The 72,089-nt window shown below is 43.7% G+C and overlaps 1 protein-coding gene across 1 annotated transcript; it reads right to left on the bottom strand.

The window, feature by feature from the left end:
* Positions 1 to 15,014: 15,014 nt before the first annotated feature.
* Positions 15,015 to 63,478, bottom strand: LOC142098740 (putative carboxypeptidase X1). The gene is made up of 14 exons (XM_075181554.1): positions 63,133 to 63,478; positions 56,389 to 56,493; positions 43,259 to 43,368; positions 39,087 to 39,226; positions 37,595 to 37,679; positions 25,302 to 25,452; positions 22,492 to 22,580; positions 22,233 to 22,356; positions 20,283 to 20,479; positions 19,597 to 19,776; positions 18,637 to 18,934; positions 17,833 to 17,972; positions 16,718 to 16,820; positions 15,015 to 16,304 (listed from the first exon to the last, which is right to left on the bottom strand). Exons 1-14 carry the CDS (start codon positions 63,377 to 63,379, stop codon positions 16,045 to 16,047), a joined length of 2,229 nt encoding a protein of 742 aa, XP_075037655.1. The 5' UTR covers positions 63,380 to 63,478; the 3' UTR covers positions 15,015 to 16,044.
* Between the last annotated feature and the right edge of the window lie 8,611 nt (positions 63,479 to 72,089).

The raw sequence follows: 72,089 nt of genomic DNA, 5'->3' as shown, positions 1-72,089 counted from the left end.
GATGGGGACAGAGGAGGATAGTGTGAGTGATGGGGACAGAGGAGGATAGTGTGAGTGATGGGGACACAGGAGGATACTGTGAAGGATGGGGACACAGGAGGATACTGTGAGTGATGGGGACACAGGAGGATACTGTGAAGGATGGGGACACAGGAGGATAGTGTGAGTGATGGGGACAGAGGAGGATACTGTGAGTGATGGGGACACAGGAGGATAGTGTGAGTGATGGGGACACAGGAGGATACTGTGAGTGATGGGGACACTGGAGGATAGTGTGAGTGATGGGGACACAGGGGGATACTGTGAGTGATGGGGACAGAGGAGGATACTGTGAGTGATGGGGACACAGAAGGATACTGTGAGTGATGGGGACACAGGAGGATACTGTGAGTGATGGGGACACAGGAGGATACTGTGAGTGATGGGGACACAGGAGGATAGTGTGAGTGATGGGGACAGAGGAGGATAGTGTGAGTGATGGGGACACAGGAGGATAGTGTGAGTGATGGGGACACAGGAGGATACTGTGAGTGATGGGGACAGAGGAGGATAGTGTGAGTGATGGGGACACAGGAGGATAGTGTGAGTGATGGGGACACAGGAGGATAGTGTGAGTGATGGGGACACAGGAGGATAGTGTGAGTGATGGGGACAGAGGAGGATACTGTGAGTGATGGGGACAGAGGAGGATACTGTTAGTGATGGGGACAGAGGAGGATACTGTTAGTGATGGGGACACAGGAGGATAGTGTGAGTGATGGGGACAGAGGAGGATAGTGTGAGTGACGGGGACAGAGGAGGATAGTGTGAGTGACGGGGACAGAGGAGGATAGTGTGAGTGACGGGGACACAGGATGATACTGTGAGTGATGGGGACACAGGAGGATACTGTGAGTGACGGGGACACAGGAGGATACTGTGAGTGACGGGGACAGAGGAGGATACTGTGAGTGACGGGGACACAGGAGGATAGTGTGAGTGACGGGGACACGGGAGGATACTGTGAGTGACGGGGACACGGGAGGATACTGTGAGTGACGGGGACACGGGAGGATACTGTGAGTGACGGGGACAGAGGAGGATACTGTGAGTGACGGGGACACAGGAGGATACTGTGAGTGATGGGGACACAGGAGGATACTGTGAGTGATGGGGACACAGGAGGATAGTGTGAGTGATGGGGACAGAGGAGGATAGTGTGAGTGATGGGGACACAGGAGGATAGTGTGAGTGATGGGGACACAGGAGGATACTGTGAGTGATGGGGACAGAGGAGGATAGTGTGAGTGATGGGGACAGAGGAGGATAGTGTGAGTGATGGGGACAGAGGAGGATAGTGTGAGTGATGGGGACACAGGATGATACTGTGAGTGATGGGGACACAGGAGGATACTGTGAGTGATGGGGACACAGGAGGATAGTGTGAGTGACGGGGACAGAGGAGGATACTGTGAGTGACGGGGACACAGGAGGATAGTGTGAGTGACGGGGACAGAGGAGGAGACTGTTAGTGACGGGGACACAGGAGGATACTGTGAGTGACGGGGACACAGGAGGATACTGTGAGTGACGGGGACACAGGAGGATACTGTGAGTGACGGGGACAGAGAAGGATACTGTGAGTGACGGGGACACGGGAGGATACTGTGAGTGACGGGGACACGGGAGGATAGTGTGAGTGACGGGGACACGGGAGGATACTGTGAGTGACGGGGACACGGGAGGATACTGTGAGTGACGGGGACACGGGAGGATACTGTGAGTGACGGGGACAGAGGAGGATACTGTGAGTGACGGGGACACAGGAGGATACTGTGAGTGACGGGGACAGAGGAGGATACTGTGAGTGATGGGGACACAGGGGGATACTGTGAGTGACGGGGACAGAGGAGGATAGTGTGTGTGACGGGGACACAGGAGGTTACTGTGAGTGATGGGGACACAGGAGGATAGTGTGAGTGATGGGGACAGAGGAGGATACTGTTAGTGATGGGGACACAGGAGGATACTGTGAGTGACGGGGACACAGGAGGATACTGTGAGTGACGGGGACACAGGAGGATACTGTGAGTGACGGGGACACAGGAGGATACTGTGAGTGACGGGGACAGAGAAGGATACTGTGAGTGACGGGGACACGGGAGGATACTGTGAGTGACGGGGACACGGGAGGATAGTGTGAGTGACGGGGACACGGGAGGATACTGTGAGTGACGGGGACACGGGAGGATACTGTGAGTGACGGGGACACGGGAGGATACTGTGAGTGACGGGGACAGGGGAGGATACTGTGAGTGACGGGGACACAGGAGGATACTGTGAGTGATGGGGACAGAGGAGGATACTGTGAGTGACGGGGACACAGGGGGATACTGTGAGTGACGGGGACAGAGGAGGATAGTGTGTGTGACGGGGACACAGGAGGATACTGTGAGTGACGGGGACAGAGGAGGATAGTGTGTGTGACGGGGACACAGGAGGATACTGTGAGTGACGGGGACACAGGAGGATACTGTGAGTGACGGGGACAGAGGAGGATAGTGTGAGTGACGGGAACAGAGGAGGATACTGTGAGTGATGGGGACAGGGGAGGATACTGTGAGTGATGGGGACAGATGAGGATACTGTGAGTTATGGGGACACAGGAGGATACTATGAGTGATGGGGAAAGAGGAGGATACTGTGAGTGATGGGGACACAGGAGGATTATGTGAGTGATGGGGACACAGGAGGATACTGTGAGTGATGGGGACACAGGAGGATTATGTGAGTGATGGGGACACAGGAGGATACTGTGAGTGATGGGGACAGAGGAGGATAGTGTGAGTGATGGGGACAGAGGAGCATACTGTGAGTGATGGGGACAGAGGAGGATACTGTGAGTGATGGGGACAGAGGAGGATACTGTGAGTGATGGGGACACAGGAGGATAGTGTGAGTGATGGGGACAAAGGAGGATAGTGTGAGTGATGGGGACACAGGAGGATAGTGTGAGTGATGGGGACACAGGAGGATAGTGTGAGTGATGGGGACACAGGAGGATAGTGTGAGTGATGGGGACAGAGGAGGATACTGTGAGTGATGGGGACAGAGGAGGATACTGTTAGTGATGGGGACAGAGGAGGATACTGTTAGTGATGGGGACACAGGAGGATAGTGTGAGTGACGAGGACAGAGGAGGATAGTGTGAGTGACGGGGACAGAGGAGGATAGTGTGAGTGACGGGGACAGAGGAGGATACTGTGAGTGACGGGGACACAGGAGGATACTGTGAGTGATGGGGACACAGGAGGATACTGTGAGTGATGGGGACACAGGAGGATAGTGTGAGTGATGGGGACAGAGGAGGATAGTGTGAGTGATGGGGACACAGGAGGATAGTGTGAGTGATGGGGACACAGGAGGATACTGTGAGTGATGGGGACAGAGGAGGATAGTGTGAGTGATGGGGACAGAGGAGGATAGTGTGAGTGATGGGGACAGAGGAGGATAGTGTGAGTGATGGGGACACAGGATGATACTGTGAGTGATGGGGACACAGGAGGATACTGTGAGTGATGGGGACACAGGAGGATAGTGTGAGTGATGGGGACAGAGGAGGATACTGTGAGTGATGGGGACACAGGAGGATAGTGTGAGTGACGGGGACAGAGGAGGAGACTGTTAGTGACGGGGACACAGGAGGATACTGTGAGTGACGGGGACACAGGAGGATACTGTGAGTGATGGGGACACAGGAGGATACTGTGAGTGACGGGGACAGAGAAGGATACTGTGAGTGACGGGGACACGGGAGGATACTGTGAGTGACGGGGACACGGGAGGATAGTGTGAGTGACGGGGACACTGGAGGATACTGTGAGTGACGGGGACACGGGAGGATACTGTGAGTGACGGGGACACGGGAGGATACTGTGAGTGACGGGGACAGAGGAGGATACTGTGAGTGACGGGGACACAGGAGGATACTGTGAGTGACGGGGACAGAGGAGGATACTGTGAGTGATGGGGACACAGGGGGATACTGTGAGTGACGGGGACAGAGGAGGATAGTGTGTGTGACGGGGACACAGGAGGTTACTGTGAGTGATGGGGACACAGGAGGATAGTGTGAGTGATGGGGACAGAGGAGGATACTGTTAGTGATGGGGACACAGGAGGATACTGTGAGTGACGGGGACACAGGAGGATACTGTGAGTGACGGGGACACAGGAGGATACTGTGAGTGACGGGGACACAGGAGGATACTGTGAGTGACGGGGACAGAGAAGGATACTGTGAGTGACGGGGACACGGGAGGATACTGTGAGTGACGGGGACACGGGAGGATAGTGTGAGTGACGGGGACACGGGAGGATACTGTGAGTGACGGGGACACGGGAGGATACTGTGAGTGACGGGGACACGGGAGGATACTGTGAGTGACGGGGACAGAGGAGGATACTGTGAGTGACGGGGACACAGGAGGATACTGTGAGTGATGGGGACAGAGGAGGATACTGTGAGTGATGGGGACACAGGGGGATACTGTGAGTGACGGGGACAGAGGAGGATAGTGTGTGTGACGGGGACACAGGAGGATACTGTGAGTGACGGGGACAGAGGAGGATAGTGTGTGTGACGGGGACACAGGAGGATACTGTGAGTGACGGGGACACAGGAGGATACTGTGAGTGACGGGGACAGAGGAGGATAGTGTGAGTGACGGGAACAGAGGAGGATACTGTGAGTGATGGGGACAGGGGAGGATACTGTGAGTGATGGGGACAGATGAGGATACTGTGAGTGATGGGGACACAGGAGGATACTATGAGTGATGGGGAAAGAGGAGGATACTGTGAGTGATGGGGACACAGGAGGATTATGTGAGTGATGGGGACACAGGAGGATACTGTGAGTGATGGGGACAGAGGAGGATAGTGTGTGTGATGGGGACACAGGAGAATATTGTGAGTGATGGGGACACAGGAGGATACTGTGAGTGATGGGGACAGAGGAGGATACTGTGAGTGATGGGGACACAGGAGGATACTGTGAGTGATGGGGACACAGGAGGATACTATGAGTGATGGGGACACAGGAGGATACTGTGAGTGATAGGGACACAGGAGGATAGTGTGAGTGATGGGGACAGAGGAGGATACTGTGAGTGATGGGGACAGAGGAGGATACTGTGAGTGATGGGGACAGAGGAGGATACTGTGAGTGATGGGGACAGAGGAGGATACTGTGAGTGATGGGGACACAGGAGGATACTGTGAGTGATGGGGACACAGGAGGATACTGTGAGTGATGGGGACAGAGAAGGATACTGTGAGTGATGGGGACACAGGAGGATACTGTGAGTGATGGGGACACAGGAGGATACTGTGAGTGATGGGGACACAGGATGATACTGTGAGTGATGGGGACAGAGGAGGATATTGTGAGTGATGGGGACAGAGGAGAATAGTGTGAGTGATGGGGACACGGGGATACTGTGAGTGATGGGGACACAGGGGGATACTGTCACACCGTCCTAGGTACAGCCAAGGACACACCGTCCTAGGTACAGCCGAGGACACACCGTCCTAGGTACAGCCGAGGACACACACCGTCCTAGGTACAGCCGAGGACACACCGTCCTAGGTACAGCCGAGGACACACCGTCCTAGGTACAGCCGAGGACACACCGTGCTAGGTGCAGCCGAGGACACACCGTCCTAGGTACAGCCGAGGACACACCGTCCTAGGTACAGCCGAGGACACACCGTCCTAGGTACATCCGAGGACACACCGTCCTAGGTACAGTCGAGGACACACCGTCCTAGGTACATCCGAGGACACACCGTCCTAGGTACAGCGAGGACACACCGTCCTAGGTACAGCCGAGGACTCACCGTCCTAGGTACAGCCATCCTAGGTACAGCCGAGGACCTACCGTCCTAGGTATAGCCGAGGACACACACCGTCCTAGGTACAGCCGAGGACACACCGTCCTAGGTACAGCCGAGGACACACCGTGCTAGGTACAGCCGAGGACACACCGTCCTAGGTACAGCCGAGGACACACCGTCCTAGGTACAGCCAAGGACACACCGTCCTAGGTACAGCCGAGGACACACCGTCCTAGGTACAGCCAAGGACACACCGTCCTAGGTACAGCCATCCTAGGTACAGCCGAGGACACACACCGTCCTAGGTGCAGCCGAGGACACACCGTGCTAGGTACAGCCGAGGACACACTGTCCTAGGTACAGCCGAGGACACACTGTCCTAGGTACATCCGAGGACACACCGTCCTAGGTACAGCGAGGACACACCGTCCTAGGTACAGCCGAGGACTCACCGTCCTAGGTACAGCCATCCTAGGTACAGCCGAGGACCTACCGTCCTAGGTACAGCCGAGGACACACCGTCCTAGGTACAGCCGAGGACACACACCGTCCTAGGTACAGCCGAGGACACACCGTCCTAGGTACAGCCGAGGACACACCGTGCTAGGTACAGCCGAGGACACACCGTCCTAGGTACAGCCGAGGACACACCGTCCTAGGTACAGCCGAGGACACACCGTGCTAGGTTACAGCCGAGGACACACCGTCCTAGGTACAGCCGAGGACACACCGTCCTAGGTACAGCCGAGGACACACCGTGCTAGGTACAGCCGAGGACACACCGTCCTAGGTACAGCCGAGGACACACCGTCCTAGGTACAGCCGAGGACACACCGTGCTAGGTACAGCCGAGGACACACTGTCCTAGGTACAGCCGAGGACACACTGTCCTAGGTACAGCGAGGACACACCGTCCTAGGTACAGCCGAGGACTCACCGTCCTAGGTACAGCCATCCTAGGTACAGCCGAGGACCTACCGTCCTAGGTACAGCCGAGGACACACCGTCCTAGGTACAGCCGAGGACACACACCGTCCTAGGTACAGCCGAGGACACACCGTCCTAGGTACAGCCGAGGACACACCGTCCTAGGTACATCCGAGGACACACCGTCCTAGGTACAGCCGAGGACACACACCGTCCTAGGTACAGCCGAGGACACACCGTCCTAGGTACAGCCGAGGACACACCGTCCTAGGTACATCCGAGGACACACCGTCCTAGGTACAGTCGAGGACACACCGTCCTAGGTACATCCGAGGACACACCGTCCTAGGTACAGCGAGGACACACCGTCCTAGGTACAGCCGAGGACTCACCGTCCTAGGTACATCCGAGGACACACCGTCCTAGGTACAGCCATCCTAGGTACAGCCGAGGACCTACCGTCCTAGGTATAGCCGAGGACACACACCGTCCTAGGTGCAGCCGAGGACACACCGTGCTAGGTACAGCCGAGGACACACCGTCCTAGGTACAGCCGAGGACACACCGTCCTAGTTACAGCCGAGGACACACCGTCCTAGGTACAGCCGAGGACACACCGTCCTACGTACAGCCGAGAACACACCGTCCTAGGTACAGTCGAGGACACACCGTCCTAGGTACAGCCGAGGACACACCGTTCTAGGTACAGCGAGGACACACCGTCCTAGGTACAGCCGAGGACACACCGTGCTAGGTACAGCCGAGGACACACCGTGCTAGGTACAGCCGAGGACACATCGTCCTAGGTACAGCCGAGGACACACCGTGCTAGGTACAGCCGAGGACACACCGTGCTAGGTACAGCCGAGGACACACCGTGCTAGGTACAGCCGAGGACACATCGTCCTAGGTACAGCCGAGGACACATCGTCCTAGGTACAGCGAGGACACACCGTCCTAGGTACAGCCGAGGACACACCGTCCTAGGTACAGCCGAGGACTCACCGTCCTAGGTACAGCCATCCTAGGTACAGCCGAGGACCTATCGTCCTAGGTATAGCCGAGGACACACACCGTCCTAGGTACAGCCGAGGACACACCGTCCTAGGTACAGCCGAGGACACGTCGTCCTAAGTACAGCCGAGGACACATCGTCCTAGGTACAGCCGAGGACACACCGTGCTAGGTACAGCCGAGGACACACCGTCCTAGGTACAGCCGAGGACACACCGTCCTAGGTACAGCCGAGGACTCACCGTCCTAGGTACAGCCATCCTAGGTACAGCCGAGGACCTACCGTCCTAGGTATAGCCGAGGACACACACCGTCCTAGGTACAGCCGAGGACACACCTTCCTAGGTACAGCCGAGGACACATCGTCCTAGGTACAGCCGAGGACACATCGTCCTAGGTACAGCCGAGGACACACCGTGCTAGGTACAGCCGAGGACACACCGTCCTAGGTACAGCCGAGGACACACCGTCCTAGGTACAGCAGAGGACACACCGCCCTAGGTACAGCCGAGGACACACCGCCCTAGTTACAGCCGAGGACACACCGTCCTAGGTACAGCCGAGGACACACCGTCCTAGGTACAGCCGAGGACACACCGTCCTAAGTACAGCCGAGGAAACACCGTGCTAGGTACAGCCGAGGACACACCGTGCTAGGTACAGCCGAGGACACACCGTCCTAGGTACAGCCGAGGACACACCGTCCTAGGTACAGCCGAGGACACACCGTCCTAGGTACAGCCGAGGACACACCGTCCTAGGTGAGTACTGAGATATCACAGAGAAGGATCAGACCATGAGGGGTTGTGTCTCTTATCAGGACACTATGATGGTGATCTCCAGTCCCTCTGACTGAGGTATCTGACTAGGGATGAGGTGTGTGGACAGTATCAGTAGGTGATCTCCAGTCCCCTGACTGAGGTATCTGACTAGGGATGAGGTGTGTGGACACTTCCCATCCTGTGTATTATTCACTAGTTTATATATCTCCTCTTCTCTCTGATCTGCAAAGTGGTTTCTCCAAATCCTCCCAGTAATGTTATGACCATGATGACATGGCTCCCTCAGGATCCGCAGTTTATGGAGAGGAGCCTGAGAGGCTTTTAATCAAGGAGGGTTGACTAATGCTAAAATGTATTGAGGTGCCTAGAATAGACAAGAAGCTGGTGTTATAGATTATGCAATGAGTGTAGCACCAATTATTATCCTTCAGTCGAGAATATTACACAGTTATTGCAAGATTGCTGGATAAATAAGTCTGAGTACTATAAAGGTTCATATGTCAGGGATATGTATACCTCAAAGGCCACCTTAGTATATAGTTGGATGGTGGGGGACAGTGATTGGTTGAAAGTTAATGAGGTGGATGTGGCAGGTCCAATCAAGATGGTATTATTGAACAAAGACCTCTGGTGGATGTCCAGGCTGCAGAACAAGGCTAATTAGCCTAAGAATGAATGTTCAGCAAATAAACAAATATAAATCAATTTCCAAAATGTATTGGGAATGGAATAGTGCATCATGGGACACAGATGATACATACATATGACACATAGTAATACATTACTGCCCAGAGCCAGACGAGGTGCGTGCCAAGCTCGTCCTATTCAAACCTTGGGCATCTCAAAGTTTTTCTGTTGTATCACTTGCACCAGCTACAGGTCGGGTGTGTGATGGATGTGTATGATTTCTAGAACATGTGTTTGCAATCAGGAGTAACTGTAAAAATGTATTTGATATATAGTGGATATTCATAACATTCTAATGTGTTTTAATGGAAAAAATAAAAAAATCCTTTTTCATTGTTTTGTCATTAATGACTATATTATTAATAGGTGACATTAATTGAATTTTTTTTCTGTGTGTTATTTTGTGACTTTATATTACACATATGTATTGGACGTGCCCTGCAGTGTATTGTGTGTTAGAGCAGAGTCCATCTAGACCCGTTTTCATCACCTGACATATCTTCACATTGGCTCCTTTTTGAATATGCAAATTACATTTGTTTTGCGTGCCTTAATGAGTCAGGCCCACAGACTTTCCACTATGAGATCTCCCAACATAGTTTGCTACAGACAGACCTTCTGGCCCCAAGTTGTCGTAAGTGTACGTTTGACTGCAAACCTCCATTGTATGTCCCTTTCTTAATACTCAACCCAGCTATTGCTTGTACCTGATTTTTTTTTTTTTTAACAGAAGATCTATTCTGTTATCGCCATAGGTGTGAGACCAGCTTCTGTTATAAAGTTTACCTTGTTAGAACGTAATAGGAGTTGCACAATTATATTGTATAAATGTGTTTCTAATGCCACCTAGTGGCCAAATAAGAAAAGCGCGTCCTGTAACAAGGATTACGTTTTCAATCTTGCAGAATTCCCTTAATTCTGCATTCCTATGCTCGGTGACTGATATATACTCTAAAATATAACCCTACCTTGTCTACACAGCACATTGATGACAGGGGGATGAAATTAAACTAATCCAATGTTATTCAAAGCTTCATTTGCTATATCCTTTACAGTGGGCATACTTTCCTCACCTCATTCCGCCAACAAGTTCTGGTTTAATATACCAACCTCTATTCATACTAACTAACCGTGATCCTAAACCTAATCGTAACGCTAACCCTAACCTTAAAATTAGCTAATGAAGTGTTTGGTTGCTGCCATTGCTGCTTAAAATAGACAAATATCCAAGTCGCTATCCTAAGTGACGTAAATACCAACAGTGCACGCATGGCCAATGGCCTTCCAAAGCATTTCTCAAAACAGTCAATCCCTGCTGCCAGGCCTGATAGAGCAGATCTCACTCTCATAAAGGAGATAAGGTCAAATCATTGGTCTACACTGAAGTCCAAACCGTTCCTCATTCAATGCGCATAGAGGTAACTTCTACTGGACACCAAACTGACTAAATAGAGAGAAGGCTGGAAGGTGTAGTGCAACTGGATCACTTATAAATAACATGGTATATATTTATGTAAAGGAAATAGCGCAGGGCGCTTATTTATTTAATTGCCAATGCACTTATTTTTGATATTGTGTATATTTTGGTAAGGGAAACCTTTAATTTCTGAGACCAGGGGGAAAAAAATTGATTCTTTTTCTGTTTTAACCTTTCTAGAGGAAATTCTTTATTTCTAAAGTATATATATGATACAATAAGCCTTTGTTTTGAAAGCCCTTTGTATATCTTGAGGTAAGGAAATGTCTTGTTTGAGGTTTGCAACTTTTCCTGGGAATTCTTTTCTTTGGAGGAAATGTGTATTCTGCAACTGTTGGAAGAAAGGACTCATGCTAGTTAGACCCTTTGATGTGTGATGGTCATATGAAGATGTAATTAGACTTACTGTGCACTGCAAGGTGCAGGATGTCACAGCAAGGTTTTAAGATATCACAGATAAGCGTAAATATTGTTAGCTTTGCAATGCATGTAAATCCATGTTTGTGTAAACACATTGCATCCTGATTCTAAAAATAGCCTGTGTCCAAATCAGTATTAAAAGCACTGTTTTGTACACTAAAATGTATCATTCTGATGTTCCATCTGACCTGACCACTGATACCTTTAATCAGTGGAACTGTCCTTGTCAGGGCACCTGAGCGAAATAAAACATCCCTCTTTCCTTCAAGACCCTGCTTGACAACTTCTTCAATATTGCTGTAATCCTGTGACCTGCAGATTAGACCTTAAATCTAATCGGTTCTCCGGCTGTTTCTGAGGTTGGACCCAGCTCTCCAGAACCACCACTCTGCTGCTACCCTGCCGCTGGCCAGTGTGATAGGCCCAGGGGATCCATCCACAGCACTCTCATCTATAGTAAGAGGTCAGGAGTACCAGCCCAGATACACTAGTAACGAGGTACACTAGCAGCGACAGTTACCCACAAGGAACGTGGTTCTGGGCGCCATAAAGGACCCCAGTGGTGGCAGCAGGCTCCTCCTACTGCGGTAGGAGGGGCGTATTCGGAATAATGAAATGGGACGGTGGCAAAGTAAGTCCAGCCGGGTACAAGTAACAACAGACAGGGTGGCCTAGGCAGTCCATCCTGTGACATGTAGTAACCTCCCAAATTAGCCTGGAGGTAACTTCGACTGGAGACCGAACCGACTAAATAGAGAGAAGTCTGGAAGGTGTAGTAACCTCCCAAACTAGCATGGAGGGTGATTATGCAATTCAGAAGTGAACTAGCCTCTAAACAAGATCACCAGGTGGACATGGACAATCGGACTAGAAGGAACAGCTTGAGGGTAAAAGGTATTCTTGAAATTGTTGTTCATCTGTACCCAAACCTCAAGATATTTCTCGCAATTGGCACCTTAGGTTTCGAAGGAACACCAGCTCCTGGATAAAGCTCTTAAGCCCCAGGCGCAAGATCGGAATCAATGTCTAACTATGCTTCACTTTTATACAGCTAAGGAAATGATCCATTGCGAGGCTAGAAAACTACAGTGTCTAACATACAAAAGCCATAAGATCTGTCCCCAACTTCTCCAGCCAGAAGGCGAGAACTCAAGTTCTTAATAACTTTAAATGAGCCTCTGATTGTGGAAACAGTCAGTCACACCAATTTCAGATTAACAGTCCTTTAGACAGCATACTGTAATGAATAATGTGCTTGGAGGATTGTTTCTTTCCACCTTTATTTTTATTCTCTCTCTATATAAAATTCTTGCCTAACACTACATGCAAGGACCAGAGGCCTGATTCATTAAGGATCTTAAATGAAGAGGTATCTTATTTCAGTCTCCTGCGCATTTATTATTTGCGGTAAAGAGTGCTGGGGAGAGCAGCAACGCTGACGGAAGAACCCTCTCATGTGATGCAGTCTTTATAGGATTGAATGGTTAAGACCATTGGGGTTAATTTCCAAAACTCCAAGCTTTTCAGAGCTTGATAAAATTACCCAGACTGCAGTCCCCATTGAGGACTATGGGGACTGCGGTTTAAAGCGGTAGTTTGCCTAATGCAGGAGATATCCCCGATATGTCCTGTGTTAGCCTTTTATTAAATTAATATTTCACTTAAAAATGCCTAAACCATGCGGTAAATGCAGTTTCCGCATGATTCGGGGCTTCGTAAAAGGGTCCCACAGACTGAACATACTGCTAGGATGTTCAATGTGTTCCCAGTTGTTTGTCAAGAATGTGACATAGATAAGAAATAAGAACTGAGGGCCTGATTCATTAAGGATCTTAACTTAAGAAACTTCTTATTTAAGTCTCCTGGACAAAACCATGTTACAATGCAAGGGGTGCAAACTAGATTTCTGTTTTGCACATAAGTTAAATACTGACTGTTTTTTCATGTAGCACACAAATATCAACTTTAAATTTCAGTGTACAAATAAGCTATCAAGTATTTGTGTGTTACATGAAAAAACAGTCAGTATTTAACTTATGTGCAAAACAGAAATCTAGTTTGCACCCCTTGCATTGTAACATGGTTTTGTCCAGGAGACTGAAATAAGATACATCTTCATTTAAGATCCTTAATGAATCAGGAGCCAGGAGAGAACCCCTATGTCATATTCTTGGTGTGAAATAGTAAAATTTGTATCATTGTTCTCTTTTACTGCAATAATTGGTTTATTTATTTGTACATTACCGATAACTTGCTGCTCCAGAGACTGGGAGCACTAGATAGCCGTGTTGTTCCCCATGGATTTTATTAAGAGTAGATTGTTTCTGTTATTACAACCTATAATTACTGATGATGCCCAAATTTATCTTTCATCCCCTGACCTCTCCCCTTCCCTTTTGTCTCGTGTCTCCTGCTGTCTCTCGGCCATCTCATCTTGGTTGTCCCAACCCTTCCTTAAACTCAATATTTCCAAATCTGAATTTATCGTCTTCCCCCCTTCCAGGACTCTCCCACCTCCCCCTCTCTATTTCTGTTAATAACACTACCCTTGTTTCTGTCCCTCAAGTCCGATGCCTTGGGGTCATCCTTGATTCCACCCTCTCCTTCAAACCTCATATTCTGTCCCTCTCAAAATCCTGTTTCTTCCACCTTCAGCATATATCCAAGAGACGCCCCTTTCTCACCAAGGAAGCTACAAAAACCTTTGTCTGTAATCTATCGCCTTGACTACTGTAACCTCCTTCTCCCTGGCCTAACTGATTCTCAACTTGACCCTCTTAAGTCTATCCTCAATGCTGATGCCCGCCTCATTTTTCTCTCACGCTGCTCTACCTCTGCTGTCCCCCTCCAACAGTCACTACATTGGCTCCCCATACCCTACAGAAATAAATTTAAACTCCTCACCCTCACCTTTAAAGCTCTTAATCAATCCTCACCTCCCTAAATCTCCAATCTCATCTCTACCTACTCTCCTAGCCGCCACCACCGCTCTGCCTGTGACCGCCGCCTCACTACTTCACTGATCACATCTTCTCACTCCCGTCCCCAGGACTTTGCCCGGGCTGCTCCCCATGTGTGGAACGATCTTCCACGTTCCATCAGGTCAGCATCTACTCGCAAAGGCTTCAAGCGTGCCCTTAAGACTCATTTCTTCATACAAGTCTATCAGTCCTGCTCCTAACTCCCTTATCCTGGCTCTCTCCCCCAGTTAGTACCACCCTATTTGTGTCTCCCCCTTCCCTTTAGGATGTAAGCTCTTAGGAGCAGGGCCCTCTTTCTTTGTGTGCTCCTTCTACTATTCCATCACGACCTGTACCTCTTGGCCTGCCTCCCTAGCCGTGTTGTCTTAAGCTTTGGCCTACTTCTTGCTGATTTCTACCATCACTTTCACTCAGAAATAATTTGATTTGCATTACCATGTTACCTGTGTGTGTGTGTGTGTGTGTGTATATTTATATATTTTTGTTCTTCATATTTCGTTCTTTATGTATCCTGTTGTGTCATGGGTCACCGTTTCCCTTTTTCCCGAGACAAGGCAGCGTAGCTAATTCAAGATGGAGAAGTCTGTGTTTTGGGAACAGCACGGTTGCTTCATTAAGAGATAGGAAACTAATAACATGTTGGGCTAGATCCTGGCCAAGAAGGGGATATAGTAGGTCGTTCAAAGAACCTTTGCAAATGATGACTCATTTTACAGAGCATCTTGTGAGGTTTAAAGACCTTTTAAATGGTTCTTTGGTTTATTTCCCATTCATCCCACGTTTCCCTCAGTCTTGTTTTATATTCAGCAGAACAACTTGATCATGTGTATTATCCAGTGACAGACACAGTATGTAGTAATGTTTTATTGGATCATACTGATTTCACTTGACTAGCAAGTATATATCAATGCCAGCATTTCCTCGACAGCTCACAAATAGAAAGTATTAGAAATTATATTATGTACACAACTTGTTCTACGCAGATCCAGCCTGTAAGAACATCTCCCAAAATACACATCACAGTCAAATTGCTCCCACAACGTCTTCCCAAAGAAGATGGTAATTATGGCGATTCCTCCATTAAAGTGATCTGGTTGATGGAACATATTCTTAATTAATCATCTACCCCATGTGTGCACAGTGCAAGAGTATATTTCAGTAAGGTCAAAGGGAATGTCTACCATTTTCAATGGTTTTATCCAAACACTCTGTTACCCTGTCTAGCATATATCTAGAGGTCATCACCATAATGGTAGACTACTAGTTCAGTTTGGGTTGAAAGAAAAATAGGGATGGGCATCTCCTTTTAGTACTAGATGTTATAGTAATTAGTTATGACAAGATGTTGACAATGTGATTGTTCCTGACTTATGTATGATTAATGTGAACCAACTTTGGCAAAAATAGGTTTCTCCGTTTCCATTGAGTCCTTTATAATTCTGTACACTTGAAAAACTCAAATATCTTGTAAGTCTACCTCAAAGCTTGGGCAAGAGGTGCCAACCAAAATCAGCTTGCACATTTTACCAGTGTGATTGTGATATCATTTCATTGTCTAATTACTTTTAGTGTAGAAAGGAGAATCTAGAGTCACAAAAAACTGTTTTAAGTTTCAACTCTAGAGTTTTTCAACTGCCCCGTCCACCTAGAGCACATTTATAATTCAATCCACCTGGCTTGTATTTAAACATATAGAAGCTCCTCTACTTAACTATAAATGTGTGCAATTGTTCTTCCAGAAGTTCCCAGTTTTACAACAGTGGTGATATAGTGGGAAACAAAACAAAATAACATAATAGTCTGAGGACTACGGAGCTGGGTGGTCACAGACACCGAACCATCTCCTGTTTCCTGCTGTTGGGTTGATGTTTCCTCCTGTTCACTTTGGACTCTTGGACTTCAGCATACGATTTCTCAGCTGGCGCAAACGTAAAAGAAGCTCTTTGGGCGGCTTTCCTCCTTTAGCCAGCAGTTCTTTTAGGCGTTGTTTTGGAGTCTTGGAGATGTAAAAATCACAGATTGTTGCATGGTCTTCATAGGTGACACGGCAGGACTTGGTGGATGGATGATAACCCTCAGCTTTAGCTGTGACTTCATATTCACCTGGGTTTAGAAGACGCCAATAGTCTCCATCAACAGCTAGAACAGAAGCAGAACGGTTATAAGATATAATTTATTTCCACATGTTTTTCATTACCCTCTGAGGATTCTCTATAAGCGTGTACACACATGTATACCAGTGTCTCCTATGGTGTAGCAATAGGAATACCAGCCATAGAAACCACTACAAAGTTGTCGACTCAGCTGCAAACCATATTGTCTACGGGGGCTCAGGGCAGGCACAAGGGGGGCCGGCGAGACTATGGGAGAGAGGAACGTGGAGACACATAAAGGGCAGATATCGCAGAGATTGTGGCTGAAGTAAGTATGATGTATTTGTCTTTTGACTGTGGCGGGAGACAGTAATGGGGGCTTTAACTCATATTTCTCCCAGAGGCTCTTGGCTATGCAACTGGCATGTATAGTAAGTTTGTACATTGAAGCTTGTTTACCTGTGCGGATATCATGATTCAGGCCATCCACCACTATGACGGCATCAGGGACACCTTTGTCTGTATCTTTGTCCCGCACAACACCCTTAACCCCACGATGAACCTGCAGAATGAGGATAACATTTTGCATTGTAAAGAATTACATAACAAGACGATGTGTCTCAATCTTCTCTACACTCAGCAAGTACATTACCGTGGCTTTACTGAAAAGTGAGTGGACACCTATACGCCTGCCATAGAATGGTGATGCTACGCTTAAGTCATCAGGGATTTGTTGAAGTCTGACCTGCAGCTGACTTGCAAATACAATTTTTTAATAATTCTATGACTTTACATTTGTGCGCTCATAGCAAATAATTCCAAGTGACCCTGAGCATATCATTTACAATGCTGTCTAGAGTCTAGGGTAGCAGGTGATTTGTTAACTGTATTCAGCAACTCCAAAGACAGAAAGAAATAGTGTGGCTGCCAGTCACATGACCGTGGTCTCTTTATTAAATACTGTGCCTCGCTCGCTCCCACTTGGACTCAAAGCCCTATTAGCAAATTAATAATATGTATTATACTTATTTCCAGGCTCTTTGATGGCATAAGGCCGGGTTAAAGCTAAGAGGAAGTTACTGAAACTGGAGAAATACTGTAAGGGAGAATGTGGAAGTTGGATATATCTGTCTATAACAGGCTTGGCTAACCTGTGGCGCTCCAGGTGTTGTGAAACTACAAGCCCCAGCATGCTTTGCCAATATATAGCAGCTTATTGCTGGAATGGTATGCTGGGACTTGTAGTTTCACAACACCTGGAGTGCCACAGGTTAGCCAAGCCTGGCCTATAACATTATAATGTAGTTCTTTTTACTACAGTTCAGCATTAGCAATACTATTGCATCTGGTTACCATGAATTATAAAATATATATATAAGCTTTCCTAATGGAATCCCATTACTGCCACCATCAATAACTGGTGGTGTCGCTCAAAGATTCCTGGTAAGAGATTCACTTAGGGAAACTGAGAGGGGCATCTGCCAACCGTTTTCAAGTTAAGATCTAATTAATTGTTCATTTTCTTTTAGATATTTGTTTCAAACAAATAAAGTGGATATGGATTAAAAACAGACCTGTTCCATATAGATGAGCAGAGACTCCTTATTATTCTCCCACTCGGCCGGAAGTTCCACCTCATGTGGGAATTTATCACAGGAAAGCTCCACTGTTACTTCAAAGCAGTTGGTGTGAAGGTAGCTGAAGTCATTCATACCTGGATGATTAATGTGAAGCGCTGTTATTAAGGCAAGAATTCAAAGTCCCAGCTTCTGAGAGGTTGGGTGCGCTTTACCGATGTCCACTACCCCGACATGGAGAAGCCCTACATGGAAAATCCAAAATTATGAAAAACCGATTGGAAAATAAACAGAGTTTACCTTCAACCCGACGCTGGAGATCTCCGATGGGAGCACAATGCTGACAGCAAGTGATTCTGATTGGAGAAGTGTTGGGCACTGCAGGCTGATGTCCTCGCGGCGGCTGTCAATAGAAATTTAAAGCTGCAATGTCGGGTTAAGTGTTTAAACAGTTAACCTTAGGGGTCCCCACATTGCCGCTTTAAATTTCTATTGACAGACGTCGTGATGAAGTCAGCCTGCAGTGCCGAACACTTCTCCAATCGGAATCACTTGCTGTCAGCTTGGTGCTCCCATCGGAGATCTCCAGTGTCGGGTTGAAGGTAAGTCTGTTTATTTTCCAATGGTTTTTTTATAGTTTCGGATTTTCTTTGTAGGGCTTCTCCATGTCGGAATAGTGGTTATCATAAAAACGATTACCACCGCATCTGAGGGCCTCCTGTACCAGGATTTGCCCTGTTATTATATGAATGAAAAGGTTTTAGTTGTTGTAACTGATACCGGGTGTAACATTGTACTTACTGCCAGCCACTGTGTGCCAGTTAGCTCCATTGATGATGTTGCCGAGTCTTATGAAGTTATCATAGTGACAGATCCTACGGTTGTCATCTGCCATGATGCGATGGCTGGTTGCATAGACTGTGGCCAGCCAGCGAAACATGGCATCATCTGCTGTTGGGGTTAGTTCTTTGGCCATCCAGTAAGAGCGAGCCATGTCAAATGGATACGAGACCACCAGCTCTCCCCCATGGAGGTTCGCACTGAGGACAAAAGGGATTTTCTGCATCCAGTCAATAATGGCACGTGTCTCTGGGGCTACCTAAGAATCATTTACAGGGAGAGGTAGTAAATAAAAAACAGGATAAGCAGTGGAAAAATCTTAGTTTTTGGTAACGATTCACTAGTTACAGAGTGTTATTTGTTCAAAACTGGTAACATACAGATATAAGGGGGTGAAATGGAAAGGACTAGAACACCACATTTATTAGTTTGTAAAGGTTTCTGTAGTAGTTAGGCCCTTGGCAACTTTGATAATATATGTAACAGATTATAACTAAATACAAACAATAGTTTATTCTGCAGATGGAGGGAGGATCCTGAACTAGATCTCCATTACATTCCCCAGCATAAAGTACAGAGAAGGTGAGGGATGCCCTACATCCTCTACTAGCTTCCCATTGTTTTCTCCAGCATGTAGTATATAAAGAACAGAGAGGGTGAGTGAGAACCCTACATCCTCTCTAATAGTGCCCCATTACATTTTTTCATAATATAGTATATAAAGAACAGAGAAGGTGAGGGAGACCCTACATCCTCTCTACTATCTCCACATTACATTATCCAGCATGTAGTATATAAAGAACAGAGAAGGTGAGGGAGACCCTACATCCACTCTAATAGCTCACTATTACATTACCCAGCATGTAGTACATAAAGAACAGAGAAGATGAGGGAGAACCCCTAAACCTTCATCTAACTCACCGTTGCATTCTCTAGTGTATAGTACACAGGGATTGGGAGATAATGATTGGGGTAATGTTCAGGAACTTGGTCATTATCTTCTGCATCCCACAGTCCGGTGTTCAGATCCGCAAAGTTGTGATTCAGGTCAAGTCCTTGGTAATTCCAGCGGCCCATGGCCCAACCAGACAGCTCCGAGCCCTAGAGAGGTGAAACATGCTTAGTTTGAAGCTTTATCATTGTGTATCTATGTGGTATAGAAGTGAAGATATTATAGTACACACAGTTATAGGATATAACAAAACTGTAAAGGCGACCAAGTATTCTGTCATACTAAAGTAGATCTCCCGCCATGACGGAAAATGTTATCATTCCAGAGTATATAATAACTATCTTTTTATACTCGCTTATTGGTTATCAAATTGTCCTTTTGCATTTCCTAAGGAATGCTAGTGGAATCATTATTATAGGGTAGAGAGAGCGGTATTCTAATAATTGCGATTTTGTTTTTTTGTCTGGTTTCAGGATGATTGATTCACTTAAAATGTATGATGTAGAGTGTCACTTCATAACTGTCTAATATTTAGTTGCAACATTAATCCCTTTCACTAGTACTTAAACATAGGTTAGGTTGTTGAAGACAAGTCATATATGGCCCATAAACAGGATTTAATATTGAGAGATCACAGGTAAGTAAAACATAGTACCAGTTTGTAGGCTATCTCATATCCATCTGGATTCATGGATGGCAGCAGATGGATGCGAGTCTGTGTGACTAGTCTCACGACTCTTGGATTGCCCTTCTTGTACTCCTGACACAGATACTCCATGAGGTTCAGTGTCACCTCCCGACCCACCACCTCATTCCCATGCATCCCGGCCACATAGCGGAATTCTGGTTCTCCTGTAATGTAATGTAACACTAGATCAGTATCTTTCATACATTGACACTTTTATAAACTGTTTTCTCTTTAATGCCTTTATTATTAACAGGTGACTAATTCAATATTTTTTGTTTTCCTGTGCGTTCTTTTGCAAATTTATAATCCACGGAAGTATTGAACGTATCCTGCAGAGTCTTGTGTAGTAGAGCACAACAGACCTCCCGACGATTTCAAGAGCACACACTTCTTGAGATCCGTGTATTGATGAATTCACAAGTGCGCAAAGCCGAAATCTGTGCGATTAATACTAAATGCGGGTTGCGCTCAGAATGCACGTCTTGATGAATCGGGGCCATTGTGTTTAAGAAACCACAATACACAAGACGTAAAGAGAAGGGGAGAGTCCAAGGGAGGAAAAATAGGTTTAGGTGTCATCAGCATACATGGAGGCCAAAGGAGCTGAGGAGATTACCAGGGAGGAGGTGTAGAGGGAGAAGAGCAGGTGGGCAAGAATGGATCCTTCTGGAACTCTGAGGTTAGGGAAGAGCGGGGAAGGTTGAGTCAGGTGTAAAGATCGAAAAGGAGCAGTTGGTGAGGTAAGATGAAAATCAGAAGAGGAGAGTGTTATAGAGGTCTATAGATGGTAGTGGTTACTGGTATAGAGAGAGGTCGAGAAGGATATGAAGGGAGAAGTGTCCCTTAGATTTAGCAGAGAGAAGGTCGTTAGTGACTATAGTGAAGGTGGTGGAGTTTAGTTTCGGTGAAGTGAGAGTGAAATCTGGGATAGAGTTGGTCAAGGAGGGAGTGAGATGAGAGAAAGGAGATGGGACAGTTGTAAACAACCCATTTGAGAAATTTGGAGGCAAAAGAAATGGGGGAGATATGGAGGTTATTAGAGAGAGAGGCAAGGTCAAGGGACTTTTTGTTAGTATGGGGGAGATGGGAGCATGGGTAAAGAAGGAGGGGAAGGTACCAAAGCAGAGGGATAGGTTAAGGAGAAGGGCTGTGTGGGAGCAAACATTTAAACAGAGGGGGCCGAGTAGGTGAGAGGGGCTGGGATCAAGGGAATAGGTGGAGGGGTGGGAGGAGGATAGAAGATACCGGAGTGAACTCAGAGAAGGTGGGTGGGCTAGCGAGTGGGGCTTGAAATTTGCATTTACAGAGGAGAGTGGGAGGAGATGTCATGAAGTATGGACTCAATTTTGGAGGTGAAGTGGGTACCAAAGTTGAGAGCAAGAAGGAGAGAGGAGGGAGTTCAAGGTGGCAAAAAGGTAATAGGGGATGGAGGATTGTGAGAAAATGAGTGCTTTGAAGTAAGACTGATAGGGAATAACTGAACAAGGAAAGAGTAGACCTTAAGTGAAGGAAGTCAACATGATTGTGCAACTTCCTCGAAAGCCGTTCTATGCTACAGAAACATTTTTTAACGTAGTGGGTAAGTTTGGATAGCCAAAGTTGAGGCAGGAACCAACGAAGGCTGATAGTGACAGCCAAGGGCAGTGGTAAGGGTGTGATTGTAGAAGGAGAGAGCCTGATTGGGGCAAGATAGGGTGATGATTGGGAGAGAAGTGAGACCAGGGAGGAGCAGAAAGTGAAAAGATCAATGGTGTCCAGGTAATGGTAATAAAGTGATCGACAGTGGCTCAGTAGGCCTTTACATCATTTTATTTTATATCATATGTATTGTTTTATTCCTTCAATCTTACATTTTTGGTTAAATCAGTTAGAGACAGCTAATGTGATATATACCATTAAATATTATTATTTTCTCACCAAGTTCGTGCTCTCCCGGGTTGTCTGAGATCTCCATGACATACATCTTGAGTCCCAGGTAACTCTTGCCAATGCTGTATACTCGAGTGATGTTTGGACATGCTTCATTTACCTTCTTCATCAGCTGAAAAGAATCATTAAGGGAAGTTTTCATGTTCGTTAAACTTGTACCCTGCTATATATGTATCATACCGGTATACTGACATGAAACAGAGTAATTGTATAATCATGTCTACATGTCGCTATCACTGAGAATCACCTTCCGCATCTCCTTGTAGTTGTGGTGTTTAAACTCCAGTTTATCTGTTGGTTGCTGCTGTTGTTCCCACATGAAGACGGTGTTTGGATCTGTGGAGAAAAGAGGTTGTTAATAAATTTTCTGTGGTCAGCCACGTCTTCCTCAAGATACACGATTTATGAATGTGAAAAACATACAAATGCAGCTTTGCGATATCACCCACCTATTTTCCCACAGATGCACCTGTTTTATATGTATGCGGATGGATTTTTGGTTAAAAAGGCGGCATCTACGTGTGTGCAAAAATTTGCTGAATGGGAGGTCCGTGCTGAGTGCGCGCTCAGTGCATAAATGTGCTTATATGTATCCACAAACAAAAACATGTTTTTCAGGAGAAGGATATTTAGATGATATAAAGCAGCAGAGAAGGTGGGCCTGATTCATTAAGGAAAGGAAAGAAAAAAAGGAGTAACTTTGCACCTTAGCAAAACCATGTTGCATTTGAGGGGGAGATATGTAAAAAGTGGGGACAGATTTATAGTTGGGGTAGGACATGTCCTGGATCAACTTTTAAATTTCGGTGTAAAAATAAAGTTATCAAGTATCTGTGTGCTACATGGTAAAGCAGCCAGTATTTATCTTATGTGCAAAATGATAAACTAATTTGCACCCCTTGTATTGTAACATGGTTTGTCCAGGAGAAGATTTACTCCTTTTATTGTCTTTCATTAACCAATCAGGCCCTGTGTAAAGGTTGCTACTGTTTTGTAACTTACTCATGTAGTTTTACATAAATTCACATTTCTAAGTGCTGCTAACCTAATGTAAAAGTAAAACACGTAATGAGATCAGACCTGATGTCCCCTCACACTTAGGATTCATTTAAGATATAAATTAGACTAAACTGAGTTGTGTTTTAGTAGAGAAATGTCAATGTTTTAATTAATTAAGAGTGTGTTGCTGAAGTGATTTTATCACTGTTTCCACCATTGGCTTCTAATGGGGCGTCTAGTTGGCCAATCAGAAACTGGCAGCATGTTATATGATGTGTGATGTGTGATACAAATAATTTCTGTCTCTAAATGTGCTGCTATATCTGGGCTATAAACTAGCAGTTTTGGATGCATATTTAAATTACAGACTGACTATGGAGCAGGGGAGGGCTGGCAAATTTTAGCCCAGTGGGCAAGACTCGACTCAGCAGCCTATTAGGAACATTTTTAAAGGAGAAAAATGCAGATGGCCCAGTGACCCAGAACAATATAGCCCACTATGGGACTGGTCCAGAGGGAAGATGCCCACCAGCCCCTGCTATGGAGTGATTTACATGTTGCCATCCACTATTCCTTAAAAAAGGATTAAATCCCTCATTCTGTGGTTAGTGCAGTTTTCTACCAGGACATCTCTTCTACTAAAGATGTGTTACTACCTTATGGTGCAAGAAATTCATTTCTGTAGTTTACAAATGAGGTATTTTCGATTCGTTTTATCCCACCTCACCATAACCCTAATGGTTATTCTACATAAATGTTTCTTAAGACTCCTTTATACAGGTCTATGGCAGTGTCTGAAGGTAGAAGAGGAATTCTGAACATAGCTTGTTGCTACCTCTCTAGATCCCTTGTACACACACATGGTGTATTAAGGTGCCTAGCATGCAATAAATAAGGCATTCCTAGATTTACCCATAAAAATGGGCACATCGGTAGATATCACCATGTCTGCCTTGGTAAATGTCCTTACCTGTGAAGATAAGGGCTGGACAATAGTGGAGACACATTGAACATAAGATAATAGGTGAACGCACATTGATGCATTCCCTCACTCCCTGAAGAGTCCGACATTCTCCCTGATGCTGAGCCAGTACAAGACGTGGTTGGCTTCGCCATCTCTGGCATGATGACACAGTTCAGAAATTGTGTCCTATGTCCATGTATTGATGCCTATGGAGGTGGCCATTTTCATGGAGACCAAGATTTAATTAAAGACTGACAGGTAAGAAAACATGACTTCAGTAATGAAGACAGAAATGTAAAAGACACTCAGGGCTAGATTTACTAAGCTGCAGGTTTGAAAAAGTGGGGTTGTTGCCTATAGCAAACCCGCAGCATAGTAAATCTAGCCCTCAGTCTCTAGAGATTTATTAGCTGCTTTTCTTTAACGCATAGCTGCCTACTCTCCCGGGAATGTCCGGGAGACTCCTGCATTTCTGGGAGACCTCCCAGACTCCCGGGAGAGCAGGGCAACCTCCCAGTTCTCGCCACCACAATAAATAAGTGGTGAGGGCGGGGCTTAGTGATGCAAATATTGTCATCATTGTGACAATGGTTTAGGAGGCGGGTCCAAAATGATGCAATTTGTCAAGCCACGCCCCCGCACACCTATCTCCCCCGGGATCTCCCTGAAGCCAACCAGGAAAGTTGACAAGTATGGTTTTACTAGATTAGATATGATCTTCATGCTGAGTTATCCCATTAAAAGGTAACATGTTTTATATAATTATTATCCTCCTGTTCTAGATAAAATGATTTGATTTTCTTTGATTTCAGTAACGATCATTTACCCTGGTGTGAATAAGTAGAACGTCCTCCTCCCAGAGGCACCAACACATTGACGTTGCCTCGGAGACACATAGCCGTGTGGTCCCATTCTCTGCCACGTAGCGTACACCATAACTCGGCACTCATTTATATGCCAGTAGGAGTCCAGCCTGCCAACATCTAGGCCTATCTACCATGACGCTGCTTTATAGGCTTGTCTTCAGCCTGAGTACATGGTCTACACTAAGGACTTGTGATAAAGCTGCTCCTCTTTAGATAACTGTCACAAACCTGGAAGTGGACATCCAAGAATCTCTGCTCTCAAGCAGACAGTGCCATTCTCAAACCAGGTCTGTGGATTGATCCTTATGTATCGTCCGACCATCGGGCTCGGCAGACGATTCAACACTGGAATTTCAGTTTCGCTGTTTCCTTTAAAAATCTGAAAAAGAGGGACAATGAGCTTTAAGTGATTGTTCCTGCAGTACAAGCTTATTTCACTTTTACTGTGGTGCACACATTGCTATGTCTGGAATGGTCTAGGAAAGCTTTTCTAGACTAACGTATGATGTATGCCTCCACATGGGACTGAATATTAATTGATTGACACATGAAATATAAGTTATATTTCCTGAAAAGTACTACGACGCGGAACCACCATGTTAATTGGTCAGAAATGCCGTGTAATTCATTATACTTGGAAGATAAATATGTACATTGGACTCATCTGTGGTCTTTCACAGCATCACACAAACTGGAAAAACATTTATTCCAAAAACCACAATCAGCCTCCTCTCTGCATCCGTATGATCACATTACAGTTATTTTACAGTAAAAGGTGGACACCAGCTCATATTATTTTTTCATTAATGCGTTACTGAAACATAGATATATCTGTTGCATTTTTCTGGGAACAAATCATAGAAGATCTCAGTCTTATTCAACACAGATGCTCAATACTGTATATTCAAACTAGTTCACAATCTAAAGATGTAAAACACTGATTATGCCAAAACAACTGATGACTTGAAAAAAATCCAGTACCACTGAATTCACTTATGAGGCACTTGAGGCATGATATGCCTCTTTCAAGGCTGTAGACTGTATAGACAGTCTACTGAAGGCTGTATTAAGTGGCTTTCCTGAGCAGGGTGCCAGGTGCTCTCATTCCGCATGGCCTGACTAATCTGTTGGCATTCACCTCCACAATTGGGTTGCAACAACAAGTCTATATATCAGGCTGTAATACGTTCTCTAAACTTGGATCTAAATGCACTTTACGGTTAACAAAATATACATCAATCTGTGATTTCCTAAGTTACTTGCTGTTATGTTTACTATCTCTTTAAGACACAGGATGAAAGTCTAACGACCCCCTCCTGTGCAATCAGGCTAAAAGATGTCTTGGTCACTCACAAATTAAAAGGCCTAATTAGCATTGGATTTCATTTCTTTCATTCTTACAAAAACAAAGTTCCTCTAATATATGCCTACTGCACCAGAAATCAATAGATTTCTAATACAAAAATCAGTACATTTGCAATGATATACATTGATGAACTGCATCACTCATTAAAATAAATTTATACAATAAGTTATGTATAAGTGATCCAGCCACACATATCCTACACTTTCATCAATCCTTCTATCCGGAAGAAGTTTCAACTTAGATGCTGCCATATTACTGCAAGCTGTCATGTTGGTTCATGCATATACAGAGGGACCTGCACTCTCTTGTGAGTGGTAAACTTCTCTAACCGCTGCCAGTAAGTATCATCGGGGAGCTGAGCATCGCTCAACTGCCCCGCAATCTTTTTTGATATATTAGAAGAAGAAGATAGAAGATTTTCTTGCACTGTGATAAGGAATCTTCAAATCACAGGGTCTTAAAAAATAGACCTCTCTGATTTGAATCTCTACTGATTGTTCTTTTATTTTTCTATGCTAGATGGGGTGCAACAGTCTTTTAACTTTTGGCTTTTCTTTCTTTTACTCAGAACATGTTTGTGCCTTGCTAGAGATGAGATGAGGAGTACCACCTCACTCTCCAGCTCCCAAGGCCTCTTCTGTGCTGCTCCTCACTGTGGACCTCCCCACCCCACTTTAGCAGACTCTTCACCAACCTTTAATCTTTTATATGCTCTTTCAAAACCCATCGCTTCATTAAAACCTCAGACTGATACTACTCCCTCTGTGTACTACCAGCTATTATCCAGTTCCTCTAGCTCCCCTTGTCTTAGCTTTATCTTCAAGATTGTAATTTCTCCTGAGAAGGACCCTTCCATACCCTCTGTCTGATGTCTGCACCTTTTCCATGGACCTCATATGTTCTTGTTACATCTCCAGGTGTGATATGTTTTTGTATAATTTGTTATACCGACTGTCCAGCTCTGCAGAGTTTTGTTGGGTCTTATAAATGAGCATTGATGATAATGAGAGTTCATTGTATAGTTTTTTTCTATTCTGGTGTTCGTCTATTCAATGTTCCCTCAGGTTTCGATGGAGATTCGAAACTTTTGGCTTCTAAAACATCCCAAAGTCGTAAAGGTTTAATGGCTGAACCTGTGAACTCTTGTGAAAGGTGTTTTATTGGTTGCAAGTCATTTTGTTATTCTCCGATGCATTGTATAATTCTTTGAAAGATAAAGAAGAACTAGTAAGTAGCATGCATCATTCATGACCCTGACACAATGGGTCAGTTCAATCGTCGATCTTCTTATTAGTTCAAGACTTCACCACCATCATATTTCACTGCTCTACCGAACAGTCAGACAAGTTTACAGAAGAACTTAGAGTGTGATTTTATGGGATCACAATGTGAGTTGAAAAAATATAATTTAATAATAAAATATAATCCAATTTAAAGTTGTCCACAATAATTGCCCCAAAAGTTGCGCTTGTATTGTTTCTGTCAGTGTCCTAAGGGTAATGCTGCACACCGCTGCTCCGGTCTAACAATGATAGTACAATAATGCCTAGTAATATGCCAGCAGCGGCAGTGATGAGCAGTATTATGTCAGGCAGTGGCAGTGATGCCCCATAATATGCCCAGCAGGGGCAGTGTTGAGCAGGAATATGCCCAGCAGCGGCAGTGTTGAGCAGGAATATGCCCAGCAGCGGCAGTATTGAGCAGTGACAAGCCGTTTTATGCCCAGCAGTGGCAGTGACGATCAGGAATATGCCCAGCAGTGGCAGTGATGAGCAGTATTATGTCAGGCAGTGGCAGTGATGCCCCATAATATGCCCTTGTATTGTTTCTGTCAGTGTCCTAAGGGTAATGCTGCACACCGCTGCTCCGGTCTAACAATGATAGTACAATAATGCCTAGTAATATGCCAGCAGCGGCAGTGATGAGCAGTATTATGTCAGGCAGTGGCAGTGATGCCCCATAATATGCCCAGCAGGGGCAGTGATGAGCAGTAATATGCCCAGCAGAAATGCTCAGTTCGATACCATTAATATGTGTGTTCTTTCTGCGCTCCTAAATGATTGGGGGAGGGAGTAGGGAATGCAGCCCAAATACCCTACTAAACTTCCACAAAAAGTCAATATAAGCACAGAAAATCGGGATAAGGCGCAAAAGGGGAGGGGTTTGAATCAGCAGATATCTGAGTAACAAAAGTGCTTGCTAGACATACATAAATTACGGCACATCAGACATAATAAAAAATGTTCATAGTCACAGTGACAGGCGATCACAATTTCAATGTCCAATATCTCAAGATCAGCCGAATTGAAGTCCAAACGAACACCAAATGCGTTCTGTTGCAAGTTCACAGGATCCGCCACATAATCCACATGCACTTAGAAAACAAGAAGAGACATAGATCCTCCAATGATTTAGTACTCCAATGTAAACATTTATTGAACAATGATTAAAATTCACTTACATTTGGTAAGGGACACAATGCGCATCAAGGTATCTTTAGTACACAGCAGGAATCCTGCTGGTAATCTATATCACGGTCGGAGCTCCGTGTAACTTCTGGGTTTAGTTACCCTGGTAACCAGTCTCAAACTCCCATTGGAACCCGACGCGTTTCGTCATTAAGACTTCGTCAGGGGTGCGAAGTCTTAATGACGAAACGGACTGGGCGGCAGGCTTGGCAGCAGGCCCGGACTGGGCGGCAGGCTTGGCAGCAGGCCCGGACTGGGTGGCAGGCTTGGCAGCAGGCCCGGACTGGGTGGCAGGCTTGGCAGCAGGCCCGGACTGGGCGGCAGGCTTGGCAGGGACAGCACTGAGAGAAGCCTCGGGGCAGACAACACTGTGAAAAGCCTCGGGGCAGACGGCACTGTGAGAAGCCTCGGGGCAGACAGCACTGTGAGAAGCCACGGGGCAGGCAGCACTGTGAGAAGCCATGGGGCAGACAGCGCTGTGAGAAGCCTCAAAGCAGACAGCACCAAGTGGTAACTCAGGCTAAACCGCATAGAGTGGTAACTCGGGCTGAACCGCATAGAGTGGCAACTCTGGTTGAACCGCATGGACAGGCAACTCGGCCTGAACCGCATGGACAGGCAACTCGGCCTGAACCGCATGGACAGGCAACTCGGGCTGAACCGCATGGACTGGAAACTTCTGGAGCAGGCTTTAAGGGAAGCGCCCCCTCTGGAGCAGGCTTCAAGGTCGGCGCCCCCACTGGAGCAGACTGTAGCTCAGGAACAGAGACAGCGGCTGAAGACTCGGAACCGGAGACAGCGGCTGAAGACTCGGAACTGGAGACAGCGACTGAAGACTCGGAACCGGAGACAGCGGCTGAAGAGTCGGAACCGGAGACAGCGGCTGAAGACTCGGAACCGGAGACAGCGGCTGAAGACTCGGAATCGGAGACAGCGGCTGAAGACTCGGAACTGGAGACAGCGGCAGAAGACTCGGAACTGGAGACAGCGGCTGAAGACTCGGAACTAGGTAGCACGGTGGCGGGAGACTCAGGACCAGGCAGCACGGTGGCAGGAGACTCGGGTGCAGAGGCAACGGCAGGAGACTAGGACCAAACACCGTGGCAGCAGACTCAGGACTGGACACAGTGGCAGCAGACTCAGGACCGGACACAGTGGCAGCAGACTCAGGACCGGACACAGTGGCAGCAGACTCAGGACCGGACACAGTGGCAGCAGACTCAGGACCGGACACAGTGGCAGCAGACTCAGGACCGGACACAGTGGCAGCAGACTCAGAGCGGGAGGCAGATGATGACTCCTCTGAGCAAGGGGCAGAGGCTGGGATCTCGCAACAGGAGACAGAGGCTGGGACCTCGCAACATTTAATGCGCTTTTACCAATTCAAATGACTGCACTTTTAGTGCACTAATGTATGAAACCCTTGAGAACATAGTTTTGCCATTTTCACCTATTTATCCTTTTTTTTAAGGAGTTTTTCATGCCTGCTCGTTTACACCTATCTGATTTAGTTTGCATCACTTAACGGTTAAAAACCCAAACTATATGGGATCGGTGTAGTGGAGCCCTGCAGGACACACAGGGGTTAAGGCTTCTCAAGCTGTGTCTCAGCCAAAATCAGCAAGAGGCCAAACACAGGAGGCCAAACACTTCTGGCTGGAATACAACATTTCATTCCAGGAATGAGGAAAAAAGCCAAAGAAAACAGCAGAGAAAGTGTCACTCCGACCAGAATAAACAGCTTGTGGATTATATATATTTATGTTTTCACAACACACTACACACAAGACAAATAAGTATGAGTTTGCTGTGGTTGGGGCTCACCACTGCAGGTGACTCATAGTCGTCTGCGTATAACAATATCCCGGAGCCGCTCACTGGCACAACCTCAGATCTCTTTGTCCTTTATCTAAAGTTCACAATCAATAGATGTTGTTTCTAAATAGTTTGGGAAAGATCCTCTTTTTCCATTGTTCAGTGGGTGCATTGGATAGCCCCCCCCCCCACACCCCTTCGGCAAAGACATTGTACAGTGACAGCTTGTTGTGTGGGAATGACTGGGGAGGGGAAAGGGACCTATTGGAGTATTAGGGACGACACGCAGGATGTTTACATTGCTCAGCACATATATGAAGGATGTGATAGTGTTGGGGTGAGAGCTACACATTATAGACACAGCCCTGTCTAATGCGAAAAGACAGTTGTCAGCTCCTATCCTTAACACTGCATATCTGTGTGTGTCTAGCAAAATGAAAACCTGAGGTATTAGTTCATATTTTGATCAAAACATTTAAGCCTGCCACACCTGCATCCCAACATCAAGGGCACCTCATTATATGCAGGTCCTACACTGACCTATATGCTTTAATCACCATTAAAATGCAGTTAAAATCAGATGCACTCACCTCCCAGGTATAGGGGTTTACATCTAGCAAGGGCTGGCTTGTGAGTCACACTCAAATGTGCCTTAAATAGACTTGATGGACACCTGCTAGGACAATAAGGCAATATTTTGAAACAAAACCAGGGAAAAAATAAGCCCGCACTCGGTATATCCCAGCTACTTCATGGGAGACTATTTAAAATGAGAGTTTTCTTGCTGCAAATGGTGTTTCAGTGCCAGGACGCAGGGCCTGAAGCGGAGCTGGACGTATGTTGGGCGGAATTTACACTCGAAAAGGTCACCTGTAAAATAGCCTGTTCACACCCATATTCAGGAGTTGTAGGTATCTCAAAGTCATCCAGCTCTGCACTTGCAGAATATGCGCCAGCTTTACGTGAGGCGTACATACACCCACATACATCCAACAAGGCCTACACCCACATACACCCACATACACCCAACAAGGCATACATCCAACAAGGCATACACCCACATACACCCAACCAGACCATGAGCACAGATACAGTTTGTCAACATTTGTGTTAAGAGCAAACAACACATCCTTTATTAGATTTCATATAATACAGCAAATATAATATTCCTGGTCGCACAGGAATGATAGTATAAAAAAATGCTTTAAAAATATTCGCCCACAAAATCCTACAATATATTCACGGTCAATGCAGAATACACCTATAAGCGTCAGCCAATCAGAAGCAGCTAGTGCTGTCACCCATCTTCATCAGTGTGTATCTGCACCTGCCCTCTAGCAGTGGTGATTTGCCCTTATTGTACACAGTCTACGTTAGTCCTGCATGATCATCGTTATCACTGACACTCCTGAAGGGCCCGTTTCACATGTAACCTGTTTATATTAAAATGCAAAGTTACAGAGCGTACTGTAGTGTGATCCAGCTGTACTAACCCTGCAAGATGGAGAGATGGCAGCTGCCAGCCAACCGCTGCCAATGTAAATTCCCTGCTCAGGCTTTGCCCCAACATAACCTCAGCCAGAGGAGTTCTCTTACCAGAGGATGAAAAGAGCCATTGACTCCTACAAGGCAGACTGGTTATGTAACACCGGCATATACATTGCAATGTCATTATATGTACATATGTACCAAGAACAGCTCTTCAAATGTCCTTGCTCTACCTCAGTGACGGGCAAAACTACCAGGGCTGCACATGAGCAGCACTCAAACATTCAAAAGGACCGCACAGTACCCTTAATCTCAGTAACATGTATTTAACAATAGTTTTACGCAAAATAATACACCACATGTCCTTAGAATATACCCCACCTACCACACACATCCAGCAATCACCCCAAAACACTCCTCAGACCACTCACAACTCAAGACAACCCCATATAACCTTTAGATCTCTATTTACCTCCCACTTTTCCCTAAAACGCCCATCAGAACCCCACTCATTTATTTAATATAACAGCTGGGGACACAGTTGAGGCTTGGGGCCGAAACAGAGAAAGAGCTGGAGGCCACAGGTGAAGGCTTGGGGCCGAAACAGAGAAAGAGCTGGAGGCCACAGGTGAAGGCTTGGGGCCGAAACAGAGAAAGAGCTGGAGGCCACAGGTGAAGGCTTGGGGCCGAAACAGAGAAAGAGCTGGAGGCCACAGGTGAAGGCTTGGGGCCGAAACAGAGAAAGAGCTGGAGGCCACAGGTGAAGGCTTAAACCCCCTGTTGCCCATCACTGCTCTACACGGAGCCATCATTTACTGTGACCGAAGGTATCCATTTACATCCATTGTCGGTGCTCATTGGCATATGTTCCCATAATTGTCACAGTAGGTGCCATGTTGCTACTGTTAGTATTAGGAGCGCTTTGCTCCTTCTCCTATTGTTGCCATGGAAACCAGCTGTAATCTCTGATGGTCTAGGAGGAGAACAGGAAGTGGGGCAGGACATTGGCGTCCAGTTTGCGCTACTACACATGACTAGACCCCGATAACCGGAAGTTCGGCTTTGCGCCGTTACTTCCATTAAAACAAGTGAGGGGAACAGTCGAAGCTTAGAGAGCTGCGTGTCGCATATCATATAAGGTTCCCAAAGCCTTTACAAGGTGACCGGAGGCTCCGTAGACAACATAAGCTGCACGGCTGTGCAGTATAGCAAAGTGCCTGCATCTGTGTATCTATATGAGAGTACATATGTACCAGCATATCTACAAGTCTGCATAAACTGTATTGCCTGCTGTACTACAATCAACTGTAAGTACCTGCATTCTACTCTTGTTCATCATCTTTAAATAAACAGCAACTTGTTTAAGTTACCAAAGCGTTGTGACTTAACATCCACATTAACACCAACAGCAACTAGGTCTCTCATATCTTAAATAGATGTAATGAAGAGAATCTGTGTGTGATTGTTGATCCTATCTCAGAGCTCAGGCTGTGGAATCAGCCTTTGTATGGCCAGCATCAGTAATAGCGGATAAGGTAACTTATAATTTCTTATGTTCTTTATTTATATTTATGCCAACCAAAATGTTTCTTAATAAAATGATAAGCAGTCGATTCTCTGAATAATGAGTATTAATTCTCACATGTACGAGGAGCAACTGCATTAATGGCATCCAAATACTTATTAGACAGAATGATCACAATTGATGCGTAGTTTTGTAATATAGATCATATTCCCATCAATTCCCCACCTGATGTCTATCACTGCAATAAAAGCAACCAATCCGTAAATATACTAAGATAATATACAATATAATCATTCACCTGAGATATGTAGCAGACTGGGAGAATTCTGTGCAGTAACTCCAGACAGGTTCGTTATTATTAGTGTGGCTGGATCACTTATAAATAACTTATTGTATGAATTTATTTAAAGGAAATAGCGCAGGGCACTTATTTATATAATGCAGATGTACTGGTTTTGTTGTATCGTGTGGCACTTTGTATCGGAAATGCATTATTGTCTGAGGTATATGTCTGATGCATACTCGCCTACTTTCAGTAGGCGACGTCCGGGAGAGGGGCGTGACTAGTGGGCGGGAGGGGGCTGGGCGCAGCGAATCACGCCATTTTGACGAGTAAAATTACGTTTTGTCATGGGGTGGGGCCAAAATGATGCGATTCTCGGTGAATCACAGCATTTTAGTAAGGCAATTCCGGGATGCGGGAGAAATGCCAGCTCTCGCGGGAGCCCGGGAGACTGACCCGAATTTCGGGAGTCTCCCGGACTTTCCGGGAGAGTTGGCAAGTATGGTCTGATGCAATAAGCATTTGTTTGAGCAGTCTGTTGTGTACTTTCAAGAGGAAGTCCTCATTAAGGCTAATTAAGTCTATTCATGTGAGCAACCAACATGTCCTTTTTAGTCTAAATGCACCACAGGAGGTCGTTACTGGTGTACCTGAGTGGCCTTTTGTCCAGAATTTTAGAACCTGTCTGAACATTGTAAACAGCACGTGATGTAGGATATCACAGATAAGTGTAAATTTTGTTAAGTACAAATTGCATTTAAATCCATGTTTGGGGAAACATATTGCATCCTGATATTAAAAATAACTCGGACTACTTGGGGCCAGCATAGAGTTTAGGGGCCAGGATTACCCCCTGCTAGGTTGCTTTCAAAACTGTATAAAACAGCACTGGTTTGTACTGAAATGTATCATTATTTTTCCATCAGACTTTCTGATCAGTTATACCTTCAACCAGTGTGATCTGTCCTTATCAGGGCACTTGAGCTAAATAAACATCACTTGCTTCAAGACCTGCTCGACAACTTCTTCCCTGCTGTAATTTTCTGTGACCTACAGATTAGACCCAAATCCGTTTCGGGCTGTTCTGAGGTTTGGACCCAGCATCCAGTACCACCGCTCTATCCGCTACCCAGCAGCTCTGACCAGTGTGATAGGCCAGGGGGAATCCATCCACAGGAATGCTGATCTATAGGAAGAGGTCAGGGGTACCAGCCTAGGTGCACCAGCAAGGGGGTACACTAGCAGTGACAGTTGCCCAGAAGGAACGCAGTTTTGGATGCCTTTAAGGAGTCCAGTGGTGGCAGCAGTTTAAGCCCCTCCTACTGTGGTTAGAGGGTGCATTTGGTGTAACAAAAGGGAACGGTGGCAAAGTAAGCCCAGGTGGTTCCCAGTAGCAACAGACAGGGTGGCATAGGTGGTCCATCCTGTCACAATGTACAACTTGCAGTATCCTGAGATACTTTTATACACTTCACAAACACACTTTAAATGGAGAACATGATAATATCTGTTTGTGATTTAGGGACAGATTTACTAAAAGCTCTAAAAAGAAAAAGTGGAGGATTGTAGCTATCATTTATCTAGAATGCACTAGATGAGTAATAGCCCACATACAGAAAGTGCATGTGAGAGGTCATTGTAGTTTATATTTATATACCTTGGTGGCACTTTAATCTATTAATGTTAATACATCTCACTTATATCAGTAATAGGGTGGTCATCTTTAATTCATGCATGAGGATGTTTTGTGGTCTTAGAACACTCTGTGGGTCTATATTCCCTGTGCAAAAATGTGCCACACATGAAAGGTCTGGAATCCAGCAGCACTCACCATAGGTGATACCGACTAGCTGTCAGATGAGGCCTCCCTGGTCTCCATCTCCCAAGATGTAACAATATGAAGTGATCATTGATATCTTGGAGACAGTGGAGAGAAATTACCTGACCACAGGGAAAAACGTTGCAGTTGAGGGAGCCTCCTCTCCCAAGGTTATAATGAGCCACAGAGGGAACTGTCAAGTTAAGCAGAAAGTTTAATAACTAAGGGCCGCAAGCCTGAGATCTCCAGCCAGGGAACAAGCCCAAGTCACACTGCAGCCAATACCTCCCATCTCAAACATCGTTCAACAACTAATAGGAAACAGACCTCATTGTACCAAGAGCTCCACTACGTGTAAGTCTTATGGAGCGTTCTTGATCTGATCCAAATAATATGAATGTGACTGAGGATGTAAATATGTGAAAAAATAAGTTGTAGTTTTATGAAACATTTGTATCACAGCTAAACTCATGTGTGTTAGTTGTACATTGTCCATTTTAGCACACACTTATGTGTCAGAGTCACACATTTGTGGGGGCTTTTACACAATTTTCAACTCAACAATTGGACGAACAAGGGTCACTCTCCCGTTCTGGGACGATAGATATTATTAACATACAGAAGCCCTCATTGCCGTATTCTCGAATTCTTCACTACACAGAGCTGCTGGAGAGTCAACGCACTGTAAGCTAGCGCCTGAGTGAATGGCCCTGACGCCCATTGCTCATCTGCTGCCTTTTGGCAAAGTGCACTGGCTCTCCAGATTCCTCACGATGGGAAGCCCGAAGAGTGTGTGTGTGGGGCGGTTATTCACACTTGCAACTTCAGGGAGTCCTCCCCTGTTAGCTGGATGGGATCATCCATGATGAGGATGAGGAATCCCACAGTGGAAAATTCAATGAGTTTCATGAGAGGTTTCCAAGTCCCTGGAAGCTTACCCCCTGACAAAATTAGTAATCAGCGTAAGAATCCTCAAAAGGTGAACATGCCTGCAAGAACTGTTTTATCTTACACATCAGTCAGTAAATCAATCACCAGGTCACACACTGATGACCTGTCACAATTCGGATGTGAGGAGTACCTGCTAACGTTGGGAGAATAGTCAGGACAAGCCAATAATACACAGGAATGCTGGAGCAGGAATGACCCAATACTCTGGCACCAGCTTGGTGTCAGAGTCTGTCTTAAATAGAGCTAGTGGCCAATGAGATGCCGGCGGCATGATGTCATCAGCTGCCGCCGGAGATCCGAATGGCTTCCCGTTGCATGGCAACGGGACGCACATGAGCAACAGGGCCGACGATCCGGCCTGAAGTATCGCGTCTGGTTGCCTGGTAGCCAAACGCGGCGAAGGAAGTGACAGGTGTCCGTCCCGAAGAAGCGGAGGGACGGCGCCTGACATGACCAAATTATGGCTAGCGCTAATCCTTCAGAGAACCATAATATGTCTCTCCCAGTCTCCTTCCACTGAGGATGACAAAGTATATGTCATACAGCCATTCCTCAGGTTCTGCACAATTATTTCATTAATTTAAATAGTGATTCTTGTTAACCTATCACTCAAATGGTCGGACAACATTCCTCCCACTAGATAACTTAATCAATAAGGCGCCTATTTTTCAAGTCTTAAGCCATACAGAAACGGCTGTTTGACATTTGCCTTGTGCCAGGATAAGGCCCCGTCTGTGCCTACTATGGTTATCTGGTAATACTACAAGACATTGCAAGACAGGGTAAGTAGGAAACAACGGACTTACCACATCTTCTGTCCCATTCTTGCAAGTGGTCCACTTGTGGGTGTTGTTGCTGACCTGGACTTTGTAAGACGTCACCCAGTCATCGCTACCAAACAAACACATATTGGCTGGTCAATGACACAATGCATTCAGCAGTACAATATAAGTGTAATCTGCAATATAAACTGCGTTATTGGAGGAGATTAATATAACGATACTGGCATAATGTAAAATTAATAATAATAATAATAATAGCAGTGAGGAAACTTCATATAGTTAGAATAAGGAACTGTCCTGAATGTGAAGCCACAGTGCAGCTAGCGATTGACTCTCTGACTCTTCTCTAAGGGAGGAATGGGCTTTGCATTGGGCACCCACAGGTTGTGGGCCCCAGAACTGACCTCAGTAGCACCTAACAATATTAAGGAAGGAGACAGAAAATGTGGTTGAGTTGGGCAGAAATGGTTCAGAAACCTATTTTTATGGTCACAAGCAAATGACCTGAATCAGGAACAATTGGAAGGAGCATCAGAAGACCAGACAGACAGCGCGTAAAGACAACAAATGTTCAGACACCAGAGAATAATCTCAATGAGTTTAATAAAGATGGCCGGATATCACTGCTCCCTAATGCATGCTTACTAGTAATCAGGAGCCCCTAAAGGGCATGACTGTATAAAACACACCTATCTAGGGGTGACAATATAAAAATCACATATTTGAACACGACTATAGACAATGCCCCTCCTCAGGCACTGGTGAAGGGGGACGTATGTGCCTTAGAAGCAGGTTCATAATAATTTGTCACTGTGCTAAGAAATCACAATTAAAAGACAGTTACCAACAACTCCTGGCAACACTGGACATAAGGAGAACTTAATTACTTTACAATAACTTATTTATTTCATACGTAAGATAGATAAAAGGATTTGGCAAGGACAAGATTCGGATCGGAAATTGGACAATCTTATGTTTCAGTTTCCGACAAATACTTATAACGCTGCCAACAAAATCCACATCTTCATATCCCTGTGGTTTTTCTGTTATCACTTCCCATATACTAAAATAACAACCTGTTTTATTCTAATATGCAAATTAGAGTTCACATCTGTTTCTTTGTTCTGATGAATCTTCTGTAAACGGATTTGGCATTTGTCTGAGTGATAAAACATGGATTCTCTGCTTCACTATTATTATACCCTAAATATTTAACACTAACAAAAACACATTTACTATAAAGTTATACTGTATAAACGCCCACTGTAACTAGCTGGAGTCTGAGACAACACTTAAAAAAACCCATTGTTGCACTACTGATATATATATATATATATTAATTTATCTATTTATTTATTTGTCATTTACCAACTTGTTTTACTTCAATTATTTTTTTATAAAAGGATGTTTCCATTATAGTAATATTAATGTCAAAATATTTTTAGGTAATTTTTATTCTTTAAGTCCACAATAAACCTTTGTGTCCGACTGAAGATTCAGTGACCTTCGTACTCACGTCCATATTGAGTTCTTCCCTTGAGTGATGACTCCCGTGAAGCGAGTGAGTCTCCTGGCATCGATCTCCAGCCACTGCTCCTTGTTCTTCTCCCCAGCACACCAGGCGCCATCATAAAAATCGTCATCATAGATCCCAGACTGAATGATTCAGAAATAGATAAGATGAGAAGTTGTACGTCGAACTCCACCTTCATAAATAGGCGATTATTGTTTACATGTGAAGTTTTAATATGTTGCACCCTATACCATGATCCCATAACATGTTGTGTCCCATACCGTGATACCATAACATGTTGTACTTTATTCTGTAATACCATAACTCACTATACCCCATACCATGATAACATAACTCACTATACCCCATACCATGATAACATGACTCACTATACCCCATACCATGATAACGTGACTCACTATACCCCATACCATGATAACATGACTCACTATACCCCATACCATGATAACATAACTCATTATACCCCATACCATGATAACGTGACTCACTATACCCCATACCATGATAACGTGACTCACTATACCTTATACCATGATAACATGACTCACTATACCCCATACCATGATAACGTGACTCACTATACCCCATACCATGATAACATGACTCACTATACCCCATACCATGATAACGTAACTCACTATACCCCATACCATGATAACATAACTCACTATACCCCATACCATGATAACATGACTCACTATACCCCATACCATGATAGTGTGACTCACTATACCCCATACCATGATAACATGACTCACTATACCCCATACCATGATAACATGACTCATTATACCCTACACTATGATAACGTGACTCACTATACCCCATACCATGATAACGTGACTCACTATACCCTATACTATGATAGCGTGACTTACTATACCCCATACCTTGATAACGTGACTCACTATACCCTATACCATGATAACGTGACTCACTATACCCCATACCATGATAACGTGACTCACTATACCCTATACCATGATAACGTGACTCACTATACCCCATACCATGATAACGTGACTCACTATACCCCATACCATGATAACGTGACTCACTATACCCCATACCATGATAACGTGACTCACTATACCCCATACCATGCTAACGTGACTCACTATACCCCATACCATGATAACATGACTCACTATACCCCATACCATGATAACATGACTCACTATACCCCATACCATGATAACATGACTCACTATACCCCATACCATGCTAACGTGACTCACTATACCCCATACCATGCTAACGTGACTCACTATACCCTATATCATGATAACGTGACTCACTATACCCCATACCATGATAACATGACTCACTATACCCCATACCATGCTAACGTGACTCACTATACCCCATACCATGATAACATGACTCACTATACCCATACCATGATAACGTGACTCACTATACCCCATACCATGATAACATAACTCACTATACCCCATACCATGATAACGTGACTCACTATACCCTATACTATGATAGCGTGACTTACTATACCCCATACCTTGATAACGTGACTCACTATACCCCATACCATGATAACGTGACTCACTATACCCCATACCATGATAACATGACTCACTATACCCCATACCATGATAACGTGACTCACTATACCCTATACCATGATAACGTGACTCACTATACCCCATACCATGATAACGTGACTCACTATACCCCATACCATGATAACGTGACTCACTATACCCCATACCATGATATACGTCACTCACTATACCCCATACCATGATAACGTGACTCACTATACCCCATACCATGATAACGTGACTCACTATACCCCATACCATGATAACGTGACTCACTATACCCCATACCATGATAACGTGACTCACTATACCCCATACCATGATAACGTGACTCACTATACCCCATACCATGATAACGTGACTCACTATACCCCATACCATGATAACGTGACTCACTATACCCCATACCATGATAACGTGACTCACTATACCCCATACCATGATAACGTGACTCACTATACCCCATACCATGATAACATGACTCACTATACCCCATACCATGATAACATGACTCACTATACCCTATATCATGATAACGTGACTCACTATACCCCATACCATGATAACGTGACTCACTATACCCCATACCATGATAACATGACTCACTATACCCCATACCATGATAACGTGACTCACTATACCCCATACCATGATAACATGACTCACTATACCCCATACCATGATAACATGACTCACTATACCCCATACCATGATAACATGACTCACTATACCCCATACCATGATAACGTGACATACTATACCCCATACCATGATAACGTGACTCACTATACCCCATACCATGATAACATGACTCACTATACCCCATACCATGATAGTGTGACTCACTGTACCCCATACCATGATAACATGACTCACTATACCATATACCATGATAGCGTGACTCACTATACCCATACCATGATAACATGACTCACTATACCCCATACCATGATAACATGACTCACTATACCCCATACCATGATAACATGACTCACTATACCCCATACCATGATAACATGACTCACTATACCCCATACCATGATAACATGACTCACTATACCCCATACCATGATAACGTGACTCACTATACCCCATACCATGATAACATGACTCACTATACCATATACCATGATAGCGTGACTCACTATACCCATACCATGATAACGTGACTCACTATACCCCATACCATGATAACATGACTCACTATACCCCATACCATGATAACATGACTCACTATACCCCATACCATGATAACATGACTCACTATAGCCCATACCATGATAACGTGACTCACTATACCATATACCATGATAACGTGACTCACTATACCCCATACCATGATAACATGACTCACTATACCCCATACCATGATAACGTGACTCACTATACCCCATACCATGATAACATGACTCACTATACCCCATACCATGATAACGTGACTCACTATACCCCATACCATGATAACATGACTCACTATACCCCATACCATGATAACATGACTCACTATACCCCATACCATGATAACATGACTCACTATACCCCATACCATGATAACGTGACTCACTATACCCCATACCATGATAACATGACTCACTATACCATATACCATGATAGCGTGACTCACTATACCCATACCATGATAACGTGACTCACTATACCCCATACCATGATAACATGACTCACTATACCCCATACCATGATAACATGACTCACTATACCCCATACCATGATAACATGACTCACTATAGCCCATACCATGATAACGTGACTCACTATACCATATACCATGATAACATGACTCACTATACCCCATATCATGATAACATGACTCACTATACCCATACCATGATAACATGACTCACTATACCCCATACCATGCTAACGTGACTCACTATTCCCCATACCATGATATACGTCACTCACTATAGCCCATACCATGATACCATAACATGCTGTAACCTTGTACTGATGTGAGACATTCACACGTACTGTACCAATGTGAGACAGTAACATATATGTCATTTGGGTGCATTTATGCTAATGGAAAATAAACATGGATTGCTTCAATACATACATACATCATATATCATAGAGTAATGTTCAATAATATATATATAAAAAAATAATGATTGGCATCAATTAAAGCAAATATTAACCAACAAATCCATAAATGTGCAGACCCATTAAGTCTTGTGCCAATTATAGAGATTGGAACGACATTGCAATCCCAGTTACTGTTCTTAAAATCCACTAATGTGACATTTACAGAAATTCTCAGAACTTCACCAAGAAAAAACAACTCTTCAGCTGAGATATATTGGACATGAAAAACTACTCAAACAATTTTCAAATTTAGAAGTAAAATGGGGTCAAACTTTCCTTTGCCTGTGGATTAATGTATCTATTTTAAGTATATTTCCAGCAAAAGAAAAGAGAGTAATGGAAACGGTTTCTGAGGACAGGTCTGTACACAGAGCGTGGAAATGTGAGATCTGGTTTAAAGTTTTACTTTTTTTAGGATCAGTTCATTGTAAAACGCAACATTTTTAAACAGAATTCTGGCTACTCAGTGCGTCTGTCCATCGGACCCACCTGTATGTTGAGACGACCTCGGTGGGAGCCCAGACCGTAGCGTTTAATGCTGGAAGCCCTCAGCTGGTAGTCAGTTACTCTCAGAGACTCCAGTCCCAGCGGAGGACATTCTACAAGGATTACATGAGGACTAAACATTAATACACCTGAAATAAGGTCACACTGTCACTAGAACACAACATTGATTGTACAAAGCTACAACCACACAAAATTCTGCTCATCTGAAGAACTATATACATTGTTATGAAATGCATGAGAGGTGGGTTCACTTCTTAAGTAAGAGACACAATGGGGGACATTATTGTGTATATAGTGTGGTATTGTCCATAGCAACCCAGTACATGTCCGCTATAACCTACCAGCTTCCAATGGCTTTAGCCACAGGTTCGATATTCTTCATATTACGCCTGACAACTTGGAGTGGACAAGGCTTATATTCTATAAATAGAATTTATCAGATAACTACTCATAGGCTTCTCTGAAAGACCTGATGTTAACTGTTAACTCTTAACTAGTCCTTTAACAACAACAGGAATTTTCAAAAGCCAACACTATATAACAAGTCTTCAAAGGCAGCAGGTGATAAATGGACTTTACATCATCATCATCATCATCAACATTTATTTATATAGCGCCAGCAAATTCCGTAGCGCTTTACAATTGGGAACAAACACTAATAAGACAATACTGGGTAATACATACAGACAGAGAGGTAAGAGAACCCTGCTCGCAAGCTTACAATCTATGGGACAATGGGAGTTTGAAACACATACTTAGCCTAATCCACTTAATGCAATATAATTGTATAATCAATGGTTTGGCAATGTATCCCGCTCACCAGAAGATAACTTGAGCAGCCATTGAAACCATGGTGGTAAGTGACAATTACAATATATAGTTTGCATCCTCTCTTCTCTCCATTGACACAGTGGTGTTCTCAAACTTGGCTTCTTCTTGTCCAATCTTTCTCTATTCAAGGCCACACTTCATGAGAGCAGATACATGTTATATACTATATCTTTACCTCGTCATCACATAGTGCACAATGTTTTCTTGCACCTTAACAAGGGAGAGGAGTGTAATATAACAACAATGTCATAATATTTAAGGTATAAAACGGATAATAGTTGGACATACACGAATATATTGCAAAACAGTTTCTTAAACTAAAAAGAGATAACAGAGAGATAAAACTCATTGTAATCTAATAACCTGGGGAAAAGCAGGAATAAGGACAGTTCCCCAATCAGGTTGACTCCCCCAAAAAGACTGACAATCATTTACAATCATTTACAATTTTTCAAACACATTCTTTTTCTTGATCTGCCCCCTTCCTTGGAAGGTCACTACAATGGGATGTGTGTTTGCCAATGACTCTTTTATAACTTGTATCCACAAACCAGTTTATTTAGTCAGGAATTCTTATAAAAGAAAATATCTGTACTCAGGTACATCCTAGAACATAATATGACATTCACCAGACAAACTTAATACTTTATTAACTAACTATAGAATAGCTGCATTATAATGGAAAGGAGGAAAGGGATCTAGGAGTCACTATTTCAGGTGACTTAAAAGCAGGTAAGAAATGCAACAAAGCAATGAGGAAGGTAAGTCAGATGCCTGGTTGTATAGGGAGAGGAATCAGTAGCATAAAGAAAGAAGTAATAATGTCACTGTATAGGTCATTGGTACGGCCTCATCTACAATACTGTGTCCAGTTGTGAAGGACAACTAAAATGGTGCATGGTCTATGGTATAAAACGTACTAAAAGATGTATAGTTTGGAGCAGAGAAGGGAAAGGCGGGACATGAAAAAATTGTTCAAATATATTAAGGGTTTTAACAAGGTGCAGGAGGGAAACGTTCTTAAAAAGAAGAGAAGTATTAGAACACGAGGACATGCACTGAAACTGGGGGGAAGTAGGTTCAGAGGAAATTTGAGAAAATATTACTTCACAGAAAGGGTAGAGAATAAGTGGAATATCCTCCCATCAGAGGTGGTAGAGACTAATACACTAGAGCAATTTAAACATGCCTGGGAAAAACGTAAGGATATCCTTACAAAGAACTAAGAAGCAAATAGGGTTTGAGGTTAACGTAGGTTAAAAAAAAAATGGGCAGACTAGATGGGCCAAGCGGTTCTTATCTGCTGTCAAATTCTATGTTTCTATGTTTTAAGGCAGAACTTTCTGCACATTTGCATATGAAACATAAAAAATCAGGTACATTATTTAGGACAATACTTTATTACTATATACTTCTCAAAGGGCAAGCATTTAAGTTCCACTTATTGGATGTGCCTCGTTAAACTGATTACAAATGTGAATGATAAAATAAATTATTTTGATGTATTAAGTCACTTGTACAGATATATACAGTATATGATCTGAAATTGCCCCATTTAGCATTTGGGGTTGCAATAAAACATTATCTAACTTGCTGCCCTTATTTGTGATTGGACTCTAAGGGCCTGACTCATGCTTAGACGTATGTCCCTCTGCGCATGCTCTGAAATGTACCTTACACCAATGGCAGCAATTGCTTCACGTCTGAACGTATATGACACTTACTAGTGCCTAGGACTTGCAGGACGGAATGGGGGAGTGAAGGGGCGGATGAACCTAAGCATTGTACAGTAAGGACATGCCGATACAGATGCAGTCAATTCTAGTCCTGAGTTACTTTAAAGTATGTATTTTTTAGCCGTATCATTTGCACCAGCTACAGGTCAGGTGTACGTGCCGACTGATAGTGATAACTGTCACAAGACAGAATTTGTATTAAAAGCAACACTTATGTGTGCCACTAGATAGGAAAGAAAATGTTTATGCCAGGAAGATTGACTATATAAAAGCATTGTATGCATAGTACACAATAAAAGCATCTTGAGTTATGTATTTAATATAAACAAAATATATTTTTAAATCCATATATTCATTAATGATTATACTGTTAAGAGTTATTAATTACATTTTCTCTTTCTGTGTTCTGATGTGAACAGACGCTTGTGCGTGTCCTGCACTGTGTTCTGTCTGTTTACATACAACAAGTAACGTTTAGGCAGAGCGTACATACTCAGATTCAAATGAAAATGCATTTTGAGATACACTTGGATTCTGTATTTAACAGAACTACGCTCAAGTTCCACGTTCTTTAAAACGCAAGTTGCTTCTGAACATGAATCAGGCTCTAAATGGCGGTGCACATAAATTACCCCATCTGTGTGCCAAGACAGTGACACTATGACAGCAATCTCCTCCAAATACAACCATCAACCAGACATTTGTAGGTTCAGTCTAGCTATACCCCTGGGGTCCTCCCACACAAAGAGTTCACAGTCCGTTCATCGCCCCTTTAACAGGAGTCGCGGTTTCTGGTGATGTAATTTTGCAGAGTCGACAACAGAGCGAGTCGTCCCATCAAGTTATCTGCATCCTGGTAAGTAGTTTGTTTTGCAGGTCGCTGAACTACGTATTGGGAGTCCTCATGTCGTCCTCTTCTGTGTCGGGGTAGTCAGTACCGTTAATAGGTACTACACCCGTTCAGTGAGTCATAAGAGTGCCGTGTTGTGGATATGAGACACTCTGAGTGACAGTCAGATGGAACAACACAGGGAATATCAGTAGATCCAGACAGATACTGTCTATTTTATGTAGCAAATACAGAATGATATATACCCCATGTATATCTGGTTAATGGTGTTGACACAACAGAGGGAGAAAAATCCTCATAATGAAATAAAAATAACGTCAATGTTCATTCACAGCCAGCTCTGGGCCAGAGTAAAAAGCTTCTGATCGGTGCTGGCGAGGCTGCTTCTACGAAGGCACATACCTTCATATTTGGTTGACGTGCCCAAAACTAACAAGCTTCTGGACTGAGATTAAACACATGATCCAATCAATTCTTCAGGTGGATATTCCCCTGGAGCCCACATTTTGTCTTCTTCCTCTGGGGGTCCCCTCAGTCACCCGCCATCAGAACAAACTAATTAGACACATTCTCTCGGCGGCTACTTGCCAAATAGCAGCGGACTGGCGGCAGCAATCTTCACCCTCTCTACAGACACAGTGAGTGGAGTACATGACCAGCCTCATCAGCAACTCCTCCAGAGCCTTCACCAAGGTTTGGGACCCATGGCTGTCCTTTATCTAGGCTCACTCACTATTCACAGAACTAAGTATCGCTATCGCTTTCCCTTCTCTAGCTCTTTACGTCTCTCACATTGGATCTAGTCACTTCTCTCCTTTACCCCTAACCTTTCTCTCCTCTCGCTCTATATCTTATTTGTTATCTCCCTTTTTCTTCTTCTCTCCCCTCTGAAAGGAAAACTCTTGGTCACTTTCTCCTTTCATCTAGAACTTTCTTGTTGATATGTTGAGTTCTACCTCTACGCTGGTCATAGACTCTGCTTACTTTATTAATTTCAACTTGTGAACTCGTATTGTCAGCTGTAAACTTTTTTCTTCTCTTGTGACCTTGTAAAAATAAAACATTTTTTTTAAAAAAAGAAAGTATAAGACTTGACAGCTTGGCCGGGCGTTGGATAGGTCTTCTCTACTGGTGTAGCCCCATTGCATCTGCATGACAACTGTATCAGGATCACTGTTCAAACTACAGCTTGGCCAGATGCATATCTCCATAGACAGTTTGGTCTGTACAAAGAAAAGACTATTCTTTAGGTTCAAGCCCTAATGCCCTCAGTATCCTGACAAAGATCTTTAATGGAGACCCCATCCCACGTTAACATCGTCTTTCTGTGCACAATACCAATAATGTCTGCAGATTAGTTATGTAGTCGGAATCACCATAAAAACAACAAGGTAATTATCCTGGTCATAATAAAATATAAGAACATTTGGGCCTAATCCATTAAGCAAAGTAAAGCAAAAAAAATTAGTCACTTTGCACTTTGGCAAAACCATGTTGCATTGGAAGGGGAGGTAAATTTAAAATGTGGGGACAGATTTATAGTTGAGGTAGGGCATGTCCTAGATCAACCTTAAATTTCAGTGTAAAAATAAAGCTATCAAGTATTTGTGTGCTAGATGAAAAAGCAGCAAGTATGTAACTTATGTGCAAAATAATAAACTAATTTGCACCCCTTGCATTGTAACATGGTTTTGCCAAGGTGCAAAGTTACTCATTTTTTTGCTTTCCTTTCCTTAATGAATCAGGGTCATTATGTTTTATGAATTTATATATGACATGATTTTTTTGTATTTTAAATCCTCATTGTTAATAAACACTTACTTAAAAAATCTAACATGATGGAAAAATGAAATTGTAACTGCATGAAAAAATAAGGACATTTCCAGGGATAAATCCTTAAAACCTGAGAACTGCCATGAAAATAGGCACAGTATACAACTATTGTGTGTGGCTGGATCACTCAGAAATAACATTGTATAAATGTACTTCAGTTATTGGCGCAGTGCGCCGCTGTATATTTTTGCGAATATACAGATTTTTTTTTATTGGGAAAGTATTGATTTCTGAGGCAGTATGCCATGCTGGAGGAAATTTGTTTTTGCAAAATTTCTGCAGAAACAGCAAGTAGTTTGGTAAATCAAAGATTGATGTAAATTTTGTTACATTTACATTGCGTTAAATACAAGTTTAGAGAAAAATTTACATCCTGATGAGAAACCTAGAATGTGATATCTGAGACTCTGTGGGGCCACATATAGACCAGGGGGCTGGGTTACCCCCTGCCAATACGTGTGTCAGAAACTGTATGAAAAGAGCTGTATTTTGTATTTAAACTGGAATATCTTGACCTATTCTGAGCAATAACCATCACTGTTTAAAGATCCTGCTTTGACGCCTACTTACCTGCTGTAGTTACTATGACCTACAGATTAGACCCATCTATACCATTATCCGGCTGTTCTGAGGTTGGGATCCAGCATCCAGTACCAACGCTCTGCCTGCTACCCTGCAGCTCTGGCCAGTGTGAGAGGCCAGGGGAAACTATCCACAGCAACCCTGATCTAAAGGAAGAGGTCAGGGGTACCAGCCCAGGTGCCCAGCGAGGGGTAACGCTAGCAGTTACCCAGAAGGAACCAGTTCTAGGTGCCGGTATAGGAGCCTAGTAGTGGCAGCAGGCTCCTATAACATTTAGAGGGTTGCGTTTGGGCTAAAGAAAGTGGACGGTGGTAAGGCAAGCCCAGCCGGTCCCCAGCCAAACGACAGGGTGACATAGGAGATCCATCCTGTCACACTATATATATTTATAGATTTTGTTATTTTACTTCGCTTTCCTCCTGAAATCTGAGAAAGGTTCTTATCTAATGATAAGTAAAAGCAGCTGGTGTAGAACTGGTTATAAAACCTTCCTCCCCAATTCTCTTTGACTGTCGGATAAACAGAATTCATCATGTCCGGAGCGTACTGGATCCTTAAGCCCCTCTCACCACACATCTGCTCCTTATTGATATATTGCTGACTGAGCCACACTCAGTAATCATTTCCTCTGCACAGTAACAATACCGTACTCACCACAGGACCCTGTATATCCCCCAGATATTGGTCTCTTCCTAATACAGGTGGTTCTGAGCAGTTTACATCCCTATAGTGCAAAGTAGCTGCAAGGGTAAAATTACCATAAGCATCTGCAAGCGCTAAACTATAGGGAGCAGCTGCAAGGGTTAAAATACAGGGAGCAGCTGCAAGTTTTAAACTACAGGGAGCAGCTGCGAGGGTTAAACTACAGGGAGCATCTGCAAGGGTTAAACTACAGGGAGCAGCTGCAAGGGTTAAACTACAGGGAGCAGCTACAAGGGTTAAACTACAGGGAGCAGCTGCAAGGGTTAAACTACAGGGAGCAGCTGCAAGGGTTAAACTACAGGGAGCAGCTGCAAGGGTTAAACTACAGGGAGCAGCTGCAAGATTTAAACTACAAGGAGCAACTTAATCACCAAAAGGTTAAGGCAAAGTAAATAGAAAATGCCATATAACTCTGGTCTGGAAAAGTAATTAAGAAAGAGTAATATTTACTACAAGGACACAAAGTTTTCTGAAATGAATATACTGTGTGAAAGTAAAACTTATATCCACCAGTATTCAATGCCTCAATGGTCTTCATTACAGGGTATTCAGGGTGCAAGTACTAAATACAACATACAAAATACAAACTAATGTGCAATGAAAAATATTAGGAGCATATTACACCCACCCACCAATATATCCAGACACTTCATGTGCACTGTTAGCACAAATTCAGTTTAGTGACAGTAATGTTGTTTCGCAGAGGTGCGCAGTCCAAGGAATACAATATTTGAGTTCCACTTTTCTTCCACAGGGAGCACTTAAGGCTAAATTCCACCAGTGCCAAAATTCACAAGCAACGAACGCGGTGAATATTTCTCGTAACGTTTTTGAAAGTTTCGCTCCTCTGTACAAATATCTCAGTTGTGATGGAGCGATCTTTTGTTAAATTGCAGATTGCTGTTTACATCCAATTTTAGAAACTACATTGCTTCCTGCACTATTAACTGATGCATTAATTACCGCTAATATGTGATATCCCAGCACAGACTTTGTGGTTCCAGCAATGTTTAAAGAGGCAGATGGCTGCTAATGTGTGCTAAAGGTTGTATATAAGGGTGATGCCCCATGTAAGTGCATTATATCTGTACCTCTAATCAGTGTGTAACTGTCTTTGTAAGGACCATATAAGAGCAATAAACCATCACTGCTTCAAGAATCTGCGTGACGCCTATTGTCTGCTGTATCCTGTGACCAGCAGGTAAGAGCTTACACTCTAATCCGTTCCCCTTCTGTCCTGCGTTGAACCCAGTGTCTCTGTGTTAACACTCTTCCTGCTACCCAGCAGTCCTGATCCATAGTAAGCGGTCAGGAGGCACCAGTCACCAGCAAAGAGGCGCTGCAGCAGCTATACCAGCTATCCAGAAGTAAGCTGTTCCAGGTGCCAGTGATGGAGCTTGGTGGTGGCAGTGAGTACTCACATACAACTATTGCGCAGTTGGCACTCACAATCAGCAAGTGTCTGACGTCCAAGAACACCTAAAGGAGTGGATAGTAACTAATGGACCCCCATATAAACCAGAGAGAGATAGAAGACAGGGTTGCAGAGTAAGCCCATCCTAATAGTCTATAATCTCCTGCCGACTCTCCGAGCTATAGACATTATCTTCTAATTTGTGATACAAGTTCTATATAACATCTATGGAAAGCTTAATGTTTATTTTCGTAGCACTAGCACCCCCTTAAAAGTTTGTATAAAAGCTCAACGCATCGAATATTTTTTCAGGGATTTATTGATATGTAGAGGGCTGGTCGCCATGGATTGAGGTGAGATTTGTTTGGTTCGTGACAAACTCTGAGCTCTAATGTAATATAGGGGTCCGGTCTTCAGAAAAATTCCCCTAAAGCACCTAATTTCCGGGCAGTGGAGGCCCAGGATACACCCATGGTGTTTTGGGGTGCAGTTAAGGTTGTGTTTCGGGGACAGGTTATAATAAATATATTTGAGGTTTCTTCCTATCCCAATTAACCCTAGTGTGGCAAATAATTCCTACTTGCCCCTCAGTGCTATTTGGGGATGGAGGGTATTATACTTAAGTAGGTCTAAAGGTCACAAAGGCTACTGACCAATGACCAGTATGAATATGTTAAACAAATAAGTAAAAAGATTAATTAATTCCTGTATCCTACATGGGTTATTTGCAGTAAAGTACAATGGTTACGAGTATAAAAATCTCACTGATAATATAGATAATACTTTGTATCAGTTTAAACAGTGACTGATATACACCTGGGTACACCACAAAGTCAATGATGGTGTTAAACTGATTGGGGTCCAAGGATTTCTTGTAAGAAGCTTCACACTAACTTTGATAATCCTGCATCTTACATTGCTATATTTCGGGAACGTTTCAAACTGACTCATAGGCACATTTTTGTGGTAGTTTAATTCCTCTGACTTTCCACAGCTAAAGTTTTATGCAGCACTTTTCAAAGATCAATTTAAAACTTAGTAAGGACCAAACTTATATCTCTGTACCTGGGGGTATAATGGTGCTGTTGTTAGTTAATAATAATCAATATGGAGTAAGGACACTTGTATACTGGTTCTGTTACATGATCTACCGGGACCTAAGGTGGCAGAATGTCACTGCAGTGCTGGACTTCATTGTATCACTGTTGTCCCCTTATAAAACAATCATTGTACTCACTTGTCAATAAATACAGGAATCCTTCAGTGACTGATACATCAAGACACGCAAAACAAACATACTTTGCCTCTTATTAAAAAACGCACGTCCAACAGTTTTACCAACGTCCAACTGGCATACGCACGTCCAACATGCATACGAACGTCCAACAGGCATACGCACGTCCAACAGGCATACGCACATCCAACAGGCATACACACGTCCAACAGGCATACGAACGTCCAACAGGCATACGCACGTCCAACAGGCATACGCACATCCAACAGGCATACACACGTCCAACAGGCATACGAACGTCTAACAGGCATACGCACGTCCAACAGGCATACGCACGTCCAACAGGCATACGCACATCCAACAGGCATACACACGTCCAACAGGCATACGCACGTCCAACAGGCATACGCACGTCCAATAGGCATACGCACATCCAACAGGCATACGCACGTCCAACAGGCATACACACGTCCAACAGGCATACGCACGTCCAACAGGCATACACACGTCCAACAGGCATACGAACGTCCAACAGGCATACGCACGTCCAACAGGCATACGCACATCCAACAGGCATACACACGTCCAACAGGCATACGAACGTCCAACAGGCATACGCACGTCCAACAGGCATACACACGTCCAACAGGCATACGCACGTCCAACAGGCATACACACGTCCAACAGGCATACGAACGTCCAACAGGCATACGCACGTCCAACAGGCATACGCACATCCAACAGGCATACACACGTCCAACAGGCATACGAACGTCCAACAGGCATACGCACGTCCAACAGGCATACGCACATCCAACAGGCATACACACGTCCAACAGGCATACGAACGTCTAACAGGCATACGCACGTCCAACAGGCATACGCACATCCAACAGGCATACACACGTCCAACAGGCATACACACGTCCAACAGGCATACGAACGTCTAACAGGCATACGCACGTCCAACAGGCATACACACGTCCAACAGGCATACACACGTCCAACAGGCATACGAACATCTAACAGGCATACGCACGTCCAACAGGCATACACACATCCAACAGGCATACACACGTCCAACAGGCATACACACGTCCAACAGGCATACGAACGTCTAACAGGCATACGCACGTCCAACAGGCATACACACGTCCAACAGGCATACACACGTCCAACAGGCATACGAACGTCTAACAGGCATACGAACGTCTAACAGGCATACACACGTCCAACAGGCATACACACGTCCAACAGGCATACGAACGTCTAACAGGCATACGCACGTCCAACAGGCATACACACGTCCAACAGGCATACACACGTCCAACAGGCATACGAACGTCTAACAGGCATACGCACGTCCAACAGGCATACACACGTCCAACAGGCATACGCACATCCAACAGGCATACACACGTCCAACAGGCATACACACATCCAACAGGCATACACACGTCCAACAGGCATACACACGTCCAACAGGCATACACACGTCCAACAGGCATACGCACGTCCACATTCAACAAGGAGCGATGTAAAAATGCATCTATTGATGAATACGATTCTAGGTCCGCTGTAATCTAACAGACAATAAAGTGCAGGATACATCCAATACATATGTGGAATATAAAGTCCCAATAGAATGCACAGAAAAAAAACTATTCAATTAATGTCACTTGTTAATAATATAATCTTTAATGACAAAACGTTTACAAAAAAAAATTATTTCCATCATAAAATTCATGAACTAGGATGTTATTAATGTCTACAGTACATAAAATGCGGTTTTACAGCTGCTCCTCATTGCAGACACATGTTCTAGCTGTATACACAGCCGTCATCACTAGTAATCAGCACGTACACCCGACCTGTAGCTGGTGTAAGGGATACGACAGAAACATACGTACCTTTGAAGTGCCCAAAGCTTGAATGGGACGCTGCTGTGTGCGCCTGGGCTCGGCGCGCCCTTACTGTACATTGACTACGTGCATGCACACAGTCCCCATGAAATCGTAGGCTGTAGTAAGGATCCTTTGCATTCGCATATGACTTGGACATTGCTGCAGCGCTCAGTGGTGTATGGTCCGGTTCTGGGAATGCGCAGTGTGATTTTACACAAAATACGGCGCATATCTGCATTTATGTTGCATAATGAATCAGGCCATCAGTATTTGGTACTTAGCCTGGGCTGCGGCTGAGGTGCAATGTAGTGACTAAGTATCCGTGAAAATGATGGATTTATTATATTTATTATTATTATTTATTTATTGTTTGGCTTTTATGTATATTTGCTGACAATGTGAAGCCACGGAGGCATTACACACTGTGGTTGAGCACAGCATGAAGGGCATAATGATTTGTACAGTAAGGGATAAAGCAGTCCTTTAATTGCGCTATTATCTAATCTCTTCCATATGAACAATCCTTTGTTTCACAACACATCAGGGTGAGTCGTTTTCTTTGTCTAAGATGATAGCGGTCAGAGAATCTGGGCAACATCTGCAATTCCCCTTATGAAACAACTGACTCATCTCCAAGCACGGGTCGCTGGTCAGTACGGAAAGAACATGTGTGTGCAATATGTGTCTCTAAACCTCGCATCCAAGTCATTTTATTAACCCACATCCCGTCACCCCCCCCATCTTCCTGCACACAAATGCTAATGAGATCCTGTTATCTAATTTCCTATCTAAAAGCATCTTATTCAAAACTACCAACATCCTATATATAGTGTATCATATATTCTGTATGTATCTGCATGTAACAGTGTCATCCCCTGTGTGATGGGATGGAGCTAAGTAGGAGAATCGCTGAGCAGTGTCCTTCCTCCTCTGACCCATATAAGGCTGGGTGACTGTGTGATGTGATGGAGCGAGGCAGGAGAATTGCTGGGTAGTGTCCTTTATTCCCTGACCCGTACAATGCTGGGTGACCTTGTGATGTGATGGAGCGAGACAGGAGAATTGCTGGGGCAGCACGGTGGCTAAGTGGTTAGCACTTCTGCCTCACAGCGCTGGGGTCATGAGTTCCGTTCCCAACCATGGCCTTATCTGTGTGGAGTTTGTATGTTCTCCCTGTGTTTGCATGGGTTTCCTCCGGGTGCTCCGGTTTCCTCCCACACTCCAAAAACATACTAGTAGGTTAATTGGCTGCAATCAAAAATTTACCCTAGTCTCTCTCTCTCTCTGTGTGTGTGTTAGGGGATTTTAGACTGTAAGCTCCAATGGGACAGGGACTGATGTGAGTGAGTTCTCTGTACAGCGCTGCGGAATCAGTGGCACTATATAAATAAATGATGATGATGATGATGATTCCCTGACCCGTACAATGCTGGGTGACTGTGTGAGGGGATGGAGCGAGACAGGAGAATCGCTAGGCAGTGTCCTTCCTCCCCTTACTCAAATAAGGCTGGGTGACTGTGAGGGGATGAAGCTAAGTAGGAGAATTGCTGGGCAGTGTCCTTCCTCCTCTGACCCATATAAGGCTGGGTGACTGTGTGAGGGGATGGGATTAGGCAGGAGAATTGCTGGGCAGTGTCCTTCCTCCTCTGACCCATATAAGGCTGGGTGACTGTGTGAGGGGATGGGATTAGGCAGGAGAATTGCTGGGCAGTGTCCTTCCTCCTCTGACCCATATAATGCTGGGTGACTGTGAGGGGATGGAGCTAAGTAGGAGAATTGTTGGGCAGTGTCCTTCCTCCTCTGACCCATATAAGGCTGGGTGACTGTGTGAGGGGATGGGATTAGGCAGGAGAATCGCTGGGCAGTGTCCTTCCTCCTCTGACCCATATAAGGCTGGGTGACTGTGTGAGGGGATGGGGTTTCCCTGCATCCCCTAACTCACGTGTTGTACACTGACTAACCATGCTTTGTGGATATGTGGCATCAATCAGCTTGGTTATACATGTAGCAGGGCTGTGACACTTACGTTCCTCTGGGGGTCCTCCTGCACCCGGAATGATCTTCTCAGCTTTCGATTTCTTTGTGACTTTCACTGTCTTGATAATTTTAACCTTTTTTTTCGCCACTTTTGCTAGAAAATAAAATTAGAAAATACAGTGATTATAATGGGGTACAGAGATATCTATATATTCATTATACATGTATGCATCAATATACATATTATCATCCACATATACGACATCTACATAGACAGTAAACCAGCAGACATAACCACACAAACATGTAAACTATCTGTATGTATCTTCCTATATACAACATCCATCATATATCACACACATCACTATACAGGTTATCTATATGTATCAGACAAATGTTTTTTGAGAGGGTCCCGTTTGTAATTTGTTCTAATATAAATAACCTGCTCAGCTGCCAAAATCTGTTCTCTTCCTTTTCAAAATGTTAGAAGAAAGAGAGTATACAACACAGTAGAACGTACAGAAAAAAAAATCAATTATTTTCACCTGTTAATAATATAGGTCTGATTCATTAAGGAACGTAAAGCAGAAAAAAAATACTTTACACCTTGGCAAAACCATGCTGCATTGGAGGGAGAGGTAAATTTAAATGTGGGGACAGATTTATATTTGGGGTAGGACATGTCCTAGATCAACTTTAAAGTTTAGTGTAAAACTAAAGCCATGAAGTATTTGTGTGTTACATGAAAAAACAGACAGTATTTAACTTATGTGCAAAATAATAAACTAATATACACCCCTTGTATTTGAACATGGTTTTGTCCAGGCAAAAACTTTTTTGCCTTACTTTCATTAATGAATGAGGCCCATAGTAATCAATGAAAAACATTGTTACAGTTGCTCCTAATTGCACACACATGTTTTAGCTGTATACACATCTGTCATCACTATCACTCGGAACTTACACCTGACCTATAACTAGTGCAAGTAATATGACAGAAAAACATATATCTGAGAGATGTCCAAATATTGGAACGGATGCTGTTGTGCGCTCGAGCTCGGCACGCCCTTACTGTACATTGGCTACGTGCGTACACTCATTCTCCTCCCCCCCTTCCGCCCATCAAATCGTAGTCTGTATTAAGGGTCTGTTTGCGTTTGAAGGTGAATTGGATGCTGCTGCGTTCTCTGGTGTTAGTCCGCTTCTGGGCGAAACGCATGAGCGTGACCTCACTTACATGTCAGCCTGAGGAGTTTGTAGCAGGAGCTATTATTAGGTGACACTGCCAGCTAAGTGTCTGCATGTGAGAGACGCTTTGCCCTCCTGCCCCGTCATCTGCCCCTCATCTTCACCATATTGTCAACCTGTGGCCCTAATTTATTTCTCTACGTAGTGGTGTCTTGTGACATTAACCCAATGATCATTGAGAAGTAATGCATAGTGTTGGAGTTGTTACAATGGGATTGTATAATTAAGTTACATAAGGCACAGAGTTTAACACGTCTCCAGTGGGATTTTGCCTTAAGTGTTACAGGCAGATTTCCTCTATGAGTTTTGTTCAAGTCCTACCCCAAACACATGACAGAGCAAACTATAATGACTGTCATTGTACCAGACCGTAAATTTAGCGCAATACAATGCTGAATGGAATTATAGGAACGGCGTAGCCCAAGAAGAAACTCGAATCTCTGCAGAACAGCCGGATCAGCCCTGGCGCTCGATTTGCGTTAAATTGCAAATTGCAAAACAACATTGCTTCATTGTGAGCATTTCCTTGTGTTTTACTCTCTAAATGCCCAATATCCTCAAACTTCTTGTAAGCTATGAGACACAACTCTATCACTCCATTAACATCTCTTTATTATGTCCAGCCAGTCCTATAAACATTTACAGCATCATAAACCTGTCCTCTGTGTTGTTGAGCACCACAGATATAGAGGCTACAAAGTAAGGGACAACATCTGCAGATGGGAACCTTTCAGATCCATAAAGGGTCCATATTAGCTGAGATATAGAGTCAGTAACCATCTGTCTTCTCTAATGTCTTCTATAAACAGAATAATGAGTCAGGGGCGTAAGAATGAAACCTCTGTTCTCCAGTAAACATTACTCAACATTTGTGTTATCTTCAGCCTAAGAGAATCTGACCACAATACAGATCAAATAACATCCAGCTTCTATGGCTCATTCTGACTGATATAAAATCCATACACTGGACCCCATGTACAAAATGCAATGGATGCGCTCCGTAAATTACTTTGGTTATAAGGTCCCCCCCACTAACTTCAAGGTCCATGTCTTCTCTCCACTCTGGGGAGATGCCTCCACAAAGTAGAGGAGCGTCAAGGTTTGTGGCGAGGCGGAAAAACCTGAAGCGATGCTTCTTGCAAAAATATATAGATGTCCAATCAAGTTCTACGAAGCAACAATTTTCACTTATCTAACCACAGATCAGCGTGAACAAGCAACCTGACGTCAGCAATGTGAAAGTTCTGAAGCAGAATGCACAGGAATGGAACAATATTTCTCCAAAGACCTAGAGTTTAGCTGGTCATGACCTCTGACCGCGCCAAGCTGTCCATCCAGCAACATTTGGCTGTACATGACCGCGCCAATCAGGGGCAATAACATCAACCAGCACGATCACATGATTTGTGTAATATATGGTTAGTAAATGAGCCTTAAATGCACAACACATGGATGAATAAAATGTATCTGAGTCTTTTATTTCCAGTGTTCACTAGAGGACATAAGAAACAAAACCTTCATTGTTTGTCTGAGCAAATCTGGGCATAAAAATAAATCATAAATACAACCGTCCTTGGAGCCAGATGCAGATACTATTAAAATAAATACAACAACCCTGATTCATTAAGGAAAGTAAGGCAAAAAAAGGAGTAACTTTGCACCTTGGTAAAACCATGTTGCATTGGAGGGGGAGGTAAATTTATAATGTCGGGACAGATTTATAGTTGGGGTAGGACATGTCCTAGATCAACCTTAAATTTCAGTGTAAAAATAAAGCTATCAAGTATCTGTGTGCTGCATGACAAAAAGCCAGTATTTATCTTCTGTGCAAAATAATAAACTAATTTGCACCCCTTGTATTGTAATTTGATTTTGCCAAGGTTCAAAGTTACTCCTCTTCTTGTTTTCTTTTCCTTAATGAATCAGGCCCATTGTCCGATTTTTAAAATTGTGCTTGAATTGGGCCTGTGCACGTCCGTATTCAGCAAGCAGCGGATGTGAACATAGGTGTGTTGCTGAATGTGGGTCTAGGTCCGCTCTGCTCTAACAGACAATACACTGCAGGATACGTCCATCACATATGTGGACTATAATCTCCCAAAAGAACACACAGAAAAAAAAAATCAGTTAATGTCACCTGTTAATAATATAGTCATTAATGACAAAACTTTTTTTAAAAAAAGTTTTCTCCCCCATGAAATACAATCATTAGAATGTTCTGAATGTCTACTTTACATAAAATGCACTTTTAAAGTTGTTCCTGATTGTAAACACATATTCTAGCTTACATAATCGACCACCATCCCTAGTAATCGATACGTACACCAAACCTGTAGCTGGTGCAAGTGATATGACAGAAGAATATAGTCATTAAGTACAAAATATTTATTAATCAAGAGATATTTTTTTTATTGTTTTTTTAAAATGTTATTAATGTTTACTGTACATAAAATTCTTTTCTACAGTTCCTCCTGATTACAAACACATGTTCTAGCTGTACACACAGCCGTCATCACTAGTAATCTGCACTTACACCTGACCTGTAGCTGGTGCAAATAATACAGCAGAAAAAACACACATCTTTGAGATGATAAAGGCTTGAATCGGACGCTGGTGTGTGTGATCAAGCTTGGCACACCCTTACTGTACAGTGACTACCTGCATACGCCCTGGACCTTCCCCGCTCTGACCCTGAGATCATAGCCTGTAGTAAGGGTCCGTTGCACTCGAAGATAAAGTGGACATTGCTGCGTTCTCTGGCGTATGGTTTGTTTCTGGGCATGCACACTGCAATTTTTCTAAAAATACAGCACATATCGGCATTTATGTGCCTTAATGAATCAGACCCAGCATGGGCAGTTAGATCTTTATCTGTTTCACTATCACTGAGTACAAAATTAACTAAATTCCAAATAAACTATATCCACTGATTGGTTGCCTATTCCAAGAAATCAACCTTCTAGCAAAATATACCGTCTGCTTTAAATCTTGTCATTTGTTTGTTTTGTTTTTTTTAAAATGATTCCATTGATTTCCATTCTATTAAACGCAGAGGTCTAAAGTTATCCTATCATTCCCTACTGCCTGTTTTGTGTAGTTTGAACCACTTACCATTCTCCAATCACCTGGAATTATACCTGTCGGTAGCGATTGGTTGAAAGGTTTGGTTAATGACGCTGCAAGAACTACTCTTAGCTCTCTTAATTCTCTTGGGTGTATGTAATCTGGTCTTATTGACTTATTTACTTTTCATTTTGAGAGTTCATGTAACTCCCCTTCTGTAATAAATATATTGTGTCTACAGTACAGTAGAGTATATATCTTCCCCTCCAGCGTAGGTGAACTAAATAATTATTTAGGCAATTTCTTTGTCTCCTACAGTTTCAACCTCACTATTGTTCCCGGTGCTTTTTTCTTTACTAATTTATCTAAATAACATTTTGTCACCTATATTACTGTGACTGAGAAATCTTTTCTCCTGTTTCTTTATCTTGATTTATTGTGCATTTACTCTATGTTACACAATATTATGTTTTCTTATGTAGAGTTTACGTCTTATTTATATTTACTGTCATTTCCTTGGAGAATTATATTGGTTTTCTGTTCCTTTTACTAACATTTCTTGCACAAATTTCTGTTAAATCTAATAGAATTTTTTTTTATTATTCCAGTGTTCCTGTTCTCCACCTATCGTTACCCACCTGTCAGAGTCACAGAAATGATTTCTCATTTGACTAAAATTAGTCTTTGTCTTGAAACATTGCACCTATATGAGAACTGCCTGAAGAAACTGCTCCTTATGACGTCTACCTGAAGAGACTGCGTGTGTTTGATGTCTACCTAAGGAGACTGCTTGTGTAAGAGGTCTACCTGAAGAGACTGTTTGTGTAAGAGGTCTACCTGAAGAGACTGCTTGTGTTTGATGTCTTCTTGAAGAGATTGATCCTTTATGATGTCTACCTGAAGAGACTGCTCCTGTATGAAGTCTACATGAAGAGACTGCTCCTGTATGAAGTCTACCTGAAGAGACTGCTCCTATATGGAGTCTACTTGAAGAGACTGCTCCTGTATGAAGTCTACCTGAAGATATTGCTGCTACATGAGGTCAACCTAAAGACACTTCTCATATATGAACCCTACCTGAAGACACTACTACTGTATTAAAGTTTACCTATAGATACTGCTTCTTTATAAAGACTACCTGATAACACTTATCCTGTATGAAGTCTACCTGAAGAGACTGCTTGTGTTTGATGTCTACCTGAAGAGACTGCTTGTGTAAGAGGTCTACCTGAAGAGACTGTTTGTGTAAGAGGTCTACCTGAAGAGACTGCTTGTGTTTGATGTCTACTTGAAGAGATTGATCCTTTATGATGTCTACCTGAAGAGACTGCTCCTGTATGAAGTCTACATGAAGAGACTGCTCCTGTATGGAGTCTACCTGAAGAGACTGCTCCTGTATGAAGTCTACCTGAAGAAACTGCTCCTGTATGGAGTCTACTTGAAGAGACTGCTCCTGTATGAAGTCTACATGAAGAGACTGCTTGTGTATGACATCTACATGAAGAGACTGCTTGTGTATGAAGTCTACATGAAGAGATTGCTTGTGTATGACATCTACATGAAGAGACTGCTTGTGCATGAAGTCTACATGAAGAGACTGCTTGTGTATGAAGTCTACTTGAAGAGACTGCTTGTGTATGAAGTTTACTTGAAGAGACTGCTTGTGTATGAAGTCTACATGAAGAGACTGCTTGTGTATGATGTCTACTTGAAGAGACTGCTTGTGCATGAAGTCTACATGAAGAGACTGCTTGTGCATGAAGTCTACATGAAGAGACTGCTTGTGTATGAAGTCTACTTGAAGAGACTGCTTGTGTATGAAGTCTATTTGAAGGGACTGCTTGTGTATGATGTCTACTTGAAGAGACTGCTTGTGCATGAAGTCTACATGAAGAGACTGCTTGTGCATGAAGTCTACATGAAGAGACTGCTTGGGTATGAAGTCTACTTGAATAGACTGCTTGTGTATGATGTCTATTTGAAGAGACTGCTTGTGTATGATGTCTACCTGAAGAGACTGCTTGTGTATGATGTCTATTTGAAGAGACTGCTTGTGTATGACATCTACATGAAGAGACTGCTTGTGTATGATGTCTACCTGAGAATGTTAGACTCACAGCAATGTCCACTCAGTTGCACCTTCTGCTTTAGTCAGGATCGCTCGGTACCAGATATAAAAGATGAAGGGCTAGATTTACTAAGCTGCGGGTTTGAAAAAGTGGGGATGTTGCCTATAGCAACCAATCAGATTATAGCTTTCATTTATTTAGTACCTTCTACAAAATGACAGCTAGAATTTGATTGGTTACCATAGGCAACATCTCCACTTTTTCAAACCCGTAGCTTAGTAAATCTAGCCCGAAGTGTAGATCTGTAATTCTGAGCTCACCTTACATTGAGTTCTACAGGACTAACACAAGACAAAGCCATGTAGTTGCACACAGTGATCATGCTGCAGATATCTTGTCAGCCTCATTCTCACCTTTCTTGTCAGCAGTTTTCTCCTCAGACATCTTACTTGTCCTGTTCTTGGGGACAGGTTCCTCCATATTCTCTTCCACATGCACGGTGGGCTGCACAGTCCCATTGCTTCCTTGAGTGCCTAAGGGGCTATTGTTACTGATCTGTGTGGTCACCATCCTGGCAGTGCTGGTATAGGGAGCAGCACACACTAAGGTGAGCCAGGCAGCAGTACATAGTACAGCCAGCATAATAGGGATCAGATGCATTATCCAGACAGAATAGAGACTCACACAGGACTGAACAGAAATGTAAGAAGTGAATTGGAGCAGCAGGCTGATTCCTCTCCCCTCCCTTCTCTCCCATCAATCCTCCTCCTTACACTGAATCTGCACTTCTCACCAAACTTCTCCAACCCCCATCCTGAATTCCATACAATTCCAGAGGGGCTCTCACCACATTCTCAGTAATACTAACAATGACTCTGCTGACTTCAGCAAAATGCCTTGAAAATAAATGATATGATAAGAAATAATTCTGCAGAAATATCACAATGTTTTTCCCATCAGTAATAATACACTGGTATGGGCATATTGTATGTTACTATTATTGCATGATTAATGGCATAAAACAATCTTGCAGGGATAGCAAAGGTTGCTCTTTTTTCAGTTGCAGCGCTTCCACATTCATAAGAAATTCCAGCACCACTAGCCAGGATCCCACTCCCCACTTATGCTGCATCTATCAGCTGCATGGAAACCTCACAGTGAGACAGCTGATGTACTTTGTACTTTGATGTAGACTGTTATACAGCCAGGACTTTATATGGCCGCAGAGGGACACTGAAGTCTCATGAAAAGACACTTTCCATTGTATTCAGTAACACACTCAAGCATCTCATCAGTGTCAGATGTTAAATGCTCATGAAGCACCATCAATGCTTAGGAAAGCCACAAAGTAATTTGAAAGTGAGTTTATCCATACAGAGTTAGATATAAAAAGGACAGAGTGACATATCTAAAAGATGGATTGTCCCTGTTAAAGGGTTTATTTGGGAGATATATAAATGGTGAGAGGGGAGTGTTTAACTAAGGAGTGGCCAAACTTTATCCCACTTAGTATAACCTATCTCCTATGTGCAAAATAGAACATCCCCCCCTCCTCCCCCCTACACGTTTACCTACAGCTCAAATCACTGCAGGACTTAATCTGTCCAGTCCTCATAACAGACCACCATATATGTCCATTTGAGTGGTTCATCTGTAATCAGTGTATCAGGACCTCCATGTCTTTGGGCATCCTATGCACATTCCACAAGGCCATGCTACTCCGCGCTGTTGCAAATAATTGCTATTCTTGAAGGAGGCCCCTCAGGCTCTCCACTATGCATCACAGCAATGCCATTTTCTGTCCAGGGCAGCGATCAGAATTTCATTACGGCTGTGACTATCTCCACTATGATCGCTAGATATCGCTGCTGCCTCTTCAGGATTAGATGGCCATGGGCACCAGGAAGGGAAGATACACAGTAACACGAAATGGGACTGGCCCTTATTGCTCTCTCTAGGGCCATATAATCCATCACTTTCAGTTTGCTCTCTGGGAACTTGCACAACTGAGAGCAGAATTTCTCAGTTTATCATTGTGTCTGTTCTAATCGGTATGGTTTTAGTTTCTTCCATCTCTGATTTCATGGAACCAACTATCTTAAAACTGTACATACCTTGTAGGCCACATATAACTTGTTCCAACGTACAATCGGTCACGGTCTCCAGTATTCATTGTAGCACAGGGTTATTGTTGGGTGCAGTTCAGGCCTCCTCAAACCAATCTAGGACCATGGGCCTACCGAGGCGTTGATGATTTATCTTGAGTTAGCTGTGACGTCATCTCAGCAGTCCCTCCACTGTAACCGTACTATACTGTGGTGAGATAAAGAGGTAGTGTCCCAGGTCTTTTCTAGTGTTCATGGCTCAACTGTCAGAAACCTCTCCTGCCCTTGCCCATGAATGTACATATGATATTAAAGCCTGTTGGTGTGTTTATTGATATGAAAATATGTGACAGGGAAAGGAATGATGGCACTCCAAGCTTAAGCAGTTCCTTTTGCCCCCTGAATGTGGATTAAGGTCATTCTCATCATAAATTCAGTCTTTATCAATCTTCATCAGAATTTACTTTGTCTGGGGAGGGTCTTAACTGTTTTTTGTTTTTTTTGACAACTCCATCTCTGGGGCTTGGCAGTGGTAGGAATGATTTTGATTGGTTGAACAAACCTCACTGCGTAGCCAGTGGGAAGGCAGTGCATGCAGTATAGCTGGTATACCGTTCATTCTGTTGAATACTACATGAAGATAATCCCTTGGTCAATTGCCTCACATTCTCTCAATGCACTGTGTTGGGGAACCTGCAGATGAAATTTAAAAAACAGATTCACAGATAGATGGACTACTCTCCTGAAAATGAGAAGGTAGAGGAAATACCCATTTAGCTTGTTTTGGTGTAGTGTAGGTGTGTAGCCCTTATAAGAACAGTTAAACGCCAGGTTGTGGTGCTAGCGGTCTTCCAAGAGTTACAGATGGAATGATACATTACATGGTAAAATAAGGCCATTTTTCTACACATTCTAACACCTTAGCAGGGGGTAAACTAGCCCCCTGACCCTAGTTGGTTCCGCAACGTTAGAAATATTACATCAGATCTCAGGATGTAAAATTAGAGTATTTTACATCCTGAGAAATGATGTAACTAGGAGTTAACGCAATTTAAGCTTTAACAAAATTTACAGCAATCTCTTGATTTCCTGCATTCTCTCTTAGATACATTAGAAACCTAACAAGTTTAATTACTGCCCAAAACACACACAAACACGTGTGCCTTCAGGCTAAGGGATGTGTTGGACACTGAGATGAAAAGGTCTAATTAACATGAGATTACCTGCCTTCAGTCAGTCACAAAAAACACATTTCCTCCCCGGCTTGGCCTCAGAAATCAGTACATTGTTAATACAGAAATATAACACAGTATCAAAATCAGTACAATTGCAATTATATAAATTGGTGCCTGCGCCACTAATTCAAATAAATGTCTAAAATAAATTATTTCTATGTGATCCAGCCACAGCATGCAAAGGTGTTTTATGTGTTAAATCCACCTCTTCCTGAATTAAAGGGGTTTCCAGCATTTTTAGCAAGGTGTGATTGAACCTCTCTTGGTGGGGGCCACCTACAGATAGTTTTATGTGATCCTTGATTTTCTGATTCCAACATTTTGCAAAGCTCTCAGATCAGACTACTCTTGAGATCTCATCCTTAATCTGAATGAATTCTGGCAGACTGGACATATGAGATGAATCATTTCTCTCCCTGCACTCGGGACACGATTGTTGCTCTTTGGTCTCGAGTCTTGAACCCTTTTGCATATCTGGTGAAAGGTGAAATGTTCTGTCACCACTAGGACATTGTTGACATTGCCCTAATCCAGTTCAATAGTCAGTAAATTGATACAAACTAGTTACATTGGTTCTTCTCTAATTATATTCAGCAGAGGTGTGGATCTAGTCAGTAGGAGGATCTTCATTAACCACAGTTCCTGATGTAAGCCTCCATATGACTCTTCATACAGGGCCAGTAGAACTGAACAGTGACTAGGGTTGTCATGTTGTCAATTGACCATTATTATCAGTAAAGGCCCACAGCATGGATCTTCTGTACTTGTAGGGCAACACAAGCTGCCTTGTCAAACCACTGTCTCTTCTGGTGACTACTAAGTGTGGCAGCCTTGAAATCTATAACAAGCAAATATCTTGTTGGGACAACAATCAAGTCCTTACATCTCTCAGAAAGAAAGGGGGATCTGGTGGATCTTCTTCAGATCCCACATCAGGAGACCAATAGCTGGGTCATTTTTATGAGCCCATTGAAGGTCTTTTATACTCAGTTGAGGCATGTTCTTCACATGGTTAAGCCAACAATACAAGGTTGAAATCACATCCAAAGTCCTGCGCCACCTATCCCTCCTCGTAAATAACTCCACTTGTTGAAACATACCCTGACTACTGGGGCTGGAATTTCTTTTCAGGACAAAATATCTACAGCAAAAGCTGCCAGTCATCTGTTCCTAGTGGCATAATGCTTTTCTATTGTGAATATATATATGCTGTATATACATTAGAGATGGTCACTGACCCCCGTGTTTTGGTTTTGGATTCGGTTTTGGATCTGGATTACCGTCGTGTTTTGGTTTTGGTTTTGGTTTTGCAAAACCGCCATTGCGTGTTTTGGTTTTGGTTTTGGTTTTGTTTGGTTTTGTTTTGCTATTTTTTGGGAAAATCCATGTTTTTGGGCCTAAATTAACCCAATTTAGTGCTCCAACTGTTTTAGAGACAAGTAATCTAATTGTTGAGGTAATAAATCATCCAAAAAAACAGTTTAATTCTTCGTTGGTAGGCCTATTCTACACACAAAACAGATTGTCTTCCTCTCCATCTATGCATATTGGCAATGCAGCCATCGTCTTTGAATGTATATTACACCCTACACTTATAGTTAAATATGTAAAGAAATGGAAAAAGCCAGTTTGCTTTCTGTCTCTCAAGGCCCCCCTCCACTTGTATAAAATAGCAAAAAATTCAGCCATTATAGACTGTACAATATTAATTGACATGGAGAAAGCCAGTTTGGTTTCTGTCTCTCTAGGCCCCCCTCCACTTGTATAAAATACTAAAAAATTCAGCCATTATAGACTGTACAATATTATGAAAAATGGACAAAGCCAGTTTAGGGTCACTCTGTCTATGACACCCTACCCTTAAGGATAAATTGCCCTAACAGCAGCCTTTCAAGATGGTATGTGATATGGAAATGCCACAAGTCCCTTTCCTCTTTGGGGGTAGATTGCACCCTACACTTACATAGAAAGTTTTAAAAAGATGTTATCGGCATCATCTTCAGCTTCATCCTCCCCCTCATCAGTGTGTACGTCATCATCACAGACTATCAATTCATCGCCGCTTGAATCCGCCATTAGAGAACAGTCAGTGCTTGGATGTCTTGGATGGTGAAGGCCTTCCTCGTGGAAGATGTAGTTCATTTTTATAAACATCATTTTCTCCACATTTTTGGGAAGTAACCTTCTACGGCGATCACTGACTAAGTTCCCTGCTGTGCTGAACACTCGTTCAGAGTACACACTGGAGGGTGGGCAGCTTAGGTATTGCAAAGCAAGTTTGTACATGGGTTTCCAAATGGCTTGCTTTTCTTCCCAGTAAGGAAAGGGACTGTCTGACATTTCCATATCAACTACCTCTTGAAAGTAATCCTCCACCATCCTTTGCATGTTTATACTCATATTGGATGGGCTTATGGGCAAAGTGACACTTTTTTTTGAAAAATCCTTCAAACCAGCCCAGATGTTAAATTGTTCTCGTCTGCCCCCTGTGTCTTCCCTGCTTCTTTTTTGGAAATTTAATTTTTTACGAGCAACAGCTTGAGAAAGTGAAGGAGGACACGTCGTCAAGCCGAGGCCCAGTTCAGCGGCCAACTTGCTGAGCAATAGCTCCTTGCAAAAGTTCACATCTCGCTCATTTACAAGTAAAGACTCAATGTAGGTTTTAAACCTTGGATCAAGCACAGTGGCCAAAACGTACTGATCCGAGTTCAAGATCTTAATAACTCGAGGATCATTGTGAAGCGAATTAAGTACTTGATCGACAAGGCCAACATACTTTGCTGAATTGCTTGCTTTCAGCTCCTCCTTCATTTTCTCAAGCTGCTTTTCCAATAGTCTAATTAAAGGAATGACTTGGCTCAAACTAGCAGAGTCTGCACTGACCTCACATGTCACAACTTCAAATGGTTTCAGCACCTTGCACAGCACTGAAAGGATTCCCCACTGTGCAAGAGTGAAATACATCCCCCCTCCTTTCCCAATGTCATGACTTGTGCAATATGCTTGGATGGCTTTGCGCTGTTCCTCCATCCTCTGAAGCATGTACAGGGTGGAATTCCACCGAGTTACCACCTCTTGCTTAAGTTGGTGGCAGGGCAAGTTAAACTGCTCTTGGAGCTGCTGTAATCTCCTACATGCTGTGGCTGAATGCCTGAAATGGCCTGAAATTTTACGGGCCACCGAAAGCATCTCCTGCACCTCACGGTTATTTCGTAGGAAGCTCTGCACCACCAAGTTGATGGTGTGAGCAAAACAGGGAATATGTTGGAAATCACCCAGCTGTAATGCTCGCACTATATTGTTGGCGTTATCTGAAATGACATACCCTGGGGAGAGTCCGAGTGGTATAAGCCATGCATCAATCACATCTCTCAGTTTGCGTAACAAATTGTCAGCCGTATGCCTGTTAGTGAAGCCGGTGATACAAAGAGTGGCCTGCCTGTGACAAATGTTACGTAGTGGTGTACATGCTGCTGCTGTTCCTGCTGGTGAAGGTGAATGACCAACCCAGTGGGCTGTCACAGTCATATAGTCTTTGGTTTGGCCACTTCCACTTGTCCACATATCTGTGGTTAAGTGAACAGTGGGCAGAATGGCATTTTTCAGCGCAATCTCTACATTTTTACACACTTTTTGGTATAGTTGTGGAATAGCTTTACGGGAGAAATGGTGTCGCGATGGAATTCTGTAACGCGGACACAAAACCTCAATTAACTGTGAAAAACCAGCTGCGTTTATTGTGGAGATTGGACGCAGATCTAACACTAACATTGCAGCCATGGCGTTGGTGATTCGCTTGGCGACTGGGTGACTGCTGTCATATTTGCTTCCCCTCGCAAATGATTGTTTCACAGTTAATTGCTGAAATGTAGGACTGCTCATTTTATTCACCTGCCTCTGGGATGACGATTCACCCCCAGCAGCAGCAACAGCAGCAGCAGGACTAACGCTTTCTTCAGAGGAATCAATAATAGTGCCGGAGTCATCCAGCCTTAAGTGGGATGCCGGGCTAACTCCGAGCGCTACTGAGGATATTGATGAGGATGGTGTGGTGGGTGTATTTTGTAGCCGTCGGTATGTCGGTGAGCGGAGGGTCTTAGCTGATGAGGGAGTGCTTGTATTCTTTTGGGAAGAACTTTCAGCTTTTCCCAACACTTTGCCATGAACTCTCGTTAGATGGCGTAACATAGACGAGGTTCCAAGATGGTTAAGGTCCCTCCCTCGACTGACTGTGGCTTCACATACACTACAAATGGCTATACAATTGTTGTCTGGATTTGGGTAGAAATAATTCCACACATAAGAAGTGGATTTTTTTGTTTTATGCCCAGGCATGACAATGGCCTTTTTCTTGTCACGTGCCAGAACTGCTGCCACTGGTGCAGGACTTACACAAACAACCTCATCCTCATCAACATCCTCATTAGCGCCCTCGTCGCCTACACAAATCTCCCCCTCATCCTCTTCTAATTCCAAAGTGGCATCCTCAATTTGGGTATCACCGGCTACACTCGGGCTATTAAGGCACACATCAGCAGAATGCTCACGATTAGACATCCCACTGTTGGATGGACTCTCCACAGGGATTGTTGTCATTTGTGAATCAGAGCAAATATTCTCCTGTAATGCCTCACTGGTATCTTGCAGCTCAGCTTTGACGCGTAACAGTAGTTGTGCACCAATTGTAGCCTGGGTAACTTTTTGGGATCTGCCACTAATAGCCAAAGGTGAAGGCCTCATTCTCTCTTTGCCACTGCGTGTGTAGAATGGCATGCTTGCAATTTTTTTTTTATCGTCACTTAACTTTTGCTCAGTTACACTTCTTTTTCGCTTCAATACAGTAAATTTTTTTTTGGTTTTTGTTTTTTGCACTAATTTGAAAACACTCTGTTGTTTGACATCGCCTTGGCCAGATGACGTACTGGGAACACTAACATCAGGACTGGTGACAGAACCTGGTTGCTCATTTAGATCATATGTGGACTGCTTTGAATCCATTCTGAGCGCAAACCACTGAGGAGTGCTAAAAATTATTGAGTAGATACTGCTGACAGATATGACTTTTGACAGCCAGAAATATTAATGCACAATTAGGGAGGACACCCCAAAAACACTGAGGAGTGCTAAAAATTATTGAGTAGATACTGCTGACAGATATGACTTTTGACAGCCAGAAATATTAATGCACAATTAGGGAGGACACCCCAAAAACACTGAGGAGTGCTAAAAATTATTGAGTAGATACTGCTGACAGATATGACTTTTGACAGCCAGAAATATTAATGCACAATTAGGGAGGACACCCCAAAAACACTGAGGAGTGCTACAAATTATTGAGTAGATACTGCTGACAGATATGACTTTTGACAGCCAGAAATATTAATGCACAATTAGGGAGGACACCCCAAAAACACTGAGGAGTGCTAAAAATTATTGAGTAGATACTGCTGACAGATATGACTTTTGACAGCCAGAAATATTAATGCACAATTAGGGAGGACACCCCAAAAACACTGAGGAGTGCTAAAAATTATTGAGTAGATACTGCTGACAGATATGACTTTTGACAGCCAGAAATATTAATGCACAATTAGGGAGGACACCCCAAAAACACTGAGGAGTGCTACAAATTATTGAGTAGATACTGCTGACAGATATGACTTTTGACAGCCAGAAATATTAATGCACAATTAGGGAGGACACCCCAAAAACACTGAGGAGTGCTAAAAATTATTGAGTAGATACTGCTGACAGATATGACTTTTGACAGCCAGAAATATTAATGCACAATTAGGGAGGACACCCCAAAAACACTGAGGAGTGCTAAAAATTATTGAGTAGATACTGCTGACAGATATGACTTTTGACAGCCAGAAATATTAATGCACAATTAGGGAGGACACCCCAAAAACACTGAGGAGTGCTACAAATTATTGAGTAGATACTGCTGACAGATATGACTTTTGACAGCCAGAAATATTAATGCACAATTAGGGAGGACACCCCAAAAACACTGAGGAGTGCTAAAAA

This window comes from Mixophyes fleayi, chromosome 1, assembly GCF_038048845.1.
Source record: "Mixophyes fleayi isolate aMixFle1 chromosome 1, aMixFle1.hap1, whole genome shotgun sequence".
Taxonomy (NCBI): domain Eukaryota; kingdom Metazoa; phylum Chordata; class Amphibia; order Anura; family Limnodynastidae; genus Mixophyes; species Mixophyes fleayi.
This window is presented reverse-complemented; position numbering and strand designations above follow the sequence as displayed.

Excerpts from the sequence above, each read along its gene's own strand:
- LOC142098740 (XM_075181554.1), bottom strand. The coding sequence starts at position 63,379 with ATGCATCTGATCCCTATTATGCTGGCTGTACTATGTACTGCTGCCTGG. Across the intron at positions 43,369-56,388 it reads AGGAGGACCCCCAGAGGAAC|AATGTCCTCCGCTGGGACTG; the intron begins GTAAGTGTCACA and ends TAATCCTTGTAG. Across the intron at positions 16,821-17,832 it reads TGCTCATCTATATGGAACAG|GTTCATCGTGGGGTTAAGGG; the intron begins GTCTGTTTTTAA and ends CTCATTCTGCAG.